This window comes from Diadema antillarum, unplaced genomic scaffold (genome assembly GCF_040938485.1).
Source record: "Diadema antillarum isolate AM-2024a unplaced genomic scaffold, OU_Dant_1.0 seq00000024_RagTag, whole genome shotgun sequence".
NCBI classification, from domain to species: domain Eukaryota; kingdom Metazoa; phylum Echinodermata; class Echinoidea; order Diadematoida; family Diadematidae; genus Diadema; species Diadema antillarum.
In genome coordinates, this window is record NW_027271142.1 from 910,234 (window position 1) to 982,322 (window position 72,089).

Sequence of the window (72,089 nt, forward strand, 5' to 3'; positions counted from 1 at the left end):
ATGGGTCAGCTACTCACAAGGGCTTTTCCTTTCTTGCTGCTTCTCTCACCAATGGCATTTTCTCCGTATGTAGTCATATACCGCCACATTATTTTAACTTAAATGTCGTATGTCCTATGATTTTTTCTCTTTTTGTATCTTATTTTGTACATTCATGTTTTATTGTATGCTCTGTATATTCTAATGCTTGGTGCAAAATAAACTAAACTGACTGATTTCAGAAATGAAATGACAAGAAAAACAACTTGAACAAAATATTAATAATAAACCAGCAAATATAACTATAATGTTCTTAGATGTTTTTTTTTCTTTTCATTTCATTTCATTTAATTAAAATAAAAGGGACATCTCCCTTCTGGCTGCTACCTACTTATAGCATAACTATTAACCAAAGAGTGTGATTTGTATGTTCCTTGTCGGTGATGTATCGTGATACATTCATACACTCACAACTCTTACAACGAAACTCGCGACGAAATAGCAAGCACATACTTTGATATGCAGTTTAGACAAGTGCACATTTATTGGTAATATCTATAATATATCCAGCGTAGAATAGCAACAAATGTATATGTGACCCGTTACAACAAAAGGATCCGAAAGTCGGGGGAGGACAATTTTCTAAAAATGGCATGATGTTATTCCCGTGCTCCTCTACTTTAATTTCATAATATATAGCACAACTCATAAAGGTACTCGGTTGCGGAGATATCGATGATTTCATCAGCGCATGTCAAGTGGTTGAGGAAATCAGAGTTTCGAGAAAAACGCCTTCAAAGTTGTCTTTTCGACGCTATCATGGTCATGGGGAGGCGAGACAGTTTTCACAGCTTGACAATAGAAGGCACGCTCCTAGCGACCTCCGCCATGTTCAGTCAAGCTTAGCGCCAGCGGTCTACGCACAACCAATCAGTAATCAGGATGCCATGCACTGACCGATAAGATCACTCCCTCGTTGCTAGGGCGGAATCTAGCTGCGGCGCTAAATCAAAATCTACCGACACGTTTCTCTTACATTGAAAGTCGGAAAATCATGGCCTAGAAGAACGCTAATTTCTTGCCTTTCTTTTGCTCATTTAGCTTCGAAATTTCGCAGATGATGGACAAAACATTAGACTACAAAATTTTGCCAAAAACAGAAATCCGATTGTTTTAACCAATTTTGATGATGTGACCTCAAACCTCGATTTTCTTGGCTCGGCCATCAGCGACTTTAGAATCCTTTAGTTGTAGCGGGTCACATAATGCACGCAGGCTCCCTAATCTCTCTTGGTAGCCATATACAATGGTCATGGGTATGGCTAGGGAGTAGCCCTTGGGGAGTTGTCCCCAAGAGGGGAGAGTCCAGAATGAACCCATCTGACAATGTGAGGATTACATATAAGAGATGCGTCTTTGATGTAAGAATTAGTTTGTTTACATGTAGCAGAACTGGACTAAGAACTGACTGTGGAACTGTAAATGCAGGAGTCTGGATTACTTGCAGAACAAAATAAAAGATTAAGTATTAAGTTCATTGAGGATTACTAGAGGCAGGAGTATATTGTGATGGTGGGCTTTAACATGGGAAGTTTTCTTGGGAGTGAGACGACATTGTTGATTGAAGGATGTAAGAACTATTAAACTGTGGGAATTATAAACAGGGGTTGGAGTGGGCTGTATCTCTAAATGCATTAATGGTTAAGGTCCTATTTTCCACCTTACACTATGTACGTATAATTGTCAATCTATTTTTTCATTTTTTCCCTTTTCACTGTATTGCTGATGTGTGTGTCATTGTATCCGAATATTGATGTATGTATTGATTTTAATATGTTCCTTACTTTGGTGAAATAAAGAAACTTGAAACTTAAAACTTGACTTTGTTAAACTGTGTGCTGTAGATGTTACTGTTTTATAAGGAAAAGAATTATTCCATTATCATTCCATATATTCTTTCTTTCAATATCATTTCTGTGTGTTTGTTCCCTCCACTGTTTTTATCACTCTTTTGACCTTCTACCAACACAACCCTTTTTTTAACAGTCCAGCCCTACCCATATATTGCAAAATGTAATTTCATGGCTGTGGTATTTTTCTGTCTGTATTACTCCGCTTTTGCGTTTTACTTAATTTTTGTTTTCAATTTGCTTCTATGGAGATTATTTTAGCTTGGAGATCTCATGCCCACTTTAACTCTTTTTAGCTCAACTGGCTCGATATCAATAGATACACAATTTCCCACATTTTTTTTAATAACATTTGTCCTTTAGTCCACGTATAGTAAACTAAGATCCCATACATCTTCATTCATTCAAAGTAGGTCCTACACTGCTTCTGATATTCAAGCCTCAACCCGTTTTGGAACATTGAATATATAAAAAAAAATAATTAAAAAAAAAACTCAGCATTGGTCGAGACAAGTGTAGACCTACTTTCCACACGAAGTCCCTAAATCACTATGTTTCCAAAGTTGACAAGATTTATTTGACGAAAAAGATACAATCGACTAATGTTTACATCACATAACAAGTAGGCTTACAGCCAGTCTAGACAGACACGCATCCAAGCTCAAGCAGATAAAAGTTCATTATAAACCGGCTGAGGGTAGAGTAATGAACTAAATAGGCAAACTGACAAAAATGATATCAAATTCATGACATAGGGCGCCATCGTTTCGTCTGTCCATGATTAAATGACATGCCGACCCTGGGAGACAGAGTAGGAGTGCCATCAGTTGTCAATGACAAAATGAGCCAGTTTCAACCCTGTCGGAGATGATTTAAAGAACAAATTCACCATCCATAGGCCTGTGCAATTGAAATACAGCAGCATAAGTAGAAGACATCAAGGACAGATTGAGGAAAATAGGACAATTAGTTTAAATGTTATGAATTCTTACAGTTTTTGTTCAGTCACTGTTGGTATGGAGCCACATACAGGTGATGATGATGTGTCAGGCGTAGAACGATGTAAGGAAAATATAAAGATAATTCGAAAAAATTTCATTACTATTCTTTTTTAAAGAACACATTCTTTCAACTAAAGTTAGCTGAAATGTGTAAAGGGTAGAACTACTGCCCCTGCCTTGAATGAGGCAAGTCATGTGCTCTTTTATCATGTGATAAACATGACAGATAAAGTATGCTGGATTTTCTTAATTTTTCCTTTATATCGTTCTATAAATATCACACCAAAAGCTGCAGTAATATTCACATTCAGCGATCGCGGAACTGAAAGTTCAAAAATTCATAATTTTTGAACGGATTGCCCGATTTAACTCAAATTGCCTCTATTGCCTAGACATTGCTTAAATCTCTCAATCTATGTGTTTATATAGGTAAACTTGTCCTTTAAGACAATCTTGATTGCAGCTTGCGCACACGTTTCGGATTCTCGCTTAAAGAACATATAAGAGGGTCGAGAAACCGAAGAGCATGCCACAATTTCAACTGCAGCTTTACCAAAAGCTACAGTTGGCGGCTTGCATAGGAGCTTACGGGAATTGATTTGGCATTTTATATGTTCAGGAGTACTTTTCCCGTGGGATTCAATCTCATCCTACTCGCAATTCAAATGGAGCGGAAAGTACAAGTGGTTTTATTTGCTGCCTTCGTAGGAATACACTTTGGTAAGGGGCATGTATTTACTTTCAAATATAATTCTTGTTTCATTTATTTTTTGTTATTTCTTTCATACTTAATATTATTTATTGTTCTTGATTTTTGGCATGCATATATTTGTTTGTATATATTGTTATATATATGTGACGTGCATTACCAAACCAACAAAAAGTCGCACACAGTGATTTTGTGTGAGGACTAAAAATAGGTGAAATGGGTCAACATAACCAATTTTGAGTTTTTCATATTTTCTGAAAGAGCAAGTCTTTTTCTATATTATGTTAAAGTTTGGGATCATAAAACAAACAGGAACTTGTGTTTTCAGCAGTTTTTCTCGAACACTTTTTGGTAGAATAGTGTGATTAGTTGTTTCTCGTAGATTCCTCCTCCCATATCTCAAAAGCCCTGTCCATACACTTTACTTTCAACTCCAATAACTTAAAAAAAATATGATGTTGCATCGATAATTGACATTAATCATGTACAGAATGTGCTAATAAGGCATGCTCAATTTCAGCTTAATTTGATAATCTCTTCACTGTTGTTGCTCCACTGGTCAACATCCTGTTTTGCTTTTTTTTTTGTTCTATTCATCCCACAGCTAGCATAGCTTGGTAAAGATTAAGTGCTTAAATGCACCCTGTATTTCAGAGCTTGTTTTCTTAGTTCACACTTTCCAGAGTGTACATGTTCGTACGAGTTTACAGCAGAACAAGCAAAAAACTAAATCAGGAAAAGGTACATAATACTGTAAAACTCCCTTTTTTAAACAGCAGGAGAACAAATCCTGATAGAATAAAATCTGATCTTTTTATCAAACCCACTTTTCTGAGCATTTTAACACAAAGAAACATGAATGTAGGCCACTGAAGCAGGCACCCTTGTCTTCATTTTGGGAACCTGGTAAACCAGGTTCCCGTATATCAGTTGCTCCCATGGGAACCTGGTAAACCAGGTTCCCGTAAGGAACGGGATATAATACTTTCCCCAACAATTCCACCGTCTTTTATGGGCACTCTTACATGGGTATAAAAACAACTGAAGAGTTCGTTTGCAAAAACCGATAAGTCCATATTTGCTAAATGGAAAAAATATTTGCGATTAAAGGTCAAGATAAATAAAGAGAATGATAAGAAAAATTAATGTTTGCTTCTTTTGACTATAACTTCAAAAATGTACTTTTATATGTAGTGAACAATATGTCGTTTAAAAGGTATCACTTTGTACTTTATGACAAAGACCGTACTTCAAAATCTTCAAAAATGGAATTATCCGTTTTTGCGAACAAACTCTTCAACTGTTATTCTGTCTGCAGTTTGTGACTCATTTGTTGTCTTAGTCTGCATTTGAGAAGAATTTGTCGTTTCTGTCGTTTCTGTATGTTTCTATATTTTGGTCCTAGGATGTTTTCGTTATCTTGATCTGTACACTCGATTTTAATTCTTGGATGTACGCTTAAAGCTCGCTTTGAAGTAGGTTCTATTGAATCTCTTTAAAATCATACCTAGGCCTTTATTCGAACTTTCATAGATTGACCACTATGTCCTGTCACCGTGCATCTCAAAACCAACAAAAGCTACGAAATCTTGTTAAATGGAGACAAAATCTAGTGATGCTGTTTATCCAAAATGTCGTATTGTAAGGGAAATATCAATCACACATTTGAATGGAAGCTGATTGAGCTTTGAAACTATATGCAGCTTGTTTTATTATACGTTTTTGACCCTCCATAAGTTGAGAGTAGATCGCAATATTACAATTGTATGTAAAAAGAAAAAAAGAATTAGTGCAGATAAACACATATTTCAAAGAGAAAAGGTGAGAAAAAAAAATGGAAAATCCTCCCAATATCATTTAAAAATAAATATACCTGTACACAAACGAGCTATTTATAATACACGTGTGTATTCTTATTAAATGAACATTATTGTAATAGAGTAGTACAGTTGAGTTCTTTATGCTTTCAGGTTGTTCTGCAATGCAAGTTACAACATAGATAAATGGTAGGTTCGTGCATGTATAAACTGTGGACAGATGAGAATCTTTCTAAAGTACAGATATGTAAGCAGTGCACTTCTTTTGTGTGTGTGTGTGTGTGTGTGTGTGTTTCGGGCAGTTATCTTCCCATCTTGTTGTCTTTTATATACCCTTGATAGTGGAGGCTTTCACAAAACCCATACTCCACAACTTTTTTATTCTTTAGCTTTTCATGACGTGACCATGGTGACTGTGCTGACGCGCGCATATCAAAATTAATGTGACAGACGCCAGATGTATAATGATGGCGGGATGCCTAGGACGACAAAATAACAATGCCTAATGGTTTTGATAAAAAAATCCAAGAACGAAAAAAAAAAAAACCGAATCAACATCAAAACGTATAAAAAAAACTCATAAAAGAGCTAAGACATTACAAAAAAAAAAACAACTAAAGCACATCGACATAATCGTTCTCAAAATAGCATATTTAGTATTGCGGATAAAAATCACACGAAAATCTCCAGAAGCTATGCAAATGGCCATAGGGGTCTCTGCTTTGTATATTGCATATAACACTCACTTACAATCATGGTGTGTTTGACTGAATTACATGTAATAGAATGAAGGCAGAATACTGCAATCATGGTGAAGTTAAAATAGGACCACCCTACGACACCAATACCCACACGTCCCACAGCCCACGATACCGACATTGAACAATAATTATAGGTCCATGAAAATATATTTTCATTCGATTCTAACACTTTTAGATTACCGACAAATAGAAAACAATGGATACGAAAACAAAGAAATGCAAAAAGATGTATACGATAGAGACTCATGCAGTGTATTTTTTAGATCATAAGAGCTTGTTTATCCTTCTATCATTTTATCATTCCAGCTTGCTTTGAGTCATTCCATGACGACATGCATTTGCATTAAAATGTGCCAAACCATTACATTTCCTACATAACTTGTATTTACGTAGTAATACACATAAATACCTTTCATCTGTGCATCGCATTATTCAAACATTGAATAACGCAATCTGACAATGAGAACCTTTTCGGGACTATAATAACCTTGAGCATAGATATCTAGACTATTCCATATGTAACGGGCACGTAAATATGAAACCCACACAAATTTGGGGGAAAAACAAGAAGAGTAGATTTCCATTATTAATTTAGAACAATTATCTATATAAAAAAAAAGAAAAAGAATGCTATCACTTTGACTATGCTGTCATGTGCATAATAACAGCATAATAATAAAACATAACCATAACGGACAACGAATACTGTACTAAATTTGATTGAAGTCCTTCAATCAATAACCGAGATCTAGGTGGGGTTATTTTAGGCCCCCCTCCCCAGTTTGTTTGTTTTTTCCAGCTTCCACAATAGCCCAGTCTTTGTAGAGCTAGGTGTCACTCTTTTGTATTCCCCCCCCCCCCCTCTCTCTCCTTTTCTCTGAAATTTACACTGAAAGTGTCTGGAGTGCTGTTGAGCGAGGAAGAAAATGGATTTTGCCCGGTGACTGTCGCCAGCTGTGGAACACACACACTCCCCAGCGGGGAAACGGTTGCTATGGTTCCCAGGTTGGTGGGGGATGAAGAGATAGCCATGATGAAGAAGTATCCCATGCTGAAAGGAAAAAAGAGATACATCTGTAGTATTTCACGTGAGTCATGAGCCGATCTCGTTATGTTCCTTTCATATATCGACAGCACAGGATGGCAATTCATCTGAAGTTTTGACCATTAGGAATGATACTGTATGTTTGTTTGATGTTGTTGTTGGTTTTTACTGCACCATTTCTGTAGATATGACTCTACTGCCTTCAACCTTGCTCCGTTTCCTCTCAGCAACCCTGCCGATTATGTTGATAATGAAATGGGAAAAATGTATCTGTATACAACCATAAAAATATGAAGAGTTTATTCGCAAAAACCGATAAGTCTATATATGCCAAATGGAGATATTTGTGATTAAAGGTCAAGAAAAATACAGAAAATAATAAGAAAATATTTCCTTCTTTTGACCATAACTTTAAAAATGTACTTTTATATGCAGTGACCAATTTATCATTTAAAAGGTATCATTTTGTACTTTATGACAGAGACCGTACTTCAAAATTTTCAAAAATGGACTTATCGGTTTTTGAGAACAGACTCTTCATATATACTACGAAAATATGAATGGATGAGACTGAGTTTCAATGCGACTCGTAAGTTTTACCTGTGAATAATTCTGTTAAGTTGAATTATTTTTCTGTTTTTTCATTCATGTTCCATAACAGTATTCCACATTTCATACAAGTTTTATATTCCATTTGATTTTAGAAAGATATGTTTTTAACACCACAGACAGTTTGAAATAAAATTGCACAAATGTATAAGGACATATAATTGACGTTTAATATGAGGAACCCACTAAAAAGCAAAGTTTGTAGGATGTAGGTTCCAAAAAAATATACATACTTTTAGTACAGTATATCGATGTCAGTTATTACAATCGATAACAAAGTAAATATCTATATTTAAGATATATATATAAACACTAAACAAAAAGTAAGTTCCCCCTAAAACAAACATCTATATTTTATGAATCAGGAACCTTTGAGGAAATCTGAATACAGGATCATGTAGCTGTATTTCTCGGCTACCTTTCATGTGAAATTGAGTGGATATCACTTGGTCACGCTTGAGTGAGCATGACTTAAAATCAAAATGGTCACTTTTTGAAGTTCACAAGCCCAATTTTACAACTTTGATTTGGTGATATCGGAACAAATTTCAATTTTCCAGGCATGCGCACTGGAATGAACTATATGATGCTTTTTTATATTGAGCTAATACCCAAACGCATATCAGTGACCACCTGACATTTCAGTCACGCTTCAATAAGCACGTGAGGCTGGAAACCCTTTTTATAACCTACATAATGAAAAATTGGCAGTTTGGCCATAATCCCCATGATAAATTCATGTGAAGAGGAGGAATTTATGCTTTTGAAAGCTTACAATGGCTTTGGCATGCAAAGTATTTTACGATTGAATGACCACATTATGAAACAATGATTTATCTTATTAAAATCATCCAGCAGGTGTTGCATTGATCTTCTGCATTTAAAATCAACTGAAAAACATTTAATTATTGCGTTTAGGACCGATATAAATGTCTCAGTGATCTTAGGCATTCCTTCAAAATCTTACACGTCAAAGGGTACATGGTGCCGGAAACCCTCCTTATAATCCATGGCTACCTTTGATTAAATATTGAAGTATTCGTGGCGAAATTGGTCTGCCTTTAGTAAGATGAAATCCCCTTGTTGGAGCAGAGATGAGAAATTATGCAAATTAAATCTTCGTCCTTTGTTCTCGCTACTGAAAACTAATTTTGGCATTAAGTTCTTGATCTTTGTAACGTCATGAAGTGATGCATTAAATCAAAGGGAAAATAAATGCAATTAATCATTGACATGGTACCAAATTTCACTTTTGTTCAACATCAATATCCTCCTGTGCTGCACATATGCATGGAGAATCTGGAGACAGATATTGATTGTGGTGAGATACATATAGTGGCCTTTATTGTTCATGTGGTGTTGATGATTGTGATGGTGATGATAGTTGCTTAAAATGTTGGTTGACTATTATGCGATCGTTATGGCAATATAACACAGATTAGGGAGCATCTGTACTCACTTTTTAGGCTCTATCCACTAACACCGCTGAACAAGTCTTCAAAACCAACAAAATGTAAATCTTATGGGAATTTCAGCCACGAAAATGGTTTTGACCTGCACGCTTTGCTCATCTTATGTGCTCACTGAAGCATGTACAATGTCATTTTTTATGTTTTTTATTGAAATCAGAGTAATTTTCCAACATTTCAACTGAAACATAAAAACAATGAATATTTTTATCATATAGGGTAAAAAAAGGTTTTCCAGCCCCACATGCTCATTGAAGCGTGACTAAAATGTCAGGTGATCACTGTATGCACAGTGGTATTAAACACAATACAAAAAGCATTAAAACAATTGATTTCAGTGCGCAAAATTATCGCAATTCTTACTGCACAATTTAAATTGTTCTTTTTCTCTGATTTTAATCTGCTCATTCAACCGTAAAATTACATGAATTGTGTGTAAAAACTGTTCAACCGTGAATTAAATCTCAATTGATAAAAATTACCACGAGAAACAAGTCAAATCGGCCATTTTGGTAATTTTCACCCCGTGTTCACTCAACCGTGAAATTTTGTGCACAAGTCACATGGTACGATAAGAAGCACAAAAATTATACGTTGCATGCCTTTTTGTCCTGGAAAATTGAAATTTGTTCCGATATCACCAAATCAAAGTTGCAAAATTGGGCTTGTGAACTTCAAAAAGTGACCATTTTGACTTTAAGTCATGCTCACTCAAGCGTGACCAAGTGATATCCACTGAATTTCACATGAAAGGTAGCCGAGAAATACAGCTATATGATCCTGTATTCAGATTACCTCAAAGGTTCCTGATTCATAAATTACAGAGGTTTGTTTTAGGGGGAACTTACGTATATATATATATGTCCATTTTAACTCAGCCTGTGCCTCGGATCCTTGCCAGAACAATGGAACGTGTAGAGAGGCTGAAACCGGGAACGAATGTGCTTGTACTGAGGATTATTTTGGACCACAGTGTGGTATGTATGATTTATGTGACCCTGCATCACAAAACCATCAAATACTCTCCAGACATGGATTTTACGTTAATGACAAATACTGAAAGAGCAGAATATAATCTTTACACTGATAAATAACTAAATAATAGTACGAACTTTCCTAAATAATACAAAGATAGTACAAACAGTTCCAAAAAAGTGTTATACTCAGCAAGGACATTTTGAAGTTCAGGGTATATATTCTCATCTTCTCACCTTCTCTGCTCTATGCAATGAATGGGGGAAAAAATATGTAATAACAGGATGCAAACAAAATGCAACCGCAAGTAGAGGTAGGTTTATTTATAAGAAATATAGTTAGGCTTACTTGTACTTTAATACCCCGCTCCAGTGCTTCAGGGATAGATTTAGAACAAAGAAACAAACAGCGTAAAAATTGTAATGATTATAATCAATGTTAAGTAGTGTTATATACCCAAACTGGGAACAATAGTTAGAATAAGATACAGTAATGGTTTAGTAGGAAATTTTGATTTTATATCCTTATATTTTCGGATTTATTGCGGGTTTTTTTTTTCTATGCTATAGATTTGTGATACAGGTAACGGTTTCCTGTATCACAAATTTATACCACAGAAAAAAACAAAACAAAACCTGCACATCTGCAGCAAACGTGATAACTCAAAGATTTTTCAAATCATTAGTCCCAATGGTAATCAATGAGTTTATTCAAAATCATTCTAATTATGGCTAATTTTATCTTTCAAAGCAGTACCTTTGTTGTTGTTTTTAGTAATATGTTGAAATGGAAGAGTGTAAAATTGAAAAAAAAAATCCGAAAAGGGGCTTCTAAGGCGTACCTAATATCACCATCAAAAAAGAAGAGAAAAAAAAAGACAAGTTTTCTCCTTGTTTCAAATCATAGCCTGCCCGGTGATTTACACTGAAGACGCTGGCGGACCACAGAAGAGGTTCGCTTTTCTCGATGTCAAACTGTCTGGAAGTGCATTTGTCGTCGATTTTGAGGTCAGCGCTTATCATGATGCGCATATCGCCTTATCCCGTGAGAACACATATCTACGCGACATGTACCTCATCGGTAAAGCTGAATTTAGTATCATCGTTTCTTGAACACAATGTTTATGTGTATTTTGCTGAGATCAAAAAATAAAACAAAATGTAAGTAGTTCTGTATACTATGGAATAAAAGAAAGAATTTGCGGTAATCCCAGTTTGAAACGATTTCACGTATCTTGCTGTATAAATTGTAAGTGACGTCTTGTCTGATAAGAAACGCTACAGGAATGAACTCTTAACCAAACTCAATGGAGTTTTCTTCACAATAAAAAGTATGGCGATGCATTTTAAGACCCGAAATAACATTCAGACAGTTCAATCAAATTGAAAGTTATCAACTCGGAAGTCCCACTGGATTCTTTTTTTTTTTTTTTGGGGGGGGGGGGGGGGGGGGGGGGAGTCGGACATTGCTTGCGACTGTTGCTTGGGGTTTATGATTGTTTGTTTATTAGTTTTTTATTTCTTTCAAGGTTTTGGTTTGTTACATCTCTTTTGGGGAGATTTTCTTTGGTTTTGATTAGTTCGTTTTTTATCCACCTATCTATCTATATGTAGGTATTATATATGTGACCCGCTACAACAAAATGATCCTAAAGTCGGGCGAGGTCGATTATTTGAAAATTGCATGACACAATTCCCTAATCTTTCTGCTTTAAATTGATATACAACACGTCTTATAAAAATAATCGGCTGCGGAGATATCGATGTTTAAAAGAGAGCATGTCAAGACTTGTGGGAAATCACTGTTTCGAGAAAAGCGCCCTAAAAGTTCTCCTTGCGACGCAATCACAATCAAGAGACACGCAAGTCAGTATTCACCTCCGGACAATAGAAGTTAAGCCCTAGCAACCCCCGAAATGCTCATTCAAACACAGCGTCGGCGGTCTCCTCACCGACCAATCAGTGACCAGGATGTCAGGAGAAGCGGCTAGGCATAGCTCAACCCGCCCGCACGCACCAGTCGACTGGGCAGAGTGCGAGCTTCACGCTTCGGTTAGCGGCAAGCAGCAAACTGACCAATGAGAGCACTCTGGTCGTTGTTAGGGGCGGAGCCTATGTGTGGCGCTCAATCCAAATGTTCGAACCAGTTTCTGCTTCGTTGAAACGCCAAAAAAACATGGCCCAGAAAAACGCTATTTTTTGGTCTTTCCTTTCATCATTTTGCTTCAAAATTTCGACAGATGATAGAAGACATGTCAGACTCTAATAATATGTCAAATTCAGAAAATCGTAAGTTTTGACCAATTTTGATGCTCTAACTTCAAAGTCGATTTGCACGGCTTCGACCGTGCGCGACTTTAGGACCATTTTGTTGTAGCGGGTCACATATATATATGTATATATATATATATATATATATGTATAACGTATATATAGATATTTTTTTTTTCTTTTTTTTTGGGGGGGGGAGGGGGTGTCTTTCTTCATTTCTGAATTCTCCATACTTTTCTCTTCTCTGTTTTATAAATTCTAAGTAGGATTCACAGTGTAGATGTGACCAAAGATGTATTCAACACATGTGACGACATCAAAATAGCTTTACAATCCGTTGTATATCCAAAACCATATAATCCCTTGTAAAGAGTACATTATTTGTGCGTTATGTCTATAGTCCTCTTCTGTTATTTGCATATTGCTTCGGACCAGTGATCGGTGAGCACAAGACGAAGGTGATGTTCTTGCGTGGATGCGCGACCAAGTACTCCCCTAATTGCAATGAGATTACCGAGACATCTTATCCCAGCGCCGTGCTATCAGGCATTCCCACGTATGATCGCTTCTGGTTGACCTTTAATGAGGGTCGTCTCAGGATCGGCCACCATGGCAACCAAACCCCCATCATCGACTGGACGGACCCCGACCCTCTTCCGGTCAACCACATCGGGGTTTGGACTGGGTGGGGCTCAGAAGGATACTGGAAATTTCACTCCTTTTGTTGAAATTAAAAAAAAAAGTTACGAGGTTGCAGCCCCCATGCACACGTACAATGTATTTTTGGTGCATGTATCTATTATATTTAGGCCCCATATATTAATATGTGTTTAATTATATACACTCACAATGTGTCATAGATGTCAATTTTCAAACATTGCCTGCGCAAACAAATGAAAAAAAATCTAGCAACAACAACAACAATAAAAAACCCAAATCGCCAACTTTTTTTAAATAACAAATAAAGCATAGGCTTATTTGACTTAATATTGTTCAAAGGTGTTGACAATGACAATCTTTTGTTTGTTTGTATTTTATATCGTCATTGTCCAATGCATAATTATACAACTGCTTATTAAGCTAAGTTTTTTCTTTGTTCAAAGCTTGTTGGTTTACAAAATCGTGTTCAATTGTCCACTATGACTTTAATTTTTTAATCTTTCATTTTTCCTTTAATATTTAACGGCACCCATTTGCACATAAACATCAAAGAGTACGGCCGCTGAATCTTGCTACTTGCTTCCTTTCATCTTTCGTCGTTGCTCTGGTAAAGAACATGGTAAAAACCTTTTTCAATTTTAAGGCTGAATATAATATCAATAAATAGAAGAAAAAGAAATCATCTATTAATCCTTCACGACGCTGATTTCTAAACATTTGAAATCAATGTTCAAACTGATTCCAGGAAATAATTTTTGAATGAATGTTGTAAAAGGTAAAGGGAAGAAATATGTAATATATATATATATAAATATATATATATATACATATGTTTATATATATATATATATATATATATATATATATTTATATATATCTGTCAAGTGAAAATTCATTATCTTACCCCTGTGAAAAGACTAATGTAGTGAGTGGATGTTCTGACAGCTGCTCTGTGTTTCTGTTCCGATAATGTCATTATCATGATAATGATTGTTCATTCCACGATACGTGGATTGAGTGAATGCATCAAGACCAGTAGAGTACATCAGAGAAAGTTTAATAATCCATTCAGATGGTACTAACTCTTAATTCTCCGCGCATTCACTACTAGATGAGACGACTACTAAAGCTTATGACGTCACATGCGTGTAACGATATACGGAAAATATGAATATTTGAAATTTTGTTTTTTTTTTTAATTTACATAAAAATTCCTTAACCTGTAATTGACTTGTATTCTTTCAAACTGCAGGAATACATTATGAAGGTGAACAGTGAACTTGTCCGTTATGATATTTTTTTATGTCTTCTTATTCCTAATAATGTCTGTCTTGCCTATAAATGTAAAGCACATTATGAATTCATGCTGATCGTATTAAATTCAAATTTCGCGCTAAATTCTGTTGATAAGAATTTACGAGATGAGACATTAAACTAACACGCATTCACGTCTTCTAAAGCCGCATTCGTACTGTTAAAATACGTAATGCATATTCATGATTTTTTTTACAGTACGGAAGCATGTAGAAGCAGAAAGGCAATTGGTGTTTTAGCCATTATAATGATCCTGCGTCGAAAATAAAAAGAATAAATCCTAGGCAAAGAATTTTAGTTTAGAGTAGATCGTCGTGCGCATGGCAGATTGTCGTTACAGCGCTTCTTTGCGCCTGGTAGATTGTCGTAACAGTGTGGGAGTGCGCATGGCAGATTGTCGTTAGGGTGTGGGAGTGCGCATAAGGGTTAACAACATTCTGCCATGCGCACGGAAGTGCGCTAACAACAATCTGCCATGCGCACGGAAGTGCGCTAACGACAATCTGCCATGCGCATGACGAGATTATGATTGAGCATGATGTACAACACTAATGAATTTTCCTAATCTAATCTTAAGAAATGAAAGAAATTGGACACTGTAGAAAAGTGTTTACTGAGAAAAAAAATGCTAGTTTAGGGTGTTTTCTACGGAAGCTTTAAAGTGCCATTCGACTTGGACACATGGCGAGATAATTCATCTTGTCAAGTCAACATAATAGCTCTATCATGTCGACTTATCAACTTTATAAGTTGACATGGAGACAAAAATTATCATGTCAAGTCGACATCTAAAAAGTTACATGTCGTCATGGTGAGATACGGTATCTTGCCAAGTCAACATCGAAAAAAGTTACATGTCGTCATAGTGACATAATGTATCTTGCCAAGTCGACATCTAAAAAGTTACATGTCATCATGGTGCATAAGGTATCTTGCCAAGTCGACATCTGAAGAAGTTACATGTCGTCATGCCTACATAACGTATCTTGCCAAGTCGACATCTGATAAGTTACATGTCATCATGGCGACATAAGTTATCTATCCAAGCTGATATCTAAAAAAGTTACATGTCGTCATGATGACATGAGGTATCTTGCCAAGTCGACATCTAAAAAGTTACATGTCGTCATGGTGACATAAGGTATCTTGCAAAGTTGAGTGATCAAGTCTCCATTGCATTCTCTGTACATAAGAATTTCCCATTTTCTAAATTTTCTTGAAAGCTACATTTTTTCTACCCTATACTCTAAGGAGTTGTTTGACAAAGAGTGACAACTGTTCTAAATATACTCAGAGTTTAAGATGTGAAAATACATATTCTGGAAAATGAGAAATTTTGTGTAAAATGTGAAAGAAGAACTACTCCTAAAAATACGGTGACTTCATCAGCATTGCCATTTTGCATAACTGACTATGAAGTACTAGATAATGTTAAAGGGACTGTACAGTGGTGGTTGAGGTAGGGGTTCATGTTTTGAACATTCCTAAGTGAGATAATGAAAAGCCTCTTCTGAAATATCAAAGAGCATGTAATTTTAAGAAGGGTTCAACGTTTATTTGATGAAAATTGGTTTCAAATGGCTGAGATATCTAAAAAAGTGATAATAATAAAAGGCGACATGCCCCAACTTTATTAGTATCCCTTTGTTTCCCCTTGTTTTTGGATATCTCAGCCATTTCAAAACCGATTTTCATCGAATAAACTTTTGATACCCCTTAGAACTACATGCTCTTTGACATCTCATAGAGTGGTTTCTGAATATCTCACAAAATGGTAAAAGCTAAATCTTCACCTCGACCAGAACTGTACACACCCTTTAACGAATGTAGTTTCCTTATTCACTCATGATCGGATCAATTATTATTTCTTAATTCATCGTCTTCCATACTGTGTGTTCCTAAAGAGGAAAGGCAAATTCAAAAGTCAACTGAACAATACATAGTTTTTTTTTCTTGTAATTTGTATAATGGAATAAAAAGTAGCTCTCCAGCTTTAATTTGACACCTTGCTTGCGTCAACGTTGACATGCGTTAGAGAGTTAGGGTTCTTTGAAACTTAGAAGTAGATGTTGTATCATTTTCCTTCAAAGAAACCTTACTCGATCAGTAACAAAACCCATAACAAAGTTGACGCAAGCAAGGTGTCAAATTTAACTTCATGAGCTACTTTTTAATCCAGCACACAAATTACAAAAAAAACAACAACTATGCATTTGTGATATGATTTACCTTTGAGGTTTGGTTTCCCTGTTTTAGGAACACACTATAGAAACACTGGACTGACTTGGGTGGAATTCCCCTTTTATCGAAGACTGCCACATAGGCATGAACTGGGAGATCATTATGCATTAATGCACCCCTTTCAGACACAAACTAAGGGTCTAAGGTAGCTAATAATACAAACTGCGAACAGACTGTATTTTCTGCTTGCAAAATTGGCAATCTCTTCCTTCATTCTCTTCAAGGAATGTGCTGCATGGAAGGCAGAGTGTGTGCCCACATGGAATGAAAAAGCTGTCTTTCTTTCTATCACAGCATATCCCACACAATCCTTGTGATTCTTGCTTCATCATGACCTATAAAAAGGGTGAGAGAAGATGAGGAGGAAGATGATCAAAATTAATACCATTACCATGGTATATATTTTACCAAAAAAATGAAATCAAAACCATCAAATATAACACGTGAATGCGTGTGTGTGTGTGTGTCCGTCCATGCGTCCGTGCGTCTGTCCGTGTGTGCTCAAATGTTAGAAAATGCTACTTCTCCGTCATTTCACGGCCGATTTTGATTGTTTTATCTGATAGGGCTTGGTGAGGGCTTCCAAACTTCTACACGAAATAGTGAAATTCATTAATCACGCAAATTCATGCAAATTTATTCAGCTTGGATAGATAACTTATGTCACCGTGACGACATGTAACTTTTCAGATGTCGACTTGGCAAGATACGTTATGTAGGCATGACGACATGTAACTTTTTCAGATGTCGACTTGGCAAGATACCTTATGCACCATGATGACATGTAACTTTTTAGATGTCGACTTGGTAAGATACATTATGTCACCATGACGACATGTATCTTTTTTCGATGTTGACTTGGCAAGATACCTTATCTCACTATGACGACATGTAACTTTTTAGATGTCGACTTGGCAGATACATTATGTCATCATGATGACATGTAACTTTTTAGATGTCGACTTGGCACGATACATTATGTCATCATGATGACATGTAACTTTTTAGATGTCGACTTGGCAAGATACCTAATATCTCACCATGACGACATGTAACTTTTTAGATGTGACTTGGCAAGATATGTTATGTTGCCATGACGACATTTTAAATTTTTAGAAATCGACTTGACATGATAATTTTTGTCTCCATGTCAACTTATAAAGTTGATAAGTCGACATGATAGAGCTATTATGTTGACTTGACAAGATAAATTATCTCGCCAAGTCTCCAAGTCGAATGGCACTTTAAAGCTTCCGTAGTTTTCAAACATTTAAACAACAAGTTCACCTTAACGCGTATATGGATGGAGTTAATGCAACAATATCAATGAAAAACAGAAGGAAAAACTTTGGGAAAATCTGAAATTCCGTCCAAAGGTGATTTGCTTTTAAGTTTCTGCGCCGTCACTGCTAGATTTGAAGACTACTCTCCACGTTATGATGTTATATGCATCATATAATTGTCAATGCAATCACCTATGTGAATCTATTTATGTACTGTTATCGATTTATTTCACTGCACTTGTTATTCTTTGTCTTTGTACTTTTTGAAGTTTGCATTCAAATTGCATCTGATTGAATGCAGAAATAAAAGCAAACAAACAAACAATATGCGTAGAACAGTGTAAGAAAATTACATAATGTATATGAGAATTTCCAAAAAAAAAGTATTTACATTAAAAAGGACACATTCTCTCGACTTGTTACTGATATAATGGCAATATCGCTACCACCGATTTCTGAAACCCGGCAAGTCAAGTAATCATTGAATATGAGGGAAAATAAACACATGTTGAATTTTCTTAATATTTTCTTTAAATTGTTGTCAACAACTGGCATCGCAACCTGCAGTTATCTTCTCATCCAGCAATGGCGGCATTGAAACTTCAAATATGCAGACATTAACAAAGGGTTTTCACAATTTCCTTGTTTTCTTTTTTTTTTTAAACTGATGTGTTCTATTAGTATTGCTGCATTCTCTCAATCCACGTATATATTGGGGTAAACATGTCATTTAATTTCACCAAGAAATGAAACAAGAAAAAGTATTGAAATCTCCGTGGCAGCAGAAATGAAGGGATTATCAAGTTAAGCCGTAATTTACTTCACTCATTAAACAAATTATAGTCATGACTTTCATAAAATATCCTTGCAGTGACACAATCCTGATCATGATTTTTTTTTTTCTCCGGGCATCCCCGCGACTCATCCGGGAAAAGCTTTGGTCATGCCCAAACTTGGTTGCCGTTAAATCGGATTGGCGTGCGTACCTCCGGGCAACTACAGACGAGATACGCGCTAGGTGCTGTCAGGTGCGGACCAACTGCGGAGAGCTCCGGGTAGCAAATTTGTTTCCCCGCAAGTCAAGCCACAACATTTCCCGCGATACGGTATGACAAGGCCTTGAGCATGCTCAATACTTGTTCCGAGTGAGTCTTGGGGGTTCGCTCACAGAGGTATACGCAGAACACCAGTAGGAGACCCTTACTGGCAGCACCTCGCAGGCAATTCCAACGCATGTACTTCTCAGTATCCATAATTCGCTCGTAACAGAAAACGGATCGGTTTCAAAGCTCTCGCCCAGGTCACACAGAGTACACGCAAGTAAAAGGTAAGTAGCACGCGTATAGCAGGTAAGAAACAAGTGCGAAACCCCCAAACATTCTTGTCCACCCGCGGAAAATTCTCCTGCGCACTGGAAAATCCCTCCTCGCAACAAGCCCGCGTAGCTTGCCCGGAAAGGACTGGTGTGGCACGGACTTATCAACCTCCTACTGGTGTTCCGTGTGACATAAGTTGCCAGTGGATCTATGTTTATGCGCCGGAAGCGCGTGTCATCTCAAATCCTTGCCTGGCTGCAAAATGTGTCCTGCGGGTAAGTAGGACCTGGGTATACAACTCCGGGTAACTACGGGTGAGATACGTGCTACTTACTGTCATGTGCGGGTCATATGCGGCGACCTCCGGGTGTCAAAATTTGTTCTTTGCAAGGCGCACGCAAGGTTTGCTCGGAAAGGTGTGACAGGTCCTTAATAAACGACACTACCATGCCTTGACATAAACTGATAATTTTCGTTATAATGATATCATGTAATGTAGATAGATTCTAGATGGAATTACACTGGCTGTGTAGATATTAAAAGGAATTCACCATAACGGATTGGTCAATAAGCAGTTTGTTCTGATCCTATTTTGTGTGTTTTTTGAAAGAATTTGAATGTTATAAGACCGCCTGCATGGGCATCAGTAATTATCTCTCTGGTAACTGTTTTATAATCTAATCATAGTAATATACATGCATATAACATACAAAATCTAATTTGCATAACAATCTTTTCAGGTATTGCTTGGTTGAGACAATGTAATACTAACGAAAAGCTATAAGTGGATAGACGAGCAAAGGAAATGGAATTTTATCGGGATTCGAACCATTGACCTCCGGATTGCTAGCCCAGTGCTCTACCGACTGAGCAATAGAAAGCCCTGGTTCAGTGTTCGTTCCAGAAACCCTAATTTTTAATGCTCTCGTGGTCAGAAGCTATATAGCAGTATGTGTATGTGTGACACACACAAACACACACACACTACACACTAACATCTGACATAAACCCGAAGGATAATTCAACTTGGGGATAAATGCGAGGGATCGTAAAAGTGGTGCAGCTGTTTTGAGTATTTCACAAACGCACGCAGAAGGAAACTGACCAGAAATAAATATAATGTATCCTCGCATTACTGAGTATACGTAGGCTTCTGATCAGTCAGAAATGTCCCGCTGTCTGGTCACATCAAAGAGTCCTAGTTGAACGTGTTGGACAAGAGCATTGATTTCCCATGTATGCAGCACTTATTTGTTTATTTATTTATTATTATTATTTTTTTTTTTTTTGGGGGGGGGGAAGGATTTTCGTACATTTTCGACCTACACCTCAAGTTTGACAACTGCGTGTGAGCATTCCATTATCAACTTTTCCTGCAAGTTTCATTCAAAGTCGTTCTCAATTTTTTGAGTTTTGGAAACAGACAAAACAACGTCGATGAACGCTTAACCTCCCTCAGCGAAATGAAAAAAAAAAAAAGGTTTTGTAGGTTTGAAAAAGAATAAGAGAGGATTCGTGTAGCATCTAATACTTATGTCACTCGTGTCTCACCGATAAATACAGCATGTTCGCTCATCAGAAATTATTTGCTATAGAAAGTATTTCGCCGTGCAAGGGTAAACTCGAGTGACCCGCAAAATCTAAACAAACAATCCTTTTTAATAAAACTTCCAGTTTCAATGAAGTCATCACGTAGTCCCTTTGCAGCGATTTTGATGAAACTTAGGTTGCATGATGGCATTAAAGTGTAAATGTGACCGTGCACCTCAAAACGAACATAAAGTCGCACACACTGATTTTGCGTGAGGACTGAAAATAAAGTGAAATGGGTCAACCTAGCCGAACTTTTTCATATTTTCTGAAAGAACGGGTCTTCTTTTACGTTATGCCAAAATTTGGTATCATAAAACGGGCAGGAAAGTGTGTTTTTGAGCAGTTTATCTCGAACATTTTTGGTATAATAGTGTGATTAGGTGTGTCTTTAGAATCCCTTTTTCATTTCTGAAAAACTCTGTTCACACTTTTCATTTTCAACTCCAATAACTTTTGAAGGGATAGGGCTACTGCTTTGAAAGTTGGCGTCAATTATGGACAGAATGTGTTAATGAGGCATGCTCAATTTCAGTTTAATCTGATAACCCCTTCATTGTTGTTACTCTGGTGGTTTACTTCCTGTTTTTTGTCCCATTCATCGCACAGCCAGCACGGTTTGGTAAAGATTAAGCGCTTCAATAGACACTGTACTTCAGAGCCTCTTTTCTCAGTTCACACTTTTCCTGAGTTTATGCTTTCTTTCCAATATTTAGATAGGTTAGGAGAGTCCATTTGATTTGAGTTATACATCATTTTAAAGCTTAAAGTCTGCTCTTCCAGAATATGGTCTTATCTAAAAATTTATGTCTGGCGACTTTTTGTTTGTTTTGAGGTGCAGGGTCACAAATATGCGAGACATATTTTTGTGAATTGTCGAAAAAAGCGTTGCCGTGGTAACCACAATTTTCTCGAAACCTACTGAAACGAAGTACTTCCACAGTATTGTAAAAGATTTACTCCAAATTCGTTATGTAAAATTATCTATACGTGCTTTCTGCAAGATACTCTATGTGTCTGTACCCGACAATGCATTCCTATGGTAACCACATATTTCTGGAAAAAATCTTGGGGGTTTCTACAACTGCCTGTGACTTGCTGCTGCTACGGGCCATTTGAGGTAAAAAATGGAAACTATGACATCCGTGGTCGACGTGTTATGACATTTGTGGTTAATCAGGTTTTGATCTTGCGCTTAACGTGTTATGAAATTTGTGGTAATTCTGTCATTTGTAGTTGAGGTCTTATGATATTTTTGGAAATGTTGGCATTATAAAGCGATTTTGACATGTACGGTTTGACGTCTTATGATATTTATGGTGACTTTGACATTTGCTGTTGTCGTGTTATGACATTTGTGATAATTTCGAGATTTGTGGTTGCCGCGTTATTAGATTTCGGGTAATTTTGACATAAGTAAGTGATTTTGAAATTAGTGGTTTGACGTGTTATGGCATTTGTAGTAATTTTGACACTTCTGGTTACGTGTTATGACATTTTTTGGTAATTTTGGCATTATTAGGTGATTTTGAATTTGTGATTTAACGTGCTGTGATATTTATCGTAATTTTGACATTTGTGGTTGTCGTGTTAACAGATTTGAGATAATTTTAACGTAAGTAAGTGATTTTGACATTAGTGGTTTTGACGTGTTATGACATTTATGGTAATTTTGACATTTGTGGTTAATGTGTTGTGACATTTTCTGTGTAATTTTGACATTAGTAAGAGATTTTGACATTTGTGGGCTTTACAACCCCCCCCCCCCGCTGCACGATAAAAGGGTTGGTTTTTTATGTTCCTTTAATTTGTTTCTTATTTTTCTCACGTATATGTTCTCTAACATATGTTATGCTAATTTCGCTTACACGTATATTAGAATTATCACACAAGAATGTAAAGAAATTATCAGGGCTTATAAGAAATATTTGAAAGCAAAACTTTGTACTACCTTTGATATTTCAGACGTTCATTTGTACCATACTGTATGCATGAACTTGCCGTGATTGTCTTGCTGAATTCTTTGCAAATGCGAAACAACACTAAACTTGCAGAAGTGCGGTGTTGCGTGAGACGAGCAAATGAGCTTAACAGGATGGTATAGTTCCGTTTGAGATCTGGTTCCAGACATCTAATTCTTTTTTTTATTTACCTAATTTCTTTTATGGGATAACTAGAAACGTTATTACGAAATATTACTGCAAACGTCATGCCAAAAGGAATTCAACGTATATTTGATGAAAATTAATTTTGGTTTTGAAATGACCGACATATATCCAGAACAAAGCTATCCAAATAAGAGGTGGGACTGATATTTCTTTCGGATCGCATTTTTTAACTTTGTTTTTAGATACCTCAGTCATTTCATAAGCTTTTTTCATCTAATATATATTTTTAATTCCACTCAGAATCGTATGCTTTGTAACATTCCATAAGTGGTCTCATAATATATTTCAAAAAGTTAAAAGCCTAATCGTCATTTACACAAATACTATACCATTCCTGTAATGGTATTGAGACTGAACAAGGAAAGGGAAAAAATAATAGAAAGAATGAAGACAATGCAAACACAGACAAACTAAGCGTTAGACAAAACAAACTCCAGACGAACAACGAAACACGCACCGACAAATGCTGTTACTGATAATTCAAATGGTTATGATAAATTATGTGATTATATTTTCTAAAGAAGAAGAGAATATGAAAATTCAGCCTAAATTTGGGAGCCCCCTCCCCCCTTTCCGGTCCTCATAGCATTATCATTTATTTCTTTTTTATAGAAAATAAGTTCTGTGCAAAACTATAAGAGAAGACAATTTAACTAACATGAAATGTGGGGGACCTACTTAGCAGAGCTTGTAATGTATAGGTTTCTTGATTAAAAAAAAGGAAAACATATTGATCTTGGTAAACAAAAAACCTAGTAATGAAAAACTAGGAAAGAGGAAAGGGAGGAAATTGAAGTAAAGGAAAAGAGAGCAAAAAGAGCAAAGAGAAAGAGAAAAAATTGAATTACATTAGAAAATCACTTGTAATATGCTTACAAGATTCCTCGTCACCCGAGCAACATAGTTACGTAACTGTAACAATTTGCAAAATGCAAATGCTACATAATGGGTCATGGATTTAGTAATATCCATGACATGGACGACTCTGAAAAAAGAACGAAAAACAAACCGTAATAATTGATAAACAACGAATGTAATAAAGAAATGGAAGTTGGAATAAAGTTGCATGCTAAAAGCCAGCGTGAGGGAATTTTGTAAGAGTGAAGGCTATTTCTGAATGTCGGACCTGTGTGTACTATTCTTTTAAGTGCAAAAGCAGTTTTGTACTGGGAAAAAGTGGAATGAGTTTTTCTACCTTGTATGGTAGGAATTTTTAATTACATATATATATATATATATATATATATATATATATATATATATATGTATATATCCCGTTCCTTCCGCAATTTTCTGAGTGCCTTTAATGCCCCCAAACGAGATTCTTTTGGTAATCCAGCTGTGTGAAGGCAGTCAAGCGGTTCATTGTGTCCCCATTTCTAGAAGAGAAAAATCACCTGGTGAGATATCGTGACCCCTCCCCATCTATAACCGTTCACGCATAATGGATCCTCCCCCCCCCCCCATGCTTATGACCAATGACAGTGATTCATTCAAAGTATTAGTCAGCAAGGGAGAAGTGGGGCATTAGCTATGCACATTGGTTTGTTATTCTTGATGCCAAATAGGGCAGGGCATTGTCAATTATCTAGGGCCCCTTGACCTCGTATCCCATCCCCATCAACACCATAAGCACTGAGAAAAATAAATCCGCGACACATGTCATAAAATCACCCTAAATATATCTATGGCATGTGAAATTTCGGTTTCAAAAGGTACTACATCCTCTTTCGGTTGCAAAAGGTACTACATTCACAAAAATATAAAAATGTTTAATTCATAAAAAAATAAATGAATGGACCTGGATTTTCTTAGAGAGTGGTTTTAGTGTTGTATCATCTAGCAGTATAATAGGGGGAAATATCATTCCAGTCTGAGCTTCCTAAATATGATAATTAAAAACTCACGTTTTTCTCAGAACTTGAAATAATGGATTTAATACCTTTTGAAACCGAACTCATCATATAGACACTATCTTATATACATAATATAATCAAAGTAACATCACGTCATGCATCACCAGCGATGCCTGCTACACTAGGACGAAATGCCCTGAGTAGATTACCAATGTAACGAAAACTGCCTGTGGTTTGCTTGGTTGGCTTCACAGGAGTTAAACTTGGTTAGTCGAATCTCCACTTCGTAATTTCATGATATTAATTCATGAATGTTTGGAGTACTAATGGCAGTACTGGTACTGAAGAAATAACATTAACAAACAAGCAGAATCCTGCTGTGGTTGTATATTCATATAATCATGTTTTTCCACATCAAGCTACAAGTGACTATAATACTCTCGACAGTGTAATACCATATCATAATTTCGCAAAGAAAATCTCTAAGCTAACTATCATGTGCTAGCATGCTTATCCTTACCAAATTAGTCTGATATACACCTAATAAAAAACGAAAACAAAAAAAGAGAAAAAAGACCGCCAATGTGTTTTCATTTGAATGAAGAAACTAACAGCAAAAGCATATTTTTTCATTCCCTTTAGCCTCAGATATTTGCACTGGCTAACATTGCGTGTAAGTTTTGTCACTGTTTTGTGTGCAAAAGCAATGCCTTCACATTAATCTAGCTTCTTGTAGTTTGAAAGAAAAACAATCACAGATTTGTCATACGATTTTGATAAAAAAACAAAAACAAAGCTTGGTATTTTCTCTACAATTTCACTCATTATATGTCTACCTTTATAGAATTATATAGAAGCAACAAAGATTTGAAAAACATTATTTTTCTCAGAGCATGACAACTTTACTGTGTCTCAGAATAATGTGGCATACAGGGGGTTTTCACCATGGCACATAGAGAGCTCGAGGTGGATCTTGCTTTTTGTCTTCAAATTATCTTTGCCGCTTCTCTCGCAAAGTGACAAGGAAAAAAAAAAGAGGAAATTCTTCCCTGCCCATTCCACGATATCCAGAAAAGCCGAAAAAGAGAGCAAAAGATCAAGGCCCTCACCTTGGTGTTAAAAGAACCAAACATCATCAAAAACACAAGCGAGCGCAATGGGGCGAGTGTTTGACCCCCCCCCCCCCTTACAACACGTATCCTAGCCTACATCTTCCACAATTTTATGAAAACTCCATTGCAGGGCCGGCGCAGCCGTGGGGGGCCGTGGGGGCCCCCACACTTTTGGTGTACCATACAAAGGAATACATAAGGTGTCATCACTTTGGGCCCCATCACTTTTTTCAACCCGGAAGTACTCTGTAAATGTAAGCGAGCTAAATTTTCACTCTTTTTCTCGACCTAAATGTGATTAGCTCGAAAAAGACTGTAAATTCAGTCTTTTTAGACGGTAGCTATACCTTCTCGCTCCCACCACCGAGGGAAACTTTTCTTCCGATTTCGAGCGAAACGTGTACGAGTGCAATTCCACACTTTTTAGAGCTAACGCCGGGTCCCTTGGGTCTTCCACGAGGTGACTTGTACCATCAAATTCTTTTCGCTCTTTGAAAAGGAACTGTTTGTTGTGACGCTTGTCTGATGAGAATTCTCATTTCACTCGGTAGGAGAGTGAATAATGGAGCATGCGCATATCGCACAGGTTGACGGGTTTCTCACTTTGATTTTGGTGTCGATGTCGCCAGCAACTTCTTACGACCTACCTACGTACACGTATTGTTATGTACGTAAACAGTGCAGTGCTGTCCGTCACTAATAATGTACACATCGCCACCATGCACGTGTGGCCGGCAAAGGAGAGAACGACTCGGTTCAATCAAGATACAGTATGGGAGCAACGAACAAAACCTAAGCCACAAAAGGTATTTATAATTCTGTAAGAAATTTCTGTGCCAGCTCTGATGAGCAGCTGGACTACACTAGACCAATATTTCTAGTTCTATTCTAACTCTAAATCGCAATAAAGTCTGCGTAGTTTATCCCTACAGCCGGCTACGCGGGCCTGGTTCATGATCCTTGACACGATCGCTACAATGATAGACCCATGTAACTCAACCGCCAGTACCGGAATAATGTAATTCAAAGAGACTGTGGGCTTTTTCAGAGGGATAAAATAGACCTCATTTGGGATAGTCGAAGTTTTCAAGAATACAGGGTTAGGCCTACCGTTGCATTTCTTGTCTCAGTAGTTTGCAAGGGGACTGCCTTACCGGACCCCAAAGGCATAGGGCTCAGGACGGGCTCCAGCCCGCGTGCGTATTTTTAGATAACTACTCATGTGTATCTGTGGATCATGCATAGAACCTGGGTACTGTATGTAGGCTTCTGCTTGTATGTGAAGCTGCTGTGTGTATGTGTGTGTGTGCCCGTCCATTTGTGTGTGTGTGTGTATGTGTGTGTCAATGTGCTCGTGTGCTCAAAATATATATTATTTGTATTGTTTTGTTTTTGCTTCTTGTGATTTGGTGTTGGCCATTTCTTGGCAATTTTGGTTCTGACTGCTCTGGTACAGATCTAGATAAAATATATTCTAGAGAGTAAGTTGTCAATTATATGTCAATTATCAGATGCTTATACGGTACATTTTCTGATTGCATATGATACAGATTATAGGATCTTTTATGTGCTTTCAAGTAATCATCGTTTTACAGGAGGCCCTTTTTAGAAAATCACTATACTCAGTACTCTATCATGTTATCTATTACTAGCTACTATTGCATTATGCTTTCTCGTTATATAATTATCTATGTGTTTACTTTGTATCATATTTTATGACTTTACTTGTATTTTCAAATTTTCAACAGTATGAATTAAATTATCTGTGTATTCATTTCGTATTATGTTTTATGACTTGTATTTTCAATTTGTTCAACAGTATGAATTGACAAAATACTCTGTATGATGTGTTACTTTTTGTTTGATGAAAATAAAGTGTAATTGGAATTGAAAATGAAGGAGGAATAATGCAAACTCCTAGATAAACCACCCACTTTTCCCAAAATTGACTCACTGACTGAATCCGTATTGCTGATTGCAACCATTTGACAACCCACTTCATTTAGAGTAGTGATGTACAATAAAGATTGATTTAATATATTCTCATGTTTCACCTCAGCTTTGATTTCATACAGGTCTACTGATGTACACTGTGCCGCTACACAGATCTGTATGGAGTTTGAATTGATCAATCCCGGAAACGGCTCAAAATTCCTTTCAAGCTGGGGATCTAACATTGCTGAAGAATCCTTCCCAGCAGGTAGCCCAGTCTGAGGGCCTCGTCTCACTGATTATGCCATGGATCTAGGTGAGTGTAGCCTCATAGCAAATTAAAATGATATGATTTAGTCACTAACATCACAACATAAAGAACTAACTTATTGAACCACTTTCACTTAATAAGAGAAAGAGGATTCTGAAAATCAGTTTCCCACCCTTACCCATATACAAGTATCTACTTGTTCTCCTCTTGCAGAGTGTGACCTGAGTTGTTCATCTTCTATCTATTTTGTTGGATAAAACACAATATGTATCTGAGTTCATGTACAATTGTACATGGAAAAATGCACTAAAGCAAAAAATGTGCGCGAAAACAGAGAATACCCCACATGATTTAATTGCAAGGAAAACTGTACACTGACCTTGTTGCCTATCTTTCATCTCTACTGTACAAATTCTGTTCATGTGAAAATTAGTAATTTCCTCCATGGGCGGATCCAGGAATTCTGTAAAGGGGGGCCGTAACTAATATTTCTGGTGCCACTTTCGGGTTTCATTTCATTTTTCTTTTTATTTCTTTTGGTTTTTAACGATAAATAAAGGGGGGGGGGGGGGCTGCGCTTCTTGCGCCGCCCCCCCCCCCCTCTGGATCCGCCACTGTCCATTTGCCATGGAAATGATCTTATGAATGCCTTTCTTTCTATCTCCCTCTCTCAAATTATTGTGCTTCCGAGATTGACTGTTGCCCATTACAGTAGAATGTTTGGCAGGATTTGAAAGCATTTGAATTTTATGTGAAATTTAGGAGACCAAGGAGCCTCGGTGCTGTCGACAAAACTTTTGCCAACATCCTGCATCAAGACAGGAAGGAAAGAGTAAGGAGCCAACAACTGACAGTGCTCTCCTGCATCTCTTTGAAGAAAGATCTGTGAGTTCATTTACTGTCTTCCCTGTGACATTAATACCTGTGAAATTTAACCTGTTGATCTAAGTAATGAGAAACGTATGGTTCTTTAACAATATCCAGTTATTTTTACAGATGTTTTGAAGTATAATGTCTCACAGGCACATTGATGACTGTACATCATTAGCACATTCTATATTTTTACAATTATGTTCTAGTCACACCCTTCTATGCCGTGAAATCATGGCATGATACGTAAGAATGTAAATGCATCTTTACCTATACACATTTTTTCGTGGTGGTAGAGACGATTATAATATTAAAAGTTTGTTTTCAAGACATGGGAATATGCCCACTAAATTTCCCAGGTTGTGTTTCAAATTTAGATTACACAAGTAAATATCATACAACAATGTACGCTTTCTTGTGATGATCCACTGTCATACACTTAGACGAGAAAGAGAAAAAAATTCAGAACTCTGGAGTTGCATATTCACATGTTTTCATTTATTTTGTTGTACTCTATTATTTTCTCTGGTACAGATAATGATGCAGCAGCACAAGAAGAGGACCAAAAGTTTAGCCAGCCCTTCTTGCTGTTTTTTCCCTGGTGGGCGGGAACAACAACGGTATTTAATTTTTGTTGATGATACGACCCTTCTTGGAGAGGAAGACATCTTTCAGGCTTTGGATCACCTGTTCACAAAGTCTTCGTCACTGTCAATATGGATTTCCCAACAATAGTCTTGTCGATCACAGACTCTTGACATTTTTATATCCTTCAGCTATGAATCCCCGCTGATATCAAGCCACCGTTGAGAACGTGCCTCTGTCAGATCGGCCAGATAATGGAGGTCAACAAAGCTACGTACTAGTAATCATAATCATGTATGTCTTGTGACTTTCTTACTTGGATTTTCTCTTTTCCAGTTGACTTGACAACTCACAAAATGTGTGATGACAAACATGTATTTGCATGTATCCGAATATGTATTCTGAAAGTGGTTTTCAATCTTGATCATTGAATGTTTGGATGGATGATCTCAATGCTTTACAAAATGTACACTTTTTATACATTTTCACATTATGCTGTTGTATTTGTGTACACATGAATTTTAGGATATTGCATTCCTTGAATAATGTTCACATGGATTTATATGTTATTAGCAATTTGAAATCTAACGTTTCTTTCATGTAACCTACTCAGACATTCAGATTTCCTTTGCAAATCCCTGCAAAGTTCTTCGCGTAGGATGATATGATTGACTCAGGCAAATGATTTTTTGTATGCAAGGGGGAAAAATAGAATATGCATGTACTTTTTTCCATAGGATAATGATACAAAATAATGGTTCAATAAATTTAGACAGTTACTGGTAACTTTGTAGACGAAGGAACTAATGAAATTCTCCTCAATTCTGTATTTCCCACTAAGCTAACCAAAGAAAAATAAAACAGTTAAACAAAAATAAATTAAAACTGTTTAAAAAGTTCAAAAACCTGTATATTATGTACATGAATTATTCTAATTGCTATGGTCAAGATGGTATAGCCCTATATGCTTCAATGGAGGAATGGTGGCAATTTGACACGTTACTGTTGCTGTAGAATTAATTGTCTTGTTCGTGAATGTGCATTTTATGCAATTCAGTCTTGTCTATCAGAGAGATAGAATGATCCAAAACATACACATATTTCAGTTCTTTTAAATCTAGGGTTGCATAAGGCTTTTAAAACACCAGCCAAATTTTAGTGTTTGTACATCCCCCCTCCCACTCCCATGATAATTAAAGTTTTTGCTAAGTATTGTATCATTGTCAGGAAGAAATTTACCCATGTCTCTTCGACAGTTGTCACTATTACTCAGCGACTCATTCATTTGTACATGCACTTGTATTCCAAGTTCCGGGGCTTTAAATACTGCACTTGCATAGACGAATGATCTGCTTTTAAGTGTGTTCATAGATATACCCGCATCCTATTTGCATTTCAGGCTTTAATGTCATCAGATCTGTTTTGTTATTCTCTTAGTTTGGAATTGCCCTTAAAAACAGAATGTTATTAAATTTGTTAAATATTGTACAATATTTCACATGTTCAATTGTCTAATATTTGACGAAATTAGATGAAATACATGCAGTTACATATTTGGTCAAAAGGCCACTTTGGAAATATAGTCACATTGTTCATGGATGTTTTATTTCGAGGAACTTATGGGAACTTTGAACAATATCCCTGACATACAAACAAGTTGTCCTACAGCAAGCATCAGACAAGCTTTGAATATATCAGTTTGTCAAGATTAATTTTTGTTGAAATGATATGCATAGACTCCTGAATATGAAAAAAAGCAAACAAAAGCAAAACCGAAATAATGCAGTACATGCAGTGTATTATTCATGTACATGTGTTAGTGACAGAGTGTATGTATATTTGCATGTACCTGTACGTTGGAATATGTATATGCATATGTTTGTGTGAATGCGTGTATGTGTGTGTGTGTGTGTGTGTATGTGTGTGTGTGTGTGTGTGCGTGTGTGTGTGTGTACACGCTGGGACGTGTGTAAATACCAGTACGAGAAATAAAAACAAAAATTCCCTGGAACCAAGACTAGCACCCCTCTTTCAAAGAGCGAAAATTCACTCTGAAAAGAGTGAGGATTTCCCCTGTAAATCAAAATGATTTCCCTAGCCCTTGAACCAAGACTAGCACCCGTCGCTTGAAGAGCTAAAATACACTCTGAGAAGAGTTACGATTTCCACCTGTAAATCAAAATCATTTCACTCGAATGAAGAGCTAAAAGTCACTCTTACAAGATGTAGATTTCGCTCTGAAAAGACGAAATATTTTCACTCTCTGGTAGAGTGAAAAATTTTCGCTCCAAATTTCTCTCCAAATGGACTGGTCCCTAATCTCGCTCCCTAAGGAGCGGGAAAAAGAGCTAGGATTAGCTCCGTAGCATTTACAGAGTACGTAAGTGGCACTAAAATAGAAATAGATAGAGATCTTGAAGTGTGGCGGCGGTAAGGTTATTTGTTTTCTCTGAATACCTTTTTTTTTGTTTTGTAACACCCGGAAATGGGAGGGGAGAGAATAAGCTGAGGCCTTTTTTTTTTTTTTTTTACTTGTCAGCTGAAGAAACCCGTTTTCTTTTTTGTTTTTTGTTTTTTTGCTTGTTAGCTCATGAAACCCGGAAGTGGGCCCCCACACTTTTGAAAACACTGCGCCGGCCCTGCATTGAATGTAAGTGGAAATGAATTGACAGATAAATAGACATACGTACATTCATACTTACATTTACATGTTCAGACATACACACTGATATGCAAATCGAAAGGATATTGCATTTAGATAATGCGTTTGCGTCGTTTTTAAATAATTAAGTGACATGTCGACCCTGGGGATGCACTAAAGACTAGTGTCGTTATAGCTCTCAATGACAAAACGATCTAATTTTACGCTTGTCGGATATACCTACAAAGACAATCTTCAACATCTTGCGATAGCATAACCATCTTTGGGGAACGGAGTCCAATAGTTCGAGGGATTGAGAATTGCAAGGTCTCGGTTGGCTGCCGGATTTCTCTTCAGTTGATTGACTATTAAGGTTTGTGACCGTGCACCACAACACATACAAAAAGTCGCACCCCTCGATTTTACGTGAGGACTCAAAACAGGTGAAAAGGGTAAATTAAGTCAATCTTGGATTTTTTTTTCATATTTTCAGAAAGGGCTATCTTTCTTTTACATTATTCTTTAGTTCGGGATCGTAACACGGATAGGAAAGAGTGTTTTCAACAGTTTTCTACAACCCCTTTTCGGGGGAGAGTATAGAATGACCAGGTATGTATTACAGGCACCTTTTAATTTATTGAAATCATTTGTACACTCTCTGTAAGTCGGAATCAATCATGGACAGAAAGTGTTGATAGAACGTGGTCAATTTCAGCTTAATCTGATAATCCCTCCATTGTTTTCGCTCCGATGGTTGACATCCTGTGTTTTGCCCATTTCATCACACAGCCAGCGCGGCTTGGTGAAAGATAAGCGCTTGGATAGACTTTGTACTTCAGAGCCTCTTTTCTCAGTTCACATTTGTCCAGAGTGTGTGCTTTCTTTCCAGTATTTAGGTAAGTTGGGGAGTCCGTTTGAATTGAGGCTTAGAGTCGGCCCTTTCAGAATGTACCCTTATTTGAAAATGCATGCCTGGCGACTTTTTCAAGTTCAAAGTTCAAGTTCAAATTTATTGGTTTCAATTTTGTTGGTTTTATGATGCAGGGTCACATTTAATGTTTGGTCATCTTTTCCGGTTCCTGCAATCAGTTAGTATTGGGTGAAAATAATTATTGCTTTCCTGGCTGTACGTATTGGTGAGTCGCACATATATTATTATGTGACACTGCACCTCAAAACAAACAAAAAGTCGCCAGACATGAATTTTTAGTTAAGACCATATGTGACCCTGCACCTCAAAACAAACAAAAAGTCGCCAGACATGAATTTTTAGTTAAGATCATATTCTGAAAGAGCAGACTTTAAGCTTTAAAATGATGTATAACTCAAATCAAATGGACTCTCCTAACCTATCTAAATATTGGAGAGAAAGCACAAACTCAGGAAAAGTGTTAACTGAGAAAAGAAGCTCTGAAGTACAGTGTCTATTCAAGCACTTAATCTTTACCAAACCGTGCTGGCTGCGCGATGAATGGGACAAAAACAGGAAGTAAACCACCAGAGTAACAACAATGAAGGGATTATCAGATTAAATTGAAATTGGGCATGCCTCATTAACACACTCTGTCCATAATTAATGCCAGCTTTCAAAGCAGTAGCACTATCCTCTCAAAAGTTATTAGAGTTGAATGTGAAGAGTGTGGACAAGGTTTTTCAGAAATGAAAAAGGGATTCTAAAGACACACCTAATCACACTATTCTACCAAAAATGTTCGAGATAAACTGCTAAAAAAGCACACTTTCCTGCCCGTTTTATGATACCAAATTTTAGCATAATGTAAAAGAAGAACCGATCTTTCAGAAAATATGAAAAAGTCAAGTTCGGTTAGGTTGACCCATTTCACCTATTTTCAGTCCTCACGCAAAATCAGTGTGTGCGACTTTATGTTCGTTTTGAGGTGCACTGTCACATATTCTGAAAGAGCAGATTTTAAACTTTAAAATGATGTATAACTCAAATCAAATGGACTCTCCTAACCTATCTAAATATTGGAAAGAGAGCACAAACTCAGGAAAAGTGTGAACTGAGAAAAGAGGCTCTGAAGTACAGTGTCTATTCAAGTGCTTAATCTCTACCAAACCGTGCTGGCTGTGCGATGAATGGGACAAAAAACAGGAAGTAAACCACCAGAGTAACAACAATGAAGGGATTAGCAAATTAAACTGAAATTAAGCATGCCTCATTACCACATTCTGTCCATAATTAATGCCAACTTTCAAAGTAGTAGTATTATCCTTTCAAAAGTTATTAGAGTTGAAAGTGAAGAGTGTGGACAAGGTTTTTTCAGAAATGAAAAGGGATTCTAAAGATACACCTAATCACACTATTCTACCATAAATGTTCAAGATAAACTGCTAAAAAACACACTTTCCTGCCCGTTTTATGATACCAAATTTTAGCATAATGTTAAAGAAGACCCGCTCTTTCAGAAAATATGAAAAAGACAAGTTCGGCTAGGTTGACCCATTTCACTTATTTTCAGTCCTCACGCAAAATCAGTGTGTACGACTTTATGTTCTTTTTGAGGTGCACGGTCACATATTTTAATAATGACATTTCTTATTGAACATTTTATTATGATCTATTTGAAAATAAGAGAGGAAGCTTTGATTAAAACGGTTAAAGAATATTTTAGAATTTAGACAAATTCATCCCAATCTTGATGTGATAAAATGAATAGAAACGTTCTTATTGCCCCTTTGGACCTGATTTGCATTGACTATAGATACAAGTGTATAATGAGGGGCGGGGCATATATACTCCGTCACATGAAGTATAGGTTTTGTATTTTTAGAGTTGAGGATTCAACAATCAGGTGCACCCTGCTTTGGAATATTTGTAAAATTGTATATTCTTATCAGATAATTTGGGACAATTGTGAATAAGGAAAGAATGATACCCGTCACTTCTTGCTGAAAGTCGACGGAGAATGGAATGGGAGGCCATTGATATTCCCTACTCCCAAAATGATGGACTTTTTAAAATGTTTGAATCGAAATAGCACAATCAAATGTGACCGCCGACAACAGTTTCACGCAAAAGTCGGGAATTTTGAAAATCTTTTTTTTTCCATTGGATGACATTGCCTATTTCAATAAGTTTTGCATTGATATAAAACACTTGTATTCTACGGAATGTGTGCATGTGCATCACGTGGGCATATAAAGCGAAACATAATGTATCTTAAATATTGTTAGTATGACAAAATTGAGAGAAAACGGGTTTTGATATTTCACATATTGCTCAAAGACAATGTACGGGCGGCGATGCGAGGTGAGAATCACCCATCCTTATGGTGGCGAGTATGGTGGACGCAACGTATTAGAATTTGAAGCCCCTATATGACCGGGTGCATCCAGTAGTTCTCGGCATCGTAAATTGAGCGGATGTAAAAAAAAAAAAAAAGAAAACGGCCAGAACGCGAAGTGAAAAACTCAGACGACGCAAGCAATTAAGTAGATCAACTTGATGCGCGTTTTCTGTGCATGCGCAAAACATGTTTGTTTGTTTTTTTTCCCTCTGAAGGTCCGCGTCATGAAAAATCTAAAGCTCCCTATTATTGCCTGAAACCGTTCTCGGGGGTCACAATTGCACTTTTCATTGGTGCGTTAGGAAATTTACGAAGGATCTGAAAACTATTTGTACATAAATGGCTTGCAGATTGCAATTCATTATTTTGAGTTTAGTTGGATCTCTTTTTTTTTTCACACATAAAATAAGTTTCAACCCTTGCCAATTTTCAATATTTTTATTTGTATAATTCCTTCGCCTTTCCACCAATCTCAACCAAACTTGGTGACTTTTAGGTAAGTTTGATATTGCTGGTTGCCATGACAACTATGAAGTAACAACAATGTCAGTTATTATTTTCTGTTCCAATTGCAATTAACAATAACTACAATGATGGGTAAAATGTGAGTTTCTTGGCTGTAATTTGCCGAAGAATCAAAATGTGAAGTATTATGGTTGTAAATGTCCCTGAAATGGTTGTTTTATCATTTCATCTCTTTTCTATATGACATAGGCTTCAAGCATAGATAATAGAGATAAAAAAACATTATTTTTCCCACAGATTTTCCTTTTTCTACTTTGTGACATATAAATCTTTAACGCAAGTTATGCACGAAACATTAATGTTTTTCATGTTATCAATCTCCAAACTCAATATCCCATTATTATTAAAATATGAAATAGAATAACTACACATGCTCCTATCTCAAACGATAGGAGCCTACATCACAGGTTTCGTGATGTATTTCTTTTATTGCAATGAATAGGACCCCATGTGATGACCTTGAAACATTTCATTATAACAAAAAATGAACTTTGACTTGCTAATCATTTGTTGCAAATAAAAGAAAATAAATGATTGGTCTATAATAACAAGAATTATTATACAAGAGAATAAGAAATCAAACAGAAAAAAAAATCACGTTTTAGAATGTTTCATGTAAATTTCTATTTATTTTGTATACTAGCGGCCTCCATGGGTAACTTTGAGAATTTGAGATGCTTTTCTCTATACTTCTCCGTCTCTTCTGAAGACACGAAATGTATGATCCACATTTGTTACTTTTATACTGCCAAAAAGATAAAGACTCATCAGCTTACAACATGTGGCTTATCCCACCCCAAGACCTGCTTGACAGACGAATTTGCAATATCCCTGTACATTTGTATCTTGTTTTATCTTATTCTCTATGTTTCGGTCATCTGTTGTACCCTTGCTCCTCATCTCAGTCTGTAGCTAGAATTTAACTCTTCATGTGCCATGGTGGAAACCCTTGTGTGCCACATTATTCTGAGACACCACTGTTGTCATGCTTTGAGAAAACATTCTTTTTTTATCTATGGAACTTCTATAGATTTCTGTTAAGCTGAACATGTAATGAGCGAAGTTGTAGAGAAAATGCCAAGCCTTGCTTTGGTGAAGATTGTAAGACAAATCGATGTTTTTGGTTTTTTCTTTGAAATGACCAGTAACTACATTCACCGTAATGGAATGACTCTTTGCACACAACATTAGAACTTACACGAAAAATACGTATTAGGGAACACCGCTTGAAAGTCAATCACCAAATGCAAGCTGTATGTGGGACGAACGGAAACGCGACAAAAGCTTAAATTGTACTACTGCATTTATCAATCGGTTGTGGCGGGTTTGTGGGTTTGAGCAGAATATGGGAAGTTAGCACGCCGTCGACTGAGTCGGACGTGCGAATGTGACACATAAAGAGTTAGTTAGGACCTGCGCTCCACAAGCTTGCTTTTTTGTAGGTTCCTTCATGTTTCTTTAGCATTCATTCCCATAATCCAACTTTTACCGATCGACTACTATGTGTTATATGTTTACAGTATATGTCTCCTAGCTGTACATAATGCATTATTCAATTTTGTTTCGTTAGTTGATGTATGTTTTTTTATTCATTGAGAAATATGAAAATAAATGAAATGAAATGAAATGAAATAAAATTAAATTAAATGTGCCAAATAAAGAGGTGATACATCAAATGTGACCCTGCACCTCAAAACAAACAAAAAGTCGCCAGACATGAATTTTTAGTTAAGACCATATTCTGAAAGAGCAGACTTTAAGCTTTAAAATGATGTATAACTCAAATCAAATGGACTCTCCTAACCTATCTAACTATTGGAAAGAAAGCACAAACTCAGGAAAAGTGTGAACTGAGAAAAGAGGCTCTGAAGTACAGTGTCTATTCAAGCGCTTAATCTTTACCAAACCGTGCTGGCTGTGCGATGAATGAGACAAAAAAACAGGAAGTAAACCACCAGAGTAACAACAATGAAGGGATTAGCAGATTAAACTGAAATTGAGCATGCCTCATTAACACATTCTGTGCATAATTAATGCCAACTTTCAAAGCAGTAGCACTATCTTTTCAAAAGTTATTAGAGTTGAAAGTGAAGAGTGTGGACAAGGTTTTCAGAAATGAAAAAGGGATTCTAAAGACACACCTAATCACACTATTCTACGAAAAATGTTCGAGATAAACTGCTAAAAAACACACTTTCCTGCCCGTTTTATGATACCAAATTTTAGCATAATGTAAAGGAAGACCCGCTCTTTCAGAAAATATGAAAAAGTCAAGTTCGGCTAGGTTGACCCATTTTACTTATTTTCAGTCCTCACGCAAAATGAGTGTGTGCGACTTTATGTTCGTTTTGAGGTGCACGGTCACAAATGGTAACGAAGATATATTGAGGTACAATGTGCCCCCCCCCCCCCTTGGCCTTGCAAGGGTCAAAATAGTTTGGAGTCTATATGGATAATCACACATTGAGGGGCACTGTACCCCTACATCCCCCACCCCTCTGTTTATCAAAATTATACCATTTATATGGCGTTGTTATCTTGCAGTACATATTTTACTGGCAATTGACAAAGAAATATCAGTATTGAATCTTCTTTTTATGTCTTTGAAAGACAGGTGGTCGTGTTCAGTCTCCGATTCAAAAGAAACTGTTCATTTTATAATTTAATCTTTCTGCAATAGACGACCATTTAGACAGAAGATAGACAACTTATGGATAACTTACTTTGTTTCTTACTTTTCACTTTTTTGATTACATTTCAATTCCTTAACGGTCTCAACCTGAATACAGAGGTGGTATTTTGAATTTCGAATGCTTGTTTTAAATGTTTATTTGAGGAACTCATGACCTCGCACGCTGATAAAATACAATTGAAGGAGCTACTGTTGCCTTAGTTGGTTTCGTTTGTGCTCTTTTTTCAGTACAAGTATTTCCATCATTGATCTAGCACTAATGAAAGAATCTCGTGCAATCAAGAAGTAGTGATTCGACAAACCAAGGTTATCGCCTGTGAAGTCAACCAAGCAAACCACACACACGGTTATTTTCGTTAAAGTTGTGATTTACTAAGGGCATTTCATTAAAAGAGAAATAAAATGACATTAATCACTGTTGGTGCATGACGTTAGTAAAGGCCCTTGACACACCTTTCAGGGCAAGCTATACATGGGATTGTTGCTTGTATGGATTATACAGCAAGCAGGCAATTCTTTAATGGCGGACAACGACTTAGAGGAGTTTCACATGCGTCTTTACCTGCTGGACGTGTGCTACTTCTGTTCCACTCACGTTTTAGTTACGGGCAAGTTAAATGGGCGTTGCCTGGGAGGTGCTACTGTTACGGCCCTTCTACTGGTGTTCTTGTTGCTAATTGTTGCTTATCATATCATAGTTAGATTTAACCTAAGCGTTACATTGAATATATCTAGGCATTTTTTAACCCCTAACATTAGTTTTCCTTTCATGGTGATACTTAACCTGTTAAGGACGGTTTGATTTTGCTACAACACGTATTTCCCATAGACACCTGCCCGAGTATACTCGGGACTCGTCCCCAACGGTTTAATAATTAATTCAAGCGGATGAGGTATTATGTCTGTTTTTTTTTTCTTTCCAAACTAATCAAATAATGTAATGGTGTGATACATACTTTGTATTCTATTGTGCTTTATATTGATGTCGGATCGGAAATAAACAAAACTGAACTGAACTTGGCTGAACTGGTCGATACCATTTGCTGACTATTGCTTACGACCTTAGCGACGAAGGGCGGTGGTGTGGCTCAGCCTATAGGCCTACTAGTTGTCTTATGTAATGGAATTATGTATCTTCATAATTGGAATATCAGTCTTTTATATCACCATCGCTGCTGCTGAGTGTAATGTTTCTTATTTCTTCCTTTTTTTCTTCTTCTTCAGAGAATTGGCTTCATACCTGTTCACGGAGCACAGTCATATCCACAAAGCTATTATAATGGCACTATCCATTCTTGTTAGACACATATTTTCGAATAACAAAAAGCAATGGAACACATAACGATTTCGCAAGATAATGCAACCCTTATGGAACAAACACACGGTCGAACATTATGGTTTATGTGGTTATGTCTCAATTTCACATAGTAACTACGTGAAATTTGGACATTACCACATAAATCACAATGTGTGACCATGTGTGTGCTCCATAAGGGAAATAACAGCAAAAATGTAAGAAAGTATAAGAGTATGTGTGTGTGTTTGTGTGTTTTTCACTTCTTTACTCTTTCCCAAAGTCGGCATGCGCGCGCGCGAGGTCAAAAAAAAATCATACTTATTTATTTTTGGTTATTCTTATTCATTTCTTTTTTGCAACTATTCTCGTAATCTCGCCGGACGAAAAATGAAAAAAAAAAAGTATTCACATTTCCATTGCCCCCTTCTTCACTATACAAACGAAAACAAAAGAACAAACAAACACACAAACAAATACACAAACAAACAAACAAAAACAAGAAAAGTTAAAGACCCACACCAAAACAAAAGACCAAACAGCACCAAACAAAAATCAGCTCAAGGGGGCGAGTGTTTCACCCCATTCCGTCTTCTTAGATCAGCATTGCAAGCTTTATTTGATTTGAAAAAAAAAATCTTTGATTACTGCCTGGACAAATACAATTGACAACCAAGCTAACATCTCCCAGGAGTTGCTAAAAGCTCCATTGAAGGTAAGGGGAGTTAGATTGACGGATAGACAGGCTGACTTTAGAAGGACAGACAGACACATATTATACAGACAGAAAGTATAGTGCATTAGCCATTGCTTTTATAACATCTTTATATAATTGAATTAGATGCCGACCCTGGGACACACTAAAAACGCCTGTTGGTAGCTGTCAATGACAAACTAATTCACTTTCACGGCTGTCTGAGATGGCTTAAAAGGCAATCTGAAGCAGATTACACCAACACAATCACAATTTGCCGACGAAATCTAAGAGTTCGAGGGATCAAAGATTGTACCCTACAGGGTGTCGGTTTTTGCTACCGCTTGACTTTTGTTGAATCAATTGGTCATTTTGTATGGTCAGATATCACGGTTGGATTGAATTTCATTCTACACAAAGTTTATATGGAGCGAAAACTCTTCCTGTTTTTCTTGGCTGCCTTCGTAGGAAGACATTTTGGTGAGTCACAATTACTTTTGTTCCGTAATAATATTTCTTATCGCACATTCCAGTTGATTCCAAGCGTATTTCAAGCATCCCATAATTGTACGTAACATTTACATAAAAAAAACATACAAACAAACGTACATACATACAGAGGTCTATACCATTGAGTTCTCTTTAATGTGACAGATACAAATTAAGCATATAAGAAATGAAAGCTTTAGCTCAAACGGTTATGGAACAATTCAGCTTTTAGACAACTTTATGCCAATCTTGATGTAATCAATATAAATATTCTAATACTGTTTTTGAGGCTGTCTCAGACATTCTAAAACTGATTTTCATCAAACAAACTTCTGTTACTAATTCATTAGTGGTTTACTTGTATCTCACAAAAAGTTAAACATCAATTCCTGGCATCCGCCAATATCGTGCCATCTTTTTAAACAGGAGGCGCTTGGCCAGAGTAGAGATTTAGGCTGGTCTCCATACCAACATAAGTTAGGCAAAACAAGTACAGTATAGTGACAGTACATGGATATCATAGTTTTTTTTTTTTTACCTCTTATACTGAATGACAAATCCAACACTAACTTCGTCCCTGAGAAATTCAATATTCAATTCAATTTCCCCGAGCATCATAACAGATTTTCCCCACCAAATTTCAACAGATTTTCATTCGATTTAAAAGAGAGATCATTAATGGTCAAGTGAATTTCGATGATTATAGAGATCAACACCCCCAATTTATGACCGTGCATCACAAAACGAACAAAAAGTCGCTCCCCTTGATTTTACGTGAGGACTCAAAAAAGCTGAAATGGGTCAACTAAGTCAATATTGAGTTTTGCATATTTACCCTTCCTCTACATTATTTTCAAGTTTGGGATCATAAAATAAATGGAAAAGTGCATTTTTTTGCAGTTTTTCTTCAACTCTTTTCTGTAAAGTAGTGAGATCAAGTATGTCTTAGAGGCCCCTTTTCCTTTCTTGTTAAGCCTTTGCACACTCTTCACTTAAGAGTCTGATAACTTTTGAAGGGATAAGGCTATCGCTTTGACAGTTGCCATTAATCATGGTCAGAATGGGTCAATAGAGCATGCTTAATTTCATGTTGTTATTTCCTTTCTTTGTAATTCACTTTGTTTTTGTTGAAACACCTTTTTTTGTGAACATGATATCTTATGAATATTGTTCTTTTAGTTTGTATATTCCAATTGATGTTCATTATATCACATTTTGTGTATCCTTTGTTTCCTTTTAATGAATATGTGGAAATGAAGTTGAATTGAAGATGAAGTTATCTGATAATTCATCCATTGTTGTTGCCCCAGTGGTTAACATCCTATCTTTTGTCCCTTTCATCGCACAACTAGCACGGTTTAGTAAAGATTAAGCACTTAAAACAGATAGACCCTATACTTCAGCATGTGTTCAGAGCCCCTTTTCTGGGTTCACACTTTTCCAGTATGCGTGCTTTCTTTCCAATATTTAGATTTAGGTTAGGAGAGTATATCATTTGAGCTTTACATCAGCATGCGATGTCATAAGGTTTTCAAATGGACGTGTAAAAAAGGCGTTCAAATGAAACATGTGCTTGCAACGTAATGAAATTCACAGCACTTTTCTGACATATTATGGCCATTCCCTATATAGATACGTGTTACATCCTGATAGGGGATAAATTGGAAAAGAAAAGTCAATAGGAAAGGAAAAGCTAGGGTCCAAACATAATAATAATCAAATTAACTGATATTAAATGTAACTTTGACATACAAAGTGAACTTATACATAGCCCAATATATCATGGGAGAAAAGGAATGCGCAGAAAAGTGTTGAAACTTATTTCTGTTGACTGAGCTCGAACGTCCAAAACGCTAAGTTTTGTCCCCTTAAGTGAAACTGAAATAGGATGTCTAACCAGCCGAAACCTTTTGTTTGTTTGTTTGTTTGGTTTTTTTTTTTTGGGTCAAATTTCATCAGATTTGCTTTTGAATAGTTAAAACAGCATTCAAATTCAAGCAATTTTGGTCACTGCTACACTCTCACTGTTCATGTCAACTCTTCGACCATTCAATATCATTTTTTACCATTTCTTTAAGATTCTCGTTTCATTCAATTTCGAGAGAATTCATCCAATTTAAAAACGCAAGGTTAGCATTCTTTCTCGCCAGCTACAAAAATGTTCCCTAATTGTCAGAAGTACCGATTTCAGTTTCATTTATAGGAACAGAACTTTGCACTTTACACGTTCAATTTCGCTCTAGCTGGAAAGAATTTCCACAATCGTCCCAAGTACGAATTCCAAATCTTACACTACGAGACTAAAACAATTCCTTTTAACTCTCCTGTACGGACCGTATCTGCTCTAAAAAAATAATAACTATTGCAGGAATAAATTCTGGAATGATTTGGATAGAGAAACAAAATCAACCTTAGTCTTTTAGTTCATTAAAACATAAAATTAAACTAGTTTTGCTGAAGTCATACTTACAACTATTTTTTTTTTCAGTCCTTCTGGATATTGTTTGTTAATACTCCGTATTTCTGTCATTGCATCTAATTTAATAAAATACCTCGCTCGCAACTTCTTCTCCCTTCTAGTTTTTCTTCGTGCATACTTCGTATTCCTGTCATTGTACATTGAATCTGACTTCGGTTGAGCTCGGGTGATCTCCCAACTGTCTAAAAGATTTTTTTTTTCTTCTTTTTCTTTGCTATATTCTTTTAGGTTTACATTTCCCTGATTCATGAATTTTCATTCAATTCAATTATCAATATCGAGTAAGCATTTATCTCGTATTAGCATTTGGGAATCTACACCATGCAAGCAATGTTCTTTAATTGTCTTTAAATACTGTTCTTGACAATTCATCCATGCATTTATTTTATGTGTATAGTTTATTTGTTGGAACGTGGAATATAGAACAAAAAAAAACAATTACATTAATAGGAGCAGAACACGTTCGAATTCAATCTGCATAACTTTCTACGCTATTATATATATATTTTTTTTTCACTGTGATATATTAATTGTGACCGTGCACCTCAAAACGAACATAAAGTCGCACACACTGATTTTGCGTGAGAACTGAAAATAAGTGAAATGGGTCAACCTAGCCGAACTTTGACTTTTTCATATTTTCTGAAAGAGCGGGTCTTCTTTTACATTATATGCTAGAATTTGGTATCATAAAACGGGCAGGAAAGTGTGTTTTTTTAGCAGTTTGTCTCGAACATTTTTGGTAGAATAGTGTGACTAGGTGTGTCTTTAGAATCCCTTTTTCATTTCTGAAAAACCTTGTCCACACTCTTCACTTTCAACTCTAATAACTTTTGAAAAGATAATACTACTGATTTGAAAGTTGGCATTAACTATGGACAGAATGTGTTAATGAGGCAGGCTTAATTTCAGTTTAATTTGATAATCTCTTCATTGTTGTTAATCTGGTGGTTTACTTCCTGTTTTTTGTCCCATTCATCGCACAGCCAGCACGGTTTGGTAAAGATTAAGCGCTTGAATAGACACTGTACTTCAGAGCCTCTTTTCTCAGTTCACATTTTTCCTGACTTTGTGCTCTCTTTCCAATATTAAGCTAGGTTAGGAGAGTCAATTTGATTTGAGTTATGCATCATTTTAAAGCTTAAAGTCTGCTTTTTCAGAATATGGTCTTAACTAAAAATTCATGTCTGGCGACTTTTTGTTTGTTTTGAGGTGCAGGGTCACAATTAATACAATGTTATTAGTTTTTTTTTATTATTTCAGAGTTTCATTTGATCACTTAATCGTAATTGCGTGGTATATATTTCTTTCCTGTTGATCCTTCTCGCACTTTCAATTGATCCCTAACATCATGAATGCATCATTTAAATGAATGCAATATCCCAGAATATCGTTACGTTCAAATCCATTAATAATCCTTTTTTTTAAATACCGTCCATTACTTCCCCGTGTCCATATCATAAATTACCACAATTTGCTCAGCCGTACAATTGTCTCGTCACAGGGTCATATCGCCAGTGATTTACCTGGGCGTAAAATGATTCACCCACTTATTCTATCCGTATACGAGATGTTCAGGCATACCCTGTACTCTGCATATTATGTGTTAATGTGGAGTTTGAATGCGAGGTTAATACGATCTGTTAGCTATATGAGGCAAAAAGCATCGTTTCAGGTTACATGATACGGATATCCAAACAGATGAGTAACTATATGAAGAATATAAGCAATAATGAAAATCACTGTCCATCGGTTGTAAATGTTTGCCCTGTAGTGAAATTGAATTCTAACAATCTTCACGGCGGTGGGAATGCGAATTTGAATGTGTTGCACTTGCCTTTTTAATTCGGACGCCCGTTTTACACATTAATAAGAAAAAGTAATGAAATCCCATGCTAAGGAAATAAAATCTAAATAACTATAATTGCCTTTCTGAATATTGATCTCGATCGAACTTCAGTGACTGCATTTTAAAGTCGGACGATCGTCACCCCTAATGGTGCGTTATTTCGTAATCTCCGGAACGACCGAAGTTTGTGCATGCAATTGCGCAATGCCAGACTCGGTGCTATTGAAGAGTTTGTTTGCAAAAACCGATAAGTCCATATTTGCCAAATGGCGATATTTACGATTAAAGGTCAAGAAAAATAAAGAGAATAATAAGAAAATTGTTGTTTCTTTTGACCATAATTTCAGAAATATACCTTTATATGTAGTGACCAATATATATCATTTAAAAGGTATTGTTTTGTACTTTATGACAGAGATCGTAATCTTCAAAAATGGTTTTTGCAAACAAACCCTTCAATATCCATAAACGTGTGGGACAATGTTGCCACTGAGACACGTATTAGTGTGTGTGCGTGTGTGTGTACGCATTATACACAAACATTGTGACCGCGAGCTACGGTGATTGGAGGAGAGAAGCCAGAGGACGCGTGGCTCTTTTGGCCTCTCTTCATGCGCATGCGCACTGAGAGTGTGCGTCCATTCGGAAGCTCTCGTGGCTCGGGCAGCCTTTTTGGGTCAGGAGATTTGTAGTCTAATGTGTTGTTCGCTGACCCATTGAGCCAGATCTATTTTCATTCGGTTCCACTACATTTGGTAGGGAATGGGGGAGGTAGCGTGTTGCGTTCGTCTCCGTGCCGCAAAAACCAGTCGCCAGGATTGTAAGGCTTTAAAATTGAATGCATATCTGATGAAATTTGGAGGGAAACCTTTAATGTACATAATAAAAATGCGACCCTGCATCACAAAACCAGCAAAAAGTTGCCACACATGGATTTTTTAGCGAAGAACAGATCTTGAAAGACCAGAATTTAAGCTTTAGAATGAGGCTGGTATAACTCAATTCAAGTGGACTCTCCTTACCTTATATATCCTAGTATTGGAAAGAAAGCACACCCTCTGGAAAGTATGAACTGAGAAAAGTCGCTCTGAAGTACAAGGTCTATTCAAGCATATAATATTTACCATTCCGTGCTAGCTGTGAGACAAATAGAACAAAAACCGAATGTTAACAACCGGAATAACAAAAGCGAAGGCATTATCAAATTAAGCTCAAATTAAAGCGTGCTTCACAAACACATGCATTAGATGACGAATCCCGACTTTCAAAGCAGTAGCTTAATTCTTTCCCGAGATATATGGTTTAAAAGTGAAGAGTATGGACAGGGTTTTTACGAAATGAAAAGAGGACTCTATGAGAATCACCTAATCACGCTATTCTAGCCTAAAAAAAAAGTGTTCATGGAAAAAAACAATGTTAAAAACACAATTTTCTGTTCCTTTAATGATCCCAAGATTTTAGTACAATGTAGAAGAAGACTTGCTCTTTCAGAAAATATCAAAAATTCAAGATTGGCTTGGTTGACGCATTTTACCTATGTTCAGTACTAAAACAGAATCAGCGCCGGCGACTTTTTGTTGGTTTTGTGATACACGATCACAATAAGTCCACAAGGGCTCAGAATAAGTATCAAGAAACCACACTCACACAATACTTGAAAATAACCGAAAGAGGTTTTGTCAGGAAACTCGTAAAGCACTATTTTCAAGCTTCTAAATATAACCACATCATCAGATAAACAAATATTAAGAATTCTGAGAGGAACCTAATTTAATGCCAAAGAACGAACATTTTGAAGAAATGATTGAAATTATCCTATATTTTATTATTATCTGATTATTTCATCTGATTTCTAGCATGCCCAGGATTTTATCTCCAACAACAATACAAAAAAAAATGACGAGAAAGGAGCGTAATTCTTTTGCAACCAAGCTCTTCAATTGATAATCCTTCAGAGAGACATTGCATTAAACACTTAATCAGTAAAAAAAAAAATCGATTTTCTTTGCAGCAGCCCATAAGTAAAGAAATGTAAAACACCATATTTATAAGATATGCGTGGGGTATCTAAAAGTCACCTGCAAACTGGGGCCCTGTGGAGTTGACAACAGTCAGCATAGTTCTGCTTTATTTTCTTCTTTTTTTTTTCAATGGTTGGGTCGTCAGGCTCTCCTAAGAAGAAACAGAAACAGCAATATAAGTCACGATTTTAAGAAGCTTCATCTCAGAAAGCCAGAATAAGGACTTCAGGGAGTTTCATCAGATAATAAGAGCTCAATATTTATAAAACCTGAAAGAAACACTCGAGTACAATACAGCTATACGTATTAGGTTCTTGTCACTGCTTTGTTTCTTTATTGTTTTCTGTATCTAATTAATAATAATCATCTACTTATATTTATTTTTCTATCTTCTTATTTTATATTTATTTTTCTATCAATCAATACCATTTAGATTCTAATAAAATCACTTTTTTTTCAATTTTTGTTTACAACGATTACAAATCTCATTCTTTTTTAAAATCGTTTTCGTTAATTTACTTTACAAGTTTTAGGAGCCCAGGCGTCTAAAGAACAAAATGGTCCCTGCCTGTCGACTCTCGCCAGATGTGAACCAGTGACTCTCGGGAGCGGGAAAGCGGTTGCCATAGTTCCCAGACTGATGCCTGACAAAGTGACGGCCAGGCTGGGGGACTATCCTGCTCTGATTTGTAGCCCTCCACGTAAGTCAAGAGACCGTTTCTTTTTATTTTTTTCTTTAACTTGTGGTTTCTTGATCCGACTAACCCTAACCGAAACAGATGAATAAATTCCCAAACTTCAGAGTGCAATAAAAGCTTCAATCGTGATTCAATTCCTGCCACAAGTAATTCTCATAAAGTTGTGATTGAATATCGAGCGGTGGTAGTTGTTGGATTTGCGATTAAATTTCCGATTTCCGTCACTACCTCATGTCCAAAAGTCATGCTTGGATAACATTTATGTTCACTTGAAAGAATCATATTCAAGGATTTGTCATAAAAATGTACAATAATTCGAAGATTGACATTGTGTCACATGTAAACAACATTCATTAGATTTAAGGATCAGAAATGTTTTCCCAAAGCATGAAAAAGTTGCGGTCTCAGAATAATATGTGACCCTGCCCCTCAAAACAAACAAAAAGTCGCCAGACAGGAATTTTTAGTTAAGACCATATTCTGAAAGAGCAGACTTTAAGCTTTAAAATGATGTATAACTCAAATCAAATGGACTCTCCTAACCTATCTAAGTATCGGAAAGAAAGCACAAACTCAGGAAAAGTGTGAACTGAGAAAAGAGGCTCTGAAGTACAGTGTCTATTCAAGCGCTTAATCTTTACCAAATCGTGCTGGCTGTGCGATGAATGGGACAAAAAACAGGAAGTAAATCACCAGAGTAACAACAATGAAGAGATTATCAGATTAAACTGACATTAAGCATGCCTCATTAACACATTCTGTCCATAACTAATGCAAACTTTCAAAGCAGTAGCATTATCCTTTCAAAAGTTATTAGAGTTGAAAGTGAAAAGTATGGACAAGGTTTTTCAGAAATGAAAAAGGGATTCTAAAGACACACATAATCACACTATTCTACCAAAAATGTTGGTAAATGTTGGTAAAAGAAAGCACAAACTCAGGAAAAGTGTGAACTGAGAAAAGAGGCTCTAAAGTACAGTGTCTATTCAAGCGTTTACTCTTTACCAAACCGTCGTAAATGTTGGTAGAGTTCATTTGATTTGAGTTAAACATCAATTTAAAGCTTATAGTCTGATCATTCAAAATAAATTATGATCATAACTAAAAATTCATATCTGGCGACTTTTTGTTTGTTATGTGGTGCAGGGTCACATGTGCAGTTTAAATGGATATACTTTCTAATATCTTTTTTTTTTCTTTGAGCGAAGTTGTGGATTTTATAATTTAAACCTTTTGCAACTGGCGATTCTGTACCAAAAGGCTTATCCTACTGCAGGAAGGTACAGCAGTCTTGCTTTAATTTCGACAACTTTGTAAATGATGAAAAATAGCTCACTGTATCGTTATATTTGTCTTATATACGTTATTTTTTGAGCCTTGTAAGATTTTACCAAGAGAATGATGTGTTACAAAATAATTCTGACATAGTTTCGTTGACCCTTACACCTCTTTCAAATCACATAATTACAATGAAGGATTAATAAAAAAACAAAACATGCCGGGCCTTTTCAGCCGTTTCAGGGAGTAATAAGACGGGCGGTTCAGTAAAATACTAATGGGTTATTAAGATGGAGGACCTTCGACTATAAAGCAGGACATGTAGTATAAAGCACATTTGATACATGTCAAAGGGATGTCCGAACTTAAAAACAAAATAGTAATTCCATGATTGAATCCTATTTTAACTTGATATCTTCAACACTATTTTTTTTGTTTTTGTTTGCTTGTTTGTTTGTTTTTATTTTAACTTTTTCCTTCTCCCCTCCCATTCTGATCCGTTATTTTAGCCTGTGATTTGGATCCCTGCCGTAACGGCGGAACGTGCAGCGAAACTAAAACAGGCTACGAGTGTGCGTGCCCTGACGAATATTTTGGACCGCAGTGTGGTACGGATACGTTGATATCAACTTTATATCACTACATGCTCTCCATTTAACTACCCCTTTAATAGCATGCTATCTTGGTGAGCTTCAATTGACATGACATCCAGTGTTTGTCTGTAATAAAAAACGAAGCATTATATATGAGAATAAAATTTAACAAAAGTCGCATGAGTATGTCTTATATAACATATGTGACAATGTACCATAAAACCAACAAGTAGTCGCCAGACATGGATTATCATTGTAAGGGCAGATACTGAAAGAGCAAACTCTAAGCTTTAAAATGATGTATAACTTAATTCAATTCAATTCAATTCAAGACTCCCCTAATCTAACTAAATATTGGAAAGAAAGCAAACACTCTTGAAAAGTGTGAACTGAGAAAAGATGCCCTAAAGTACAGACTGTATTCTAGCGCTTAATCTTTATCAAGCCGTGCTAGCTGTGCCATGAAAGGGACCAAACACAGGATGTTAACCACCGGAGCAACAACATTGAAATGATTATCAAATTAGCACATACTGCCCATGATTAATCCAAACTTTCGAAGCAGCAGCGTCATCCTTTCAAAACTTATTAGACTTGAAAGTGAAGAATGTGCAAAGAATTTCAAAACATGAAAAGCGGCCTCTAAGACAAACCTGTTCATTCTACTCTTCCCCCAAACAGAGTTGTAGAAAACTGCTAAAAACACTCTTTTCCATTCATGTTATACCAAACTTAAGAATAATGTGTAAGAAGGGTAGCTCTTTCAGAAAATATGAAAAACTCAAGATTGACTTGGTTGAACCATTCCACTTTTTTTATTCCTCACTTAAAATCAAGGATCGCGATTTTTTGTTTTGTTTTGTGGTGCACGGCCATATATTATATATATATGCGTATCTTTTAGAATATAAAAGAACGGATAAATGCCATTTTCATACTTTTCAAAATAATTTCACTATCAGAAACTGAAGGAATACATTTTTTTCAAGGATATCAATGTTGTAGATGACACTAATAATACTTTCATTATTGTGTTTTCTTTTTCTTTTGTCAATTTCAATTTTAACGTTTTCACTTGATAGAAACGAATATGTATAAAGTAATGTCACTATCAGAAACCGAAGGAGTTAACTCTTTTCAACAATATAAATGTTGTAGATGACACGACTAATACTTTCATTATTGGTTTTTTTTTTTTTGTCAATTTCAATTCTAACTTCTTCGCTTGATTGAAACGAATTGCTTATGTCGCTTTTTGCATTGAAGTGTAAAACATTCGTTTTTCGTTGGTATTTTACAAATCGTCTAATAATGACAGTGGCTCTAAAAGATATTTCCCTACATTAGTGCGCATATCATGGGCTAGAATCTGCGTAATATTCGACTGGAATGCAAAACGGCAGATAATCAACTGGTGTTACATGTAATTTATCCGTTCAATCATTATGTATACCATATGTGTATCATAGAGGGTATGTTGTAACTACTTGTGATAAATGTGTTTAATATTATAGCATGTCCGGTGATTTACACTGAAAACTCTGGACGCAGAATGACGGATTTCTTGTTTCTCGATAACGAGCTCCCTGGAAGTAGAACGGTCCTTGATTTTGGGGTCAAGGCCGGTGGCGACGCGGAAATCGCCTTGTCCCGTGAAAAGAAAAATCTGGCTCAGATGTACCGCATAGGTAAAGCTGGTTCCATGTTTTGTCTTGATATTTGTTCGTTTTTTTTGGTTGATTTTTTTTTCATGATAAATGCATGGTTTTCTCATTTTCGTTTTTGGATATCTCAATTGTTGGTCACTTTATGCCGACGAGTTGAAGGTCATTTTGTCTCACTTTGACTTTGAACTGTTCTTTTTTTTTGTCATTATCGTATACAAAAGGTCAAGTACATTGAAAAACAAGGAAAGTATGAGAATTTTTGGAAGTTTGGTGTAAGTAAGGTTCCTAAAAAAAAGAAAAGAAAAATAAAGAAGACGACCTTCGAGCAAATGGTAACAAGCGCAATTGTACCAGCTGTCCAGGAAATTGGTAAATAACGAAACACAGTTAGGTTTAAAACAACGTTATATAAGTACAGTGGCGTAACTACGGGGGGGGGGGGGAGGGGGCAAAGGGGGCATGTGCTCCCACCCCCCCCCCCCCCCCCCATCCGCTGGTTAAAAAAAATGGTAATTCAATATTTAGTAAACTGCTCTTGAAATCGACATGAAAGAGTGATCAAGAAGTAAGATATTTTTTTTCTAAGACTTCTTTTAACCATAATTAAAGAGGTCCAGAGGTATGTAGTGTGAAACATTGTTAAAAAAGCCCGGAGCCGACCAAAAAATTGTGATTCAGCGTGATTCCTGGTTGGCATTCTGAATAGAAGCAGGATGTGCGCAGTGTACTCAGAACATCCGAACGGCAAGAGTGGCTGCAATGTTGCGCAATGTGACGTAGAATGTACACCTTTGTACCTTACGCTTCGTTGTATCACAGCTAGATCATTGATTTTGCAGTGTTGCTTTACATAAAAGTCTATATCAAAATGCCTTGCATTGCCAATAATAAGACTTGAACTAGTATTTCCTAACTTTTCCATGTATATAAAACATACCTACACACAAATACAAACAATGAGGGGATGCTCTAAAGTGCAGATTTTGGACTTCTTTCCCCCACTTGGTCACTTCGACGCTCCCTCGCTGGTCATACCTCCCCCAATCATGAACATAAAGCGACATCCTTGACTAGCAGTGGCGAATCCAAGGGGGCGTGCCCCCCTTAATTTCCAAAGCGAAAAAAATACAGCTACAAACGGCAGTTTTTGGACTGTAAAATGTCAACATTTTCAAGCTCGCTCGCTTCGCTCGCTCGCATTTAATCGTTATGCCATTCTTCTCATGTTGCTGCCAGTAATTGCCAGCAGTTGTGCCCGTTCCCCCTTAATTTCCAAAGCGAAAAGATTCAGTAGCTACAAACGACAGTTTTGGGACTGTAAAATGTCAAAATTTTCAAGCTCGCTTACTTCGCTGGCTCGCATTTAAACGTTATGCCATTCTCCTGATGTTGCTGCCAGTAATTGCCAGCAGTTGCGCCCGGTGCGCCCCCTTTAATTTCCTAAGCGAAAAACTACAGCTATAAACGGCAGTTTGGGTAATGTAAAATGTCAAAATTTTCAAGCCCACTCGCTCCGCTCGTTCACATTTAATTTTTGTTATGCAATTCCCCTGATATTGCCAGTAATTTGTTGTTTCACACCGTCATTCCATAATCCATGTAAGGTAAACTTACAATGTTGCTCAATGACTGCGCTGTGTAGTGTATTACATTCAGTTATGTATTGTAGTCCCCATAAGTTTGCAGACCTTACAGCACACGCACCCACACTTACACACACACACACACACGCACAAGCATACACACCCATAAAATTACTTTTCCACGAGGTGCGCCCCCCATGTCTTGACCCTCGGTACGCCACTGTATAAGTACATCCATTTAGATAACAACTGGAGCAGCTCAGAAGAAGGGATATAGGGGGAGGGAGGGGGGTTATGACGAGGAAGAGAGGACATGGATAATAATTCAAAGAGTACTGAAACTAAGCTCACATGACGAAAATATAACATAAATTATGACCGTTCATCACAAAACGAACAAGCAGCCGAATCCCGGGATTTTACATGAGGGAAAAAAAAGGTGAAACGGATTAGCCACGTCAATCTTGAGTTTTTTCATAATTAATATGTGACCCTGCACCTCAAAACAAACAAAAAGTCGCCAGACATGAATTTTTAGTTAAGACCATATTCTGAAAGAGCAGACTTTAAGCTTTAAAATGATGTATAACTCAAATCAAATGGACTCTCCTAACCTACCTAAATATTGGAAAGAAAGTACAAAATCAGGAAAAGTGTGAACTTGGAAAAGAGGCTGTGAAGTACAGTGTCTATTCAAGCGCTTAATCTCTACCAAACCGTGCTGGCTGTGCGATGAATGGGACAAAAAACAGGAAGTAAACCACCAGAGTAACAACAATGAAGGGATTATCAGATTAAACTGATATTAAGCATGCCTCATTAACACACTCTGTCCATAATTAATGCCAACTTTCAAAGCAGTAGCACTATCCTTTCAAAAGTTATTTGAGTTGAAAGTGAAGAGTGTGGACAAGGTTTTTCAGAAATGAAAAAGGGATTCTAAAGACACACCTAATCACACTATTCTACCAGAAATGTTCGAGATAAACTGCTAAAAAACACACTTTCCTGCCCGTTTTATGATACCAAATTTTAGCATAATGTAAAAGAAGACCCGCTCTTTCAGAAAATATGAAAAAGTCAAGTTCGGCTAGGTTGACCCATTTCACTTATTTTCAGTCCTCACGCAAAATCAGTGTGTGCGACTTTATGTTCGTTTTGAGGTGCACGGTCACATATATGAAAGAGCTATTCTTCCTCTATAGTATCTTTAAGTTTGGGATCATAAAATGAATTTGAATGTGTGTTTTAAGCAGTTTGTCTTCAACTTTTTTTTTGTATTGTGATAAGGTATGTCTTTTAGAGGTCCCTTTTCATATCCCTTGCTCACTCTTCACTTTCAACTTTGAAAGTTGGCAATGATCATGGAGAGGATGTGTTGATACAGCATGCTCAATGTCAGCTTAACCCGTTCCTTCCGCAATTCTCTGAGTGCCTTTAGTGCCCCCTAGCTTTGATCGCTATGTACATGCTCGTACGAGTTTACAACTGAACAAGCCAAAACTAAATCAGGAAAAGGGTAAATAATACTGTGAAATACGCATTTTCAAGCAGAAGGAGAACAAATGCTGATAGAATAATATCTGTTTGTCAAACCCACTTTTGTGGGCATTTTAACACAAAGAAACATCAATTTAGGCCACGAAAGCAGGCACTCTTGTCTTCATTTTGGGAACGTGGTATACCAGGTTAGCGTAAGGAACGGGTTAATCTAATAATCTGTTCATTCTTGTTTCTCCAGTGGCTAAGTCCCATTTTTGTCCCATTCATACCACAGCTAGCAAAACTTGGTAATGATTACGTGCTTGAATATAGCCTGTACTTAAGAGCCTCTTTCCAGAGTGTGTGTGCTTTCTTTTAATTATTTGGATATGTTAGGAGAGTCCATTTTAATTGAATTATACATCATTTTGAGCTTAGAGTTTGCTCTTTTAGAATCTGTCCTTAACTGAAAATGCATGGCTGGCCACTTTTTGTTCGTTTTGTGATGCAGGGTCACAATTAATCCTATTAGGTGACTACAAAGTTGACTGGACTTGAAAAAGAAAATTCCTTATAACATATTATGTATGACCGTGCACCTCAAAACGAACATAAAGTCGCACACACTGATTTTGTGTGAAGACTGAAAGTAAGTGAAATGGGTCAACCTAGCCGAACTTGACTTTTTCATATTTTCTGAAAGAGCGGGTCTTCTTTTACATTATGCTAAAATTTGGTATCATAAAACGGGCAGGAAAGTGTGATTTTTTAGCAGTTTATCTCGAACATGTTTGGTAGAATAGTGTGATTAGGTGTGTCTTTAGAATCCCTTTTTCATTTCTGAAAAACCTTGTCCACACTCTTCACTTTCAACTCTAATAACTTTTGAAAGGACAATGCTACTGCTTTGAAAGTTGGCATTAATTATGGAGAGAATGTGTTAATGAGGCATGCTTAATTTCAGTTTAGTTTGATAATCCCTTCATTAATGTTACTGTGGTGGTTTACTTCCTGTTTTTGTCCCATTCATCGCACAGCCAGCAATGTTTGGTAAATATTAAGCGCTTGAATAGACACTGTACCTCAGGGCTTCTTTTCTCAGTTCACACTTTTCCTGAGTTTGAGCTTCTTTCCAATATTAGATAGGTTAGGAGAGTCCATTTGATTTGAGTTATACATCATTTAAAAGCTTAAAGTCTGTTCTTTCAGTATATGGTTTAACTAAAAATTCATGTCTGGCGACTTTTTTGTCTGTTTTGAGGTGCAGGGTCACATATTGAGATTTCTAGTAGAAGTGATCAAGAAGGTATCAAACACATATACAATACTTCCACTGCAACTTGAAATTCTCTTGCATCTCAAACCTTAATTTACCCTAATTCTCGAAAGTGAAGCCAAACGTTACATGTAACCACAACAGTATTATGCTTGTGCATCACAAAACCAACAAAAAGTAACATGATGATTTCAAACTGATTTAAAATTAACTAAATGTCTTAAATCTTAGTTCATAAAATGAATTTATTATTGCATTCTTATTCATTTTTTTTTCTCTCGAGCACCATTTTCCTTGATTAGTGTGATTTTGAATACACTAAGGGACGTACCATTCCCTTTCCTTAACACGTTGAAGACGGACTAGGGCTCGACACTAACTTTTATTTTTGGTGGCCCGATCGGGCCACCAAAATCATTAATGTTTATTTTTTGGTGGCCCGACAGTAAAATCTGGTCGCCAGAAAAAAAAAATCAAGAAAAACATAAGAAATACTAAATCGGTCCTACTGAACATAGAAAATGAAATATTAAGTATTACTGAAGTGATACATGTACTCATGTCTAAAATAAATGAAGAGAAAATTCAATCATCTTACTGTTATTCTGAGTTCTAAGATTTAGCAAATATGCTTATAGATTATTATAAAAGTTGATGCCTATTTAGGTGGTCAAAACTTACGTTTGAAACGATGGAGTGGGAACATTTACAGACATTTGTGAGCATCCGACATCTGTTTTGGCATTATAAAAAAGCTGGAAGCTATAACCGTTATTCATTTCTGATTGTGAAAGCAATTATCCAACATTTACTAGTATTTTGACACCGTACGGAGCAGAATGTTAATATTATTTTTTTTTTCAAATGTAAAAGCAAAGAACGGACATTCATTTTAGCATCTTACGGAGCTGAATGTTATCCTTATTCATTTCTGAACGTGAAAGCAAACATCTCCAATTTATTTTAGCATCTAACTGAGCCGGTTGATACCGTTAATCATTAAATTTTCCAAATGTGACCCTGCACCTCAAAACAAACAAAAAGTCGCCAGACATGATTTTTTTAGATAAGACCATATTCTGAAAGATCAAACTTTAAGCTTTAAAATGATGTATAACTCAAATCAAATGGACTCTCCCAACCTATCTAAATATTGGAAAGAAAGCACAACCTCAGGAAAAGTGTGAACTGGGAAAAGAGGCTCTGAAGTACAGTGTCTATTCAAGCGCTTAATCTTTACCAAACCGTGCTGGCTGTGCGATGAATGGAACAAAAGACAGGAAGTAAACCAGCAGAGTAACAACAATGAAGAGATTATCAGATTAAACTGAAAGTAAGCATGCCTCATTAACACATTCTTTCCATAATTATTGCCAACTTTCAAAGCAGTAGCACTATCCTTTCAAAAGTTATTACAGTTGAAAGTGAAGAGTGTGGACAAGGTTTTTCAGAAATGAAAAGGGGATTCTAAAGACACAACTCATCACACTATTCTTCCAAAAATGTTCGAGATAAACTGCTAAAAAAACACACTTTCCTGCCCGTTTTATGATACCAAATTGTAGCATAATGTAAAAGAAAACCCGCTCTTTCAGAAAATATGAAAAAGTCAAGTTCGGCTAGGTTGACCCATTTCACTTCTTTTCAGTCCTCACGCAAAATCAGTGTGTGCGACTTTATGTTCGTGTTGAGGTGCACGGTCACAAATGTAAAAGCAATAATCTGTTCTTCATTTTAGCATCGTACGGAGCAGAATATTACCGTTATTCATTTTAAAATAAACAAACAAACAAACATGCAACATGTGTTTTATTATCGTACGGAGCCGAATGTTACTGCTGTCCACTTCCGAAAGTGAAATGAATTATCTGACAATTTAGCATTGTACGGAGCCGAATTTTACTGTTTTTCATTTTTGAACGTCAAGGCAGACATCAGACATTAAATATTTTACCATCAAACGCAGCCGAAAGTTGCTGTTATTTATTTCGAAATGTAATAGCAATAATATCCGACATTCATTGTAGCATCGTATGGAGCAGAATATTACTGCTATTCACTTCCGGACATACATAAAGGCAATCATCTGACATTTATTTTAGCATATTGCTTAGCCGAATTATTGCTATTTACTTTCGAAAGTAAAAGCAAACATCCGACATTTATTCAATCATCATTCGGGGTTGAATATCATTGTTATTCATTTCCGAACGTCAAAGGGCAAGGGATCATTCGACATTTATTTTAGCATCTTCCGCAGCTCTGTTATTGCTATTTACTTCAAACCTGAACGTGAACATCCGGTATTTATTTTACTATCTATATGGAGTTGAATATTATTGTTGTTCATTTCCGACCGTCAGAGCAAAATTGATATCCGACATCTATTTTAGCATCTTCCGGAGCTGAATGTTGTTGCTTTATACATTGGAACATAAAAGCAAACATGAGACATTATTCTTATCATTCACCTGAACGTGAACATCCGGTATTTATTTAACTATCCATATGGAGTTGAATATCATGTTTATTCATTTCCGAACGTCAAAGGGATCATTCGGCACTTACTTTAGCATCTTCTGGAGCTGAATGTCGTTGTTATTGACTTTCCAACGTAAAAGCAAACATCCGGCATTTATTTTCTCATCGTACGGAGTTGACTATTATTAGTATTCATTTCCGAACGTCAAAGCTAACATTCCACATTATTGCAGCATCTTCTGGAGCCGAATGTTATCCGTATTCATTTCCGAACGCAAAACCAAACATCCGACACTTCTTTTAGTATCATACGGAGCCGAATATTATCGTTATTCATTTCCAAAATAAAAAGCAAACATCCGGCATTTATTTTCTCATCGTACGGAGTTGAATGTTATCAGTATTCATTTTTGAACGTCAAAGCTAACATTCCACATTTATATCATCATCTTCTGGAGCCGAATGTTATTCTTATTCATTTCCGAAAGGAAAATCAAACACCCGACACTTATTTTAGTATCATACGGAGTCGAAAATTACCGTTATTCATTTCCAAAATAGAAAGCAAACACCTGACATTTATTTTAGCATCTTATACGGAGCCGATTGTTACCGCTGTCCATCTACAAAAGTAAAGGCAATTATAAGACTTTTTGGTGGCCCAAGTCTTCATTTCTGAAATGTTGGTGGCCCGACGCGCGTTTTTGGTGGCCCCGGGCCACCGGGCCACCGGGCCACCGGGCCACCGTTAGTGTCGAGCCCTGCCATAACACTCATTTTCAATCTGACTTAGCCCGATGATACTCGGGGATTAAGAATAAAAAGAATGTAAAAAAAAATGTTTGAAGAGTTCGTTCGCAAAAAACCGATAAGTCCATATTTGCCAAATGGAGATATTTGCGATTAAAGGTCAAGAAAAATGAAGAGAATAGTAAAAAAAGTTTTGCTTCTTTCGACAATAACTTCAAAAATGTACCTTTATATACGTAGTGACCAATATATCATTTAAAAGGTATTGTTTTGTACTTTATGACAGAGACTGTACTTCAAAATGTAAAAAAAAAATGGACTTATCGGTTTTTGCGAATAAACTCTTCGTATGCAACCTTCATTCATGAGTTGCTCACAATATTGATTGCGTCATAATGTTCCAAAAATAGGGCTCTAGTAACCCATTTTTTTTAAACAATGATAAATCAATTTGATATTCACTGGATTATCGACAGTATTGGAAGAGACGCACATTAGTTGAAACTTATGTTATTTTTTTTTCTCCCTCTCTCCTTTCATTCTGATCTCGCCATGATTTCCGCGTGGGGTAATTCAGTTGTAGCAGAAATTATAAGAGGTCAAACTATGAACGCAACATTAACTGCGCAGGGCCCTGTTTTATGAAGAGCTAAAATTGATCATATAGTTGATTTCAACTGTAAGTCTATGGCAGCCTGTGTGGTAAGGAAATTCAAAATCGATTTTATCTTTTGATAAAACGGGGCCCAGAAGTTATTATTGAGAAGCATGACATTCTCTTCATGAAATTCTGTGGGGCAGGTTAAATTCACAGAACAGATTAAACGTTTTCACGTTGTTTGTTTTTGCTTTTTTTTTCCAGTTCTCGGTGGAGGTGGAAACACGAACGTATGGGTTCTGCGAGCATGCCCACCCTACAGCCTTGCATATCCGTGTGCAACGAGATCACTGGCAGCTAGAAAGTCCCTTGGTAGGGTGCTATCAGGCAATTCGAGGTACGCCCGTTTCTGGTTGACCTTTGATGGGGGTCGTCTCAGGATCGGTCGACATGGCAACCAGGTCCCCTTTATCGACTGGACCGACTCGAACCCCCATCCTATCAAATACGTCGGGTTGTTGACGGGGTGGGGCTCAGAAGGATACTGGCAATTTCACACTTTTTGTTGATATTTCTTTACATTTCTGACGGGTGTTACCCATAGTACGTGTAGTAAGGAGAGTCTCGAAATATTCCAAATTAAATTGTCCTTTATTAATTTATTTAAGTAAGTAAAAACAAAACCGCTGCACTCAGAGCTGTATGAAAACGATTTTTAAAAAGTTAAAGACCACATCCTACATTCTTGCGTCTTTCTATATACTTAGAATTTCAATAAGTTTAAAACGAAAAGAATCGTTTCCACATTTGAAAGCTAGGGACATCAACAACAGCAAAACAAGTAAATTCATCAATATACTTTTTTTGTTTAATAGATACTTTATTTTCTGCAAATCAATAAATCAATCAACAATTCAATAAACATAAGGCACATAATCATGAGCATGTTGGAAATATACAAAGTAAATTCAAGACAGAGTCATTTGACTTGCATAAACAAAGACATAAAACGAAAATAATGGTATAATATACAGTATGCAAATTTATGCAGCGGGGATTACAACAATTACAATTATGGAGCGATTGTGCAGAGGGCCGCCATTGTAAGCATAGCTTGAAAAGATGGCCGGCCCGAGGGAAGGTAGGGGACGTATGCTAGATTCGTAAACAATACGATACAATACAATACAAATTCTGCTGCGAAGATAGCAGGGGAAAATAAACTCTGATGTGTGATGGTGGTGAATGTGCGTGCAAGTGCTAAAAGGTGCACAAGGGGCAGATACGCTGGAATATAGAATAACAGAATTGGTTTGTTGGAAGAGGGAACAATATACGATATTGCTATTGGGAGACCAACATTAATCATATAAATTATTAGTTTTTAATTCGTATTGAAAGTATACTGTAATAAACAGTGCTTCTTTAGGTTTGCTTTGAATGAAAACAAGGAGGCACACTGTTTCAACTCCTCAGTGGGAACGACGGGTTGGGAACGAGTGAATAATGGTCATTGGTTACTAAGGCATTATGAAAAAAAGGTAATACATTTCGAGTGTGTTTATACATAAATATGGCAATTAGGTATAAATGTATATCATGGGCCTTTAGAATTTTCAGGCGATAAAATATGGGATCAGTGTGAGCCAAGAAGTTTGAGTGTTTGCATATACGAAGAGCCTTTTTCTGAAGAATAAAAATTGTGTTCAATTTAGTTTTGCTACAGTTGCCCCATACAATATTGCACTACATTACATATGGTAAAAATAAAAAAATTATATAACATTATTAAAGTTTGATCATTAATCAAATACTATTCTCCCTAAAACACCAGATGCTTTAGATATTGCTGTGGTAATATTCTGAACATGAGTATTCCAAGTTAGATTGCTATCTAGGGTCACTCCTAGAAACTTGGTTGAGCGTTTCTCAGCGATGTTAATATCATCAATAAAAATACTTTTGGGAAGGGTGGGTTGAGATTGTAGAGTATGAAAGTGTATAAAGCATGTCTTATCAATATTCAATGAAAGCTTGTTACAACAAAAAGTCGCCAGACAAAGCAGACATTTGGTTTTCATGTATATTGCCATATAACTCAAAATATATGGAGAGCATCGATATAAACATGAATGTACATGTAGAAGGGAATACGTTCATCAATGCACCATATCAAATGTTGCTTCACGATTAAAAAAAAAAATAAATACTTAGTTATGTATCAGTTTATCGTGTTAAAGTAGCCATCTGTTTAAATCCGAGTGCAGTCATAATGTAATAAAGGACAATGAAAACACGATATGAATTTTTGAGGTAAACATTTGTTTTTAGTAAGAAAAACTTAAGTATCATCACTGATGCCTCAAAATGCAAAGGACACCGGTATAAACAGTTTATCACTGTGTCGTATAAAATGGTCGCCATATTTAATGATTTTCACTGTATGAAAACTTTATGCAATACCAGATGGTTTTGAGTTATTAGTCAAAAGACTGGTGCGGTCAGAATTAATTCAGCTATGGATCATGAAAAGTTGACAATGCCACTAAGGTTCCTTCCTGCCATTCAAACGTACCTTTACCAATAACATAAAAGTCAAGGTAGCATGGCGAGTTACAACTTAGGCATGTTGGGTGAGATTGTTTAGTGGAACGGAGCAAGCGAGATTACTGACAATGCAAAATGGCGCGAATGGTGGGCTCAACCGATTGTATTGCAAAAGGAGGGGGTGTTTCGTTGGAGTGTACATGTAAATGCCTATGTTAGGACTGGTCTATACTGTTGGTGCGCGAAGTGCTAATTCTGCATTTGTCTTGCTGACAATGGTTGAATGATAGAAAGAAGCTGAGACACTAAAGCTCGGAACGAGGTAAAAACACCTCTCCAGAATATTTGTCTTTGAATTAGATCCTTCCAAAGATCAGGTCGTGCGTCGACTTTGAGTTCATTGTTATCGTTGTACCAACAGATGTAGCAAGGTGGAAAATACATGAATAAAATAGCACGCACATTACATAATCTTACAATATATATGAAGTTTGTCTCCAAAATGACATTGCAGTGAGTGGACTTAGCTTGCTCTTTTGAAATAGCCATCTGTTTTAACCTGGAAGCTTGTTTGTGGCAGTAACAATGCGATGGCAAGAAATGGATACACGCGCCAAATGCATTAGTCAGACATTTCGAGTTTAAAAGCAGACAATTTGATTTCATGTGTATTGCTATAGCTCCAAAATATACAAAGAGCATAATTCTAAACTTGGATGTACGTGCAAAAAGAAAAACGTTCGTTACTGCACCGCATCAAATGTTGCTACAAGAAAACACACACACACACACACACACACACACACACACACACACACACATATATATATATATATATATATATATATATACCTATATCATTATATACCAGTGTATCATGTTAACGTAGTCATCTATTTAAATCCGAGTGCAATCATAATGCAATAAAGAAAATGAATATACACTATAAATGTCTGAGGTAGACATTTTGATTTTAATGAGAAACACTTCAATATCATAACTGATGCTTTAATTACACAATATACACAGGGCATCAGTATAAACCGTTTTTCAATGTATCATTTGAAATGGTTGCCTCATTTGATAATTTTCATTGTATGAAAAACTTTATGCGATCCCAGTTGCTTTGAGTTCTTAGTCAAAAGACTGTTGCGGTCAAAAATAATTCAGTTATAGATCATGAAAAGTTGACAATGCCACTAAGGTTCATTTTTTTTTTTTTGCTACTCAAATGAACTTTTTACTATAACATAAATGTCAACGTAGCGTATAGTGTGTTGCAACTTGGGCATTGGGTGGGGTTGATTAGTGGGCAGCGAAGCAAGCAAGGTTACTGCCAATGGAAAATGGCGCGAATAGCGAGCTCAACCGTTTGAATTACAAAAGGAATGGGTGTTTCGTTGGAGTGTAAATGCCTATGTTAGTTCTATTAACTATTGGTGCACAAGGTGCTAATTCTGCATTCAGCTTGCTGACAATAGTTGAATAGTAGAAAGAAGCTGAGAAAGAGAAGCCCTGAACGAGGTAAAAACACCTCTCCAGAAAGTTTATCTTTATAATATACCTTTCTAAAGATCGACTTTTCCAAGATCGTGCGTCGACCTCGAGTTCATTGTTCATCGTTGTACCAACAGATGTAGCAAGGTGTAAAATACCAACAGATGTAGCAAGGTGTAAAATACATGAACAAAGTAGCACACACTGCACTACATAACCTTACAATATGTGATGTTTGTCTCAAAAAATGACGTTGCAGTGAGAGGACTTAATTTGGTCTTTTGAAATAGCCATCTGTTTTAACCCAAGCTTGTACGTAGCAGTAACAGTAGCAGTAACAGAAGCAGTAACAGTAACAGTAACAGTAGCAGTAACAGTAACGTAGCAGTAACAGTACTTGATGCACACACTTCTGCATTTATTTGTGTATTCATTATTGTTTTTTTCTTGTGCACGATTGACCAGTAGTCATCAGGTTAACCTTTAAAATGAAATACTTGCCGGTTGCCGTTTTGTGCGTGGGTGTGTGTGTGTGTGTGTGTGTGACATAGCCGGGGCACTGTTCATACAAGCAGATGCCCATGTCGACTGAACACATTCCAGCACGGCGATAAATGAGGTGACAAGTAGTTCGTGTTTCCTATACGTCTCTTTGGTATCATCGATATGTTTTGTAATTGTGCATTGATTTTGATATAATATGTACCTATATATATATATATATATATATATATATATATATATATATGTATATGTATATATACTTTTTTTAATGATGCATTTTTGTCGATGAGATTATGTTAGATTCGACTTATGTATTGAATTGAATGATTGATTTGTTTATATAAAGGTAATATTTCAAAAGATTGGCATTATATGTTATCGCATTATATCATGACACATCAGATTATTTAAATAATAACTATTCTGTTGGTAGATCCAGATGAAGAGAGCAACGTGTTTGTGTGTGCGTGTGTGTGTGTGTGTGTGCGTGCGTGTGTGTGTGTGTGTGTGTGTGCTGTGTTCGATTGATGTCGATGCAATGATTTAATCATGATTCAGAAGCGACACTTCTTGAAAGATCTTTTTTCGACGTTTTAGTGCATCAGTTTATTGAAGTAATTGGCTCGCATTTTCGGATCATGTGTGTCAGGTGTAATGTAATTAACCATGATACTTCAGCATTGGAAATCTGAAATATTCAGTCAATTTCAATTGGAATGTAGCATGATAAGAACTTTTTTTTTTAATTCAAGGTGCAACATTGTGTATTTTTCATATCTACATGAATGGTATGAATAAGTATAGGCCTATAATTCCTTCAACATTGTACATCCTCAATCTTCAGTTAAATGTGAAATGGACCAAGGTAATTACAAAATAATACAGATATTGATAAAGACATTACTTCGCTAATTTTCGTATTTATATTGTATAATGTAAGTTTGCATCACACAAATTAACTTGATATAGATTTTTATTTGGGACAGATTCCGACAGAGCAGACTCCAAGCTTGAAAATGATGTACCATCGAATACAAGTGGAGTTTCCTGATCTAATCTCCATAGTGGATAGGAAGTACACACAACAGAAAAGTGTCTTTGAGAGAGAGAGAGAGAGAGAGAGAGAGAGAGAGAGAGAGGAAAAAAAACAAACAAACTTTCGATTCAAAGTATACTCAACTGCCGAAACTTCATCACGTTACGCTCCACGTAATGGGGGGGGGGGGGGGGGGGGGGGGGCAAAGACACGATGTTAAACCCCACAGTACCCGCAACGGAGGGCTTATTACATAAAGCTGACAATTTTACACACTCGTTAAGCACATTCTATTCATTACTGAAATTAACATCATCCTTCCAAAGTTCGCCCAGTGGAAAGGGAATAGTGCGTAGAGAATGTATGTTTGTTTGTTTGCTCGCTTGCTTGTTTTAATAGGATATTTTATAAAGTTAACATGTGTCAATTCCAGCTTAATCTCATAATCCCTTTTATTGTTGTTGACATCCCTTGTTCTGTCCCTTTCATCGCACAGCTAGCGCGGCGTGGTGAAAGATTACGCGCTTACTTCAGAGCCTCTTTTCTCAGTTCATACTTTTCAAGAGTGTGTGCTTTCTTTCCAGTATTTTAATTTCACAAGTTAGGGGAGTCCATTTGAATTGAGTTATATATCAACTTAGAGCTTAGAGTCTGCTCTTTCAGAATCTGTCCTTAACTAAAAATCCAAGTCTAGCGACTTTTGTTGGTTTTATGACGCAGGGTCACATATACAATGTATTAACCTCTTGAAATTTGGTTAAATCGGGTTTGTAGCGGAATTCTCAATTTCTCGTATACGTGCCATTCCCTGCCAACGGTTATTGGGTAGCCGTATTGATGACGTCATTTGTAAGTAGCCCCATGCGAACTCTGATTGAATTGTATTACGGGGCCAGAAGAGTGTATGGAATGTAAAGTTGTAGAAATATATGGGTAAAAAAAAGATATGAATAATGTAGCACAATCCGAGTTAAAAATGGGGAAAAAGGTACTTAAGAAATAATAATTATAAAGCAGATAATATCTGTTTTATAATTATTGTTCTTAAGTAACTTTGCATCACACAAATATTTAAAAAATTATATTATAAACAAACTTAACGCACTCTTTGAAAGAAAATGTGATCCCAAATGATTTGATGGCATTGTGGTGTAGTGTGTATTGTCACCTGGTTGAACAGTCTGGGAGAAAGCAACAATATACTAAAACTAAAACCTACAGGGAGAAGCAATTTGAATGTATAAGACCCTATCCATTAAAATGCATTCCAAATGCTTTCAATTTTCAAGAAAGTTACACACACTTACAAACATTCAAGGAATTCACGCACTGGCACACGCTTACACCAAGAGGCATACAAGGCATACAAGGCACACACAAACACACACACCCACATACACACACACACAGACACACACACACACACACCAGCTATAGGGCTCACAAGGGTAAATATTTCCCCAAAGAGACATGTGTTAAAATTCAAAATTAAAAAAAAAGACTGTAAAATAGCTGAGAGAAATGAGGTGCTTCATCTTCATTAACCTGGATTAGTGTAATAAATTCCCTTTCATCCATCAAATTTCCAAGCGGGGTTCTTCAGCTCAAACTCTGTCCAAGGGTTCGCAAAGCCAGACTACGAGTTCTTTCCACTCAAAGCTCTGTACATGTACCCAATGAAATTTTAATCCCTTCAAATTCCATGAGAAAAAGCTTTCATCTTCCAACCAAAATGCAGTTTGTGGAGGAATGCATACTCAATATCTGGAGCTATTAACTCTCTTTGCCATACTGCATTTCTGATTTCTCATTAATTTTCGTCTTCATTTATTTTAGTATCTTTGGTACGATTTTGTGAAGGGATCAGGGACATTTAATTTTATCTACAGGTGTGAGCCCTATAATGTATCATCATATAACTTTTATAGCGTATTAATATATAATAAGCCTACACATTGTAATTGATTGATTAGTCACACGTGTCATGCAGTGTTTTTCCCTTCACATTCATGTATTAGAAATATAAAGTCTGTCTTGCACGGGAAGCTGATGTTATATTTTTATCTTGCTTTTTTTGATAAAACAATGGTGCCTACTCTGTATATGTGACCGTGCATCACAAAACGAACAAAAAGTCGCACACACTGATTTTGTGTGAGGACTGAAAATAGGTGAAATGGGTCAACCGAGCCGATCTTGATTTTTCATATTTTCTGATAGAGCAAGTCTTCTTTTAAAATATACTAAAATTTTGGATCATAAAACGGACAGGAAAGTGCGCTTTTTAGCAGTTTATCTGGAACATTATTTGGCAGAATAGTGTGTCTTTCGAGTCCTGTTTTCTTAAAAAAACAACCTTGTACACACTCTTTACTTTCAAGTCCTATGACTTTTGAGAAGATAGTGCTACTGCTTTGAAAGTTAGCATTTATTAAGGAGAGAATGTGTTAATAAGGCATAATCAATTTCAGTTTAATCTGATAATCCCTTCATTGTTGTTACTCCGGTGGTTTACATCCTGTTTTCTTGTCCCATTCATCGCACATTCTGCACGGCTTGGTAAAGATTAAGCGCTTGAATAGACACTGTACTTCAGAGCCTCTTTTCTCAGTTCACACTTTTCCGAGTGTGTGCATTCTTTCCAATATTTAGATTAGGTTAGGAGAGTCCATTTGATTTGATTTATACATTATTTTAAAGCTTAAAGTCTGCTCTTTCATAATATACTCTTAGCAAAAATTTTATGTGTGGCGACTTTTTTGTTTGTTTTGTGGTGCAGGGTCACATATGCACTTCAAACGTACAATCTCATATTATGCGTTTCCTTTAGTATTTTGCTTTAAAACTAAAAAGACGCTATTGCACCCAATGCATATTTGAACATTGCTTATGAATGCACCCACCCTTTTTTCATGGAAATTGATTCCTCCGTTTCTCTGCAATCTCAAAACTTTGCACGCGATAGCCCTTTCTGATGCTAAGCTGACTGTATAGATACCCCTGTATTTTCTCTTCATTCATCAACATTCATGAACACAAGACCTTGATTTCATGATGTCATCACTACGAATAGGGTGATTGAGATAAACTTTGTGATTATTATTATTTGATTGTATTAGGTATTTTCGCTATGTCATGGAAGAAAAGTGCCTGCCTGCCCCGTCCATGACTTCACCAAAGCAGAAGCAAACTATTTGCCCAAAGAAATATAGAGAAAACAGTTTACACTTACCAATGCGGTACATCTTTTGTAGATCTTTGCTCTCATTGGACAAGGCAATATTCGCATCGTGGTTGGCGCTGACCTCAAAATCGACGACCAGACGCACTTCCAGACAGTTCGACATCGAGAAAAAGGCGAACTCCTTATGTGGTCCCCCATAATCCTCAGTGTGAATCACAGGGCAGGCTAGGATTATAAAACAAGGGGAATATCATCAGGAGTTCACAATCCCCCACCCCCCCCAAAAAAAAAAAAAAAAATGAAATTTCTGTAGTCTGTTTTCTAAAAGTTGCGTGTATAGGCAATGAAGGACAAGACCGAGATCCTGATTTCTTTAGGCACAACATGCCATTTGAGGGTCGGTTATGTAAAATTATGAATACATACTTGTACTGACTAACGTAATGATATAGGCTTTTTGTAAACTGCAGACTTGATAACATTTATGTTATATTTTCCATTTTGTATCTTATTAACAAACACTTGGTGGAGTCTGATTTAAAAAGTGCCCTAATCGCAATGGGAGAGGATAGTATAGAAGAAAATAAGGATACATATTAGATGGAGAGAGGAGGAGAAACGTACCACATTGTGGTCCAAAATAATCATCTGTGCGTGCACACTTGTAGCCGATTTCAGTTTCGTTACACATTCCACCGTTTTGACATGGGACCGATGCACAGGCTGAATTGAGTAACAAACAGATGACAAAAAAAAGAAACAAAAACACAACACAATGACACTATTAATGCCAATCACAATATTCAAAAATAGTTCAATTATCTATACACACTCTCGTCATATTCAAGCTCATCCATCAAATGCTTCATTTCACAAAACCTACTTGGGGTTAGATATTCTCCACTATTCCATGGTAATTGCTCAGAGGATACCAAAACAAATGAAGCAATGAGTGGTAATGTGACAAAATCATACAGTATTATGTGAAAAATAAATGATTGAATTGATTCCTTACCATTTCCAACGGTAAAGTCTTTGGCTAATGATTGATAATCCTTAGCTAAGGAAAATATCGTGTAACTGCTTGTTATAAAACTTCACGTTTACCTGCACTGTGATGCAGATCGGCATATGACTTACATGGGATACAACAGATGTAATTCCTTGTTCCTTTCAGCGTAGGATGGAGCTGAACATCGCCATCTCCTCATCTGGAATCAACCTGGTTACCAAGGCAACCGTCTCTCCGCTAGGGAGAGTGAGCGTTCCACACCGTGTTATATGCCATTGGCAATGATTATTTCGCGTTTTAAACCGATAGGGTTCCAGAAACTTTCAAAGAAAATAAAAGAAGAATTGCGTTGCCCTTGTATAGTGATTGAAAAAAGTATCGTAGAGGGAAGATTATGTGTTAATTCATATAATGTAAAGCAAACCGTAAAAAATAAAATCAACATGGATACAGTTAAGTTATGGATGTACTGGAAGGGAACTTAGAAATAGGTGAAGAAAATGTCATTACAATTTCATGTCGATAAAACTTCATGGAATGTTCATTGTTTGTGGATTAACGACCTTTTTGCCTATGAAAGAGACACAGCTTGCTTTCATTTTTTTTAACTCTCTCTCTCCCTTTCTCTCTGTCTCTTTCTCTCTTTCCTTACAAGATAAAGTTGACGACCGGCAGAGAACAAAGTAGAAGACTTCAAACTTATAAGCACCCAAACAAATCAATATATTTTCTTTTTTGAACTATGTAATTTCAAGATATGTCACTAGATATGGTTCTATTTCATCTCAACCTTGGTAATATAAAACTGCAATTAAGCTTAGCATGTATCCATCCTGCGTAAAATCTTATATCGCAGTCAAACACTCATCATGAACAGTGCTATGCATCTCGTATCATGACACATTATTCCATTAGCCCACTGCATGCCACATCAATTTTCTGTCCGTAAGTATATGCGTGAAGTGTGTGCAAATTTGACTTATTGGCGCAGAAAAGATTAAGCAAACACTATAAACCTTTTGGATCCAGGACATAGGCCCTACTTTGTCCTTGCTCATGCACATTGCAATGAACTTATCCAAGACACAAACACATACACATACACACGCAGACACACACACATACACACATTATTTTTAACGCACTGACATAAACACACGAGTATCATTACGTAGTTCATCGGGTGACAGCTCCACAAACAAAAGAGAGAGAGAAAAAAAAGTGGGATACGGGAGAGAACAGAAATATACAGTCTCTTCTCATAATACACGATTGTAAACCTTGTGAATCCATTGACGCATTCACACTTTATTGAATCTATACATACACGTATAATGTCCACTTTTACTGAGAACGCCTCGACCTCGTGACACCTACCTTCCTTCATTTTCGGATTAACGAACCTTCGGCATAACAGCCTTATTTCATTTCCGAATTAACGAACCTTCTGAATAACGAATAAAAGTCTTTCTTTCAGCGTGACAATAATGATAATGTAAAACGAGACATCTTTGCGCAAACACGTGCCATCAAGAACAAAAAAAAAAAACCAACAACATAAAGAGTGACAATACATAAGATATACTAGTGTATGGTTTGGGTGAGTGTCTGTGAGTTTCATCTGTGACTGAAATAGATAAGTGGAACACAATATTTTTTTCGCACGAACACAAAATTACAGGGGAACTAATGTCGTCCTGGTTGTCCAGTGCTGTCATGTTTATGCATGACAGACAGATGAATGCACATTTTAAACACAATGAGAGTATACCCAGCAGTAAGTAATAGTAAACACTGTTTTGTCAAAAGACTGTGAAATCATACCAAATTACAACAAAGGGGGTCTGCACAACAAAATCTTAAGTTTCGATAAATCCATCAACAACAAACAAAAAACAAACAAATTAATGGTTTAAAAGAGCCGTGGCAAAACTATCAACTTTGTCTGAAAGGAGTGCTCTTATTATACCCGTAGTCATTGTAATCATGGCAAAATGACGTCGTAATCCTTGATGCGTCAGAACATATTTTGATGCTCAAAAACCCAATAAATCATTCAGTGATATCTGTGTTGGCTCTAATATTGAAGAAATGAGCAGCATTTGTGCCCTTATCACCAATAGACTGTCGAGAATGACTCGTTTTATCAGGCAAGACAATTCAAA